This window comes from Carassius gibelio, chromosome B3, assembly GCF_023724105.1.
Source record: "Carassius gibelio isolate Cgi1373 ecotype wild population from Czech Republic chromosome B3, carGib1.2-hapl.c, whole genome shotgun sequence".
NCBI lineage: Eukaryota > Metazoa > Chordata > Actinopteri > Cypriniformes > Cyprinidae > Carassius > Carassius gibelio.
In genome coordinates, this window is record NC_068398.1 from 7,676,128 (window position 1) to 7,738,256 (window position 62,129).

The 62,129-nt window shown below is 36.7% G+C and overlaps 1 protein-coding gene across 1 annotated transcript; it reads right to left on the bottom strand.

Moving 5' to 3' along the window:
• Window positions 1-22,230: 22,230 nt before the first annotated feature.
• Window positions 22,231-48,273, bottom strand: vasnb (vasorin b). The gene is made up of 3 exons (XM_052553220.1): window positions 48,011-48,273; window positions 40,709-40,774; window positions 22,231-25,877 (listed from the first exon to the last, which is right to left on the bottom strand). The coding sequence occupies exon 3, from the start codon at window positions 25,847-25,849 to the stop codon at window positions 23,849-23,851; it is 2,001 nt and encodes a 666-aa protein (XP_052409180.1). The 5' UTR covers window positions 25,850-25,877; window positions 40,709-40,774; window positions 48,011-48,273; the 3' UTR covers window positions 22,231-23,848.
• Between the last annotated feature and the right edge of the window lie 13,856 nt (window positions 48,274-62,129).

Genomic DNA, 62,129 nt, shown 5'->3' on the forward strand with positions numbered 1-62,129 from the left:
TAACATGGGTGTAGCAATATATTAAGTCACAGTTCATCACAATAACAAAATGTCGATGCAGTTTGATAAATGAAAACGAGAAGCAACACTGTGTAGAATATTAAGAGTTGTGTTCGTGGATTGGGTTTTGAATAGAAGTATATTATTGGTGTTTTATAGTTACAAAGAAATGGCAAATTATAATAGTTAACTAAATCAGTAAATACTTTGGTTATTTGAAATTAATAAACAATTATTATACATGAAAAAAACACACAGCAAAATTACTGTATATAAATACCCTATGAGGGTTATTATAGTTAACTAGAAATAAAAAGTTAATGTCAAATCATTGATAAATTATTAGAGTATCTCAGTTGCATTAAAATACTGCTATAGTGGATAAGAAGTTTCTTTTATATTTAATTTCATTTAACATTTATTGTATTCAAGCAGTGGTAATATATGTTTTACTTTTAGCTTCAGCCGTAGTTAAATATATTAACCCTGGTAATGAAAAGTAATATACACACACACACACACACACACACACACACACACACACACACACACACACACACACACACACACACACACACACACACACACACACACATATATATATATTTCATAAATTAGCTTCTACAGTAAATCTCTTTGTTTTTTGTTTTTTTGTAGCAATGCATTGCATTTTTGGTTCCTCAAAGAACATTTCAGTAAACATCTCCACTTTAAATAACCTTTGGTGCTTTTGAAAGGTTCCATGGGTGTTAAAGGTTCTTCAACAGTGCCAATGTGGGTTTGGGCCAGGCAGACAAATGGATCTTGTCTTAGAAAGCATAACACAACTGAGTCTTTTGTGCAGTTCAGATTTGGTGATTCAGGTCCGGATGACTAAAGCTACAGGAAATGATGAATGTGTGTGGTTTGACTCCTCCTGAACTAACACGAGTGGAGATAAGACTCCATCCGGATGAAGTGCTCACATCTAAACTCAGATGTTCACCTCCACACCCAAACTCACACTGACCCTCCTTCCTCTTGTGTCACTCTTTAACCCGTCCCATCAATACTCCAGCTTCAGAAACAGTGTCTAGTGCTTTCACAGACATCAGTCAATGGTCAGACTTTATCAGGCTGTTTTTCTGTTGTACAGTGTGTTTGAAGAGGTTTCGTTGAGGAACAAAACAAGCCATTCAGTTCTATACTGTACATCTCTCTGTTCTATCTCTACGAGAACAGCAAAGAAAACAGCTTAAAAGCATTTTCATTTTATGAAATAAAAAATATAATGTGTCTCTCTGTGTTTCTGCAGTGTGTCGGGGTCATCAGGGGAATGCATGTTCATGCATGTTTCTGCGTTCTGGAGTTTATTTGTGAAGCGTGGCTGTGCGCTCTGGTCCTGATGGCGAGCAGCACTCGTGTGTTTACAGTAGAAACCCTGCAGTGAAACACACTGTTTACACGGCTCTGGACAGCCGTAGAGGTGTGTATGGGGCGAGCAGAGAGGTGATCCTCCAATAGGAACACACAGAGCTTATTCTCTAAGGATAATGCTTTGTTTGCTTGAGTTTTACGCAGTAGAGTTTTAAACACCCAGCTCTCCAGGTCTGGCCTTGTGGAAAACACACAAAATCCCCCTCATAAAGAAAACTCTTATACCTCACACTAAAAATATGGGGGGTTTTGCAGCAATGCCATAGAAGGACAATTCTTCCCAGAAAATGACCTTTTTATTGATCAGTTCTTAAAAGAACTATTTTTCTTAGAATGAATAACATTGAATGTTCTAAAAGAACCTTTTGTGGAATGGAAGGTTCCAAAAGTTGTTGTTTCTGCAGTGATGCCACAGAAGAACCATTTTTGGTTTCCCAATGAAGAACCGTTGTTTCATTAAAAACATTTCAGTAATCTAAAGGACCGTTTCCCAATAGAAACAATGGAACGCAATGGAAATGTGTATTTTTATGCTTGGTGCTTCATTGGTGGAGATTGTTTCAACAGCCAGATTGTGACTTTATTCGACTGCTTGGACTGAAACATGTGAGACATCTGTGAATCTGCTCTTGACTGGTTGGAGGAGGGATGAAGTATTTGCCATTGTTGTGTTACTGGTTGACAGAGCGGAGACAGATCATCTGGTGTCAAGCTGTCCAGCATTCTTCCATTTTCCCTATGTCAACACCAGCATAGACAGCCGTAAACGCTTCAGTTCGCTCCCAAAAATAAGGCTTCCAGTGACTATGTTTCATAATCTGCTCATATCAGAGCGGATTGAGTGAAAGCTGATCCTCTATCAACTCTATTACTCTTATTTCCAGCAGAGCCGAGTTTCTCTGCACTTAATTGCGCGGCTGGTCGCGGTCCAGCTCAAACTGGAATCAAGAAGTAAATTAGGGGGAAAATGCAATCACCACTTCCCCTCACTAGCAAAAAAACCAGGAGGTCAGCTGTTGTCCGCTATCTAAAAATGTGTAGCGTAACGAGCCAGGAGAGATACTGCTAGATCCTGATCTCGTTCTCTGGCACCGGCTGCGATGCAAACTAATGTCTCACCGCATTACCGCTGAAATACCAGCCAGATAATCACTGCACTCCCGCTGAGAAGTCATCACGGTGCTCTTGTGCTTTATTCAGACTGCAGAAAACATCTCAAGTCGCAGGAGTTTGACTGAAGTGATGGTCCATGCACTGGCTTTAACAGTGCTGTTTGCTCACTGGTTGATAAAGTAATCGGATGTGGATTTTTAGCAATAATGCTCTGTAAACATCGAGTCAGTTGAGGCAGGATCATGTTGCTGAAGCTCTTTGTGTTTATAAATGAAATTAGCCACAAGTAACTGCCCTCCTGAGGCCCCTGAAGAGGAATTACCCTTTTGTTTGCTTTGTTTAATAACCATTTTATGGGTCTTGCCTGTTTTGTGTTGTGATTGACTTTGCAGCCAAACACTGTGGTGCGATTGATCTTCAGTTACGAGCTCTTTCTCAGAAACGGATGGGAAGAAGGCTGATTATGCGTGTTTGTAGTTCTGCAATAGTTCTGGATAAGTTGTTGTTTGTGTAAATAGTCAAATTAAATCCTGGACTGACAAATATGACACTAAAAAGGTATCTTTTCTATTTTTTTAAAGGGGTTCCTATTGCTATTTAATTTAATTTAATTTAATTTAATTTAATTTAATTTAATTTAATTTAATTTAATTTAATTTAATTTAATTTTATCATTACGTGAAAAAAAAGTATATTTATTGATATCTATTTTACTTGGTTATTTCTTATTTAATTTTATTTAATAATTATTTTTTTTTTTTTTTGCATTCAATAATTATTAGTTATAAAAATAACCATTACTGTTTTTATTAAACATTTAGATTTAATAATAATAGACATTTCAAATTATTTTTGTTTATAATTTGTATATAATTGTATTATTTTATCTATCAAGTGCTGCTCATTTCGTACATATGCACGCACACACTTCCCTCACCTCTTTTTTTTCCACGTAGTGACTTTACTCTGATTCTGTATTAAATGCATTGCATCTGTATATTCCATATGTGGGGCTGAAGCTGGACTAGTTGTGGTAAATGGATGGGTGTTTTAATTGGTATGGAATAGAGCAGTCCTCATGCTTGTTTTCCATATTGAACAGATTTTAATCTCAATTGGAGCTTGTTGTGTCCACACCCCCACCTCATAAACATAATTATAATGACTTTAATTGGACCTTCTGGCCCGGTTGCAATCAGCAAACTTTACAATTTTACTCAATTGCAACCAGCTTTTTGAGTAAACATTGGCAGCGTAGTTTTCTCTGGAGACTCTCTTCCTCGAGGACACAAACTCAGGTGGACAATCACACACAGACAGGCAGTTGATCATGGAGAGGGGGTTTAGTGGCTGTTTGTTGGTCTTGCTGTGGGGAATGGAGGTCTGTCTGCTACCCATGTAGCTCAAAAACTATAAACCCTGCAGGAGGCCTGAGTTTCGCTTGCTAATTGTCCAGAGTTGTTGCAAATATCCACAAATATATGCATCCATGTGTACTGCTAACATGCAATCGCATGAATCTGTGTCCAACTGTGAAGCACTGGAGATGTTTAAGTGTTTCTCACAGCTTTAACACAGTCTGGAAAATGAAGGTTCTTTATTGGCATGATTCCATGAAGAATTTTTTTACATCCATTGAACCTTTCCATTCCATAAAAGGTTGGTTAAAATTTTCCTCATTATAAAAAAAAATCATTAAAATGTAATCAATTCATTTCCAAAATTAAACAATTATATTTCCAGGTTTCCTATGGTTTCGTAAAACAATTATTTGAATATATAAAACTAGACCTTACTCATTTCCAAAACAAATCTTAACATAAAAATTCCTATATATATATATACAGTACAGACCAAAAGTTTGGAAACATTATTATTTTTAATGTTTTTAAAAGAAATTTCTTCTGCTCATCAAGCCTGCATTTACTTGATCAAAAATACAGAAAAAAACAGTAATATTGTAAAATATTATTACAACTTAAAATAATAGCTTTCTATTTGAATACACTTTTAAAAAATAATTTATTTCTGTGATGCAAAGCTGAATTTTCAGCATCATTACTCCATTCTTCAGAGTCACATGTAACATCCAGTCTATCACATGATCCTTTAGAAATCATTCTAATATTCTGATTTATTATGAGTGTTGGAAACAGTTCTGCTGTCGAATATATTTGATCAATAAAAGGTTAAAAAGAACTGCATTTATTCAAAATAAAAAATATTCTAATAATATATATTCTAATAATATGTTTTCTTTACTATAACTTTTTTATAAATTTAACACATCCTTGCTGAATAAAAGTATTGATTTTATTTAAAAAAAAAAAGAATAATAAAATAAATTACTGACCCCAAATTACTGACCAGTTTTTTTTTTTCTTTTTATTCATCAAAGTATCCTAAAAAAGTATCACATGTTCTGAAAAAATATTAAGCAGAAGAACTGTTTGATAATGAATCATCATATTAGAATAATTTCTAAAGGATCATGTGATAATAATCCTAAAAATTCAGCTTTGCATCATAGAAATAAATGATCATTTAAAGTATAATAATTTAAAAACAATTATTTTAAATTGTAATAATATATCACAATATTATTATTTTTTTCTGTATTTTTGATCAAATAAATGCAGGCTTGATGAGCAGAAGAAACTTCTTTCAAAAACATTAAAAATGGTAATGTTTCCAAACTTTTGGTCTGTATTGTATAAATATATATATTCCTATATATATATATATATATATATATATATATATATATATAGGAATTTTTATGTTAAGATTTGTTTTGGAAATGAGTAAGGTCTAGTTTTATATATTCAAATAATTGTTTTACAAAACCATAGAAAACCTGGAAATATAATTGTTTAATTTTGGAAATGAATTGATTACATTTTAATGAATTTAAATTAAATAAATATTTATACTGATTTTATTTTGCAAAACCATAAAAAAACTTTAAAATATCTTTTGATTTTTAATATGTGTTTTAATAATGTTTTTATTTTAGAAATTAATGTTTTTATTTTCAATATTTTGGTTTGTATGTAATTCTTTTTCAAAACCACAGAAGTTGGTTTACATAATATATGGTTGTGTACTGTGTATATTTATTATGTGTTTATAAATACACATACATGCATGTATATATTTAAGAAAAAATGTGTTTATATGTTAAATATAATTATGTATAATATAAATTATACAAATATAAATATATACATGTAAATATTTTTAAAATATATACTACCGTATTTTCCGGACTATAAGTCGCAGCTGAGTGTAAGTCGCATCACTCCAAAATACGTCATGATGAGGAAAAAACATATATAAGTCCTCCTGGGAAGTTTGTAGCAAGAGGTGGGAAGTCTTGCTTACGATGGATGGCATGCGCGTTCAAGTCACTTTCGTCGGAAAGATGGCGGGTACTTTCTCTTAATTAAAAACACAAAAATACAACAATGTTCTCAAACTCTTGTTCTAGAAAATTAAAAACAAAGAAATGTGCATTAGGTATACTTCGTTTTTTAATGTTTTAAATTATTTTATGAAGCCGCTGCCAACTTTATTGTTACAAGTTGCATTTTTATATTATAATGACATCATATTATGCATCGTCGATTAACTCACTGCGCTGTAAATAGAAAAGCCTGACAATATCACAGCTAAGCATTTCTCTTGGTTCTTGTCAAATTAATTTTGATAAATAAGTCGCACCTGACTATAAGTCACAGGACCAGCCAAGCTACATAATAAATATAAACATCACACACACATATATGATGTTAACAAAACAAAAAACTTTTATTTTGGATGCAATTAAGTGCAATTAATCATTTGACAGCCCTAATTTTATTTATTTATTCATTTATTTGTATAGGCTATAAGAACTGTGGCAGTACCATGGTATCTTAAAAATAAGGTTCCATTATTGCCATATAATTTCTGTAATTTCAACAAAACGTCTATACAATTACGATATCTATAACAATAAAAATTCTGTAAACGTATAATTGTTATGTAATTTCTGTCATTAAAAAATAAAAACGTTTCTATTTTAAAATTATGTAAAATATTGATACCTGGAACTTTCTCTTGATTCATGCCACAAATCAAGTGTGCACCATGGAAGCTGCACTCTAGCTAAAGAAAAAAAGAAAACTCCACCTCATCCGTTTAAAAAATAAACATGTTATTATGGCATTACTGGCATTGATGGTTGCATTCAGACCATCCATGGAATCTTTATTTTTCACAAAAGAATCTTTAGAATGGAAAATGTTTTTTAGAATGTTCTTTAACATTCTATTGAGAACTGATCACCGAAAGGCTCCTTGGGGAATGAAAACGCATCACAGTGTGATCTCCCTTTATTAGTAAGATTGTAGAGGACTGAAAGCCTTTCGCTTTTTCTCTGCTGACGATGTGTTGTAACTGTTGACAGCGAACAAAATTGTCAAGTCCTGGATCTCTACGGCTCTTTTGTGTTTAACAGGGTCTCAGGGGCTTGGGTGGGGTTGGTTTATTTGACTTGCCTATTCATTCTGCTCCTGCTTCGGCCACGGCACGCTCAGGCATCTGCTGTAATCCATCCAAACTGGCTTTAATCAGCCGGATTGAGGAGCCTGGCTAATAAACGCCCCCCTCCTCCCTGCTTCTCAAATCAAACCCAGATGAAGCCGGCAGGCCTGGATTACCGGCAGCTGTACTCCAAGTACCAGCGCTGCAGAAAGAGGGGGAACGCAGTGTTTACATTTGGCGTGTGTTGGGCCGAGCATACAGTAGTCCCATTTTCCTCCCTCGGCGCTCTTTTCTGCCGTCAGTTGGTTTTCTTTTGAGCTACTTTGCATGGATTGAGCCAGAGCTGTGGTCTTGCTCAGATCTGGATGTGAAACTCACGTCAGGATTCAGAGTCCAGGTGTTGAGGTGAATCGACCCAGTTTTGAGGTCAATGGAAGCTGTTAGTCATTTCAGGGGCTTTAGTTTAGAGAAATAAAGAGTTTGAGGTGATGGGCAGACGTTTTGGGATGAAAAGGTTGAGGTGGAAAAAATGGGCCGCCGAATACGGCCCAGTACAGTACCGCAGCTCAATCTTTTCTCCAGAGCTTGCGTAAGATGTCAAAAACTCGCTGCTTTTCCCCCCACGTCTGCGCTTTTTACCTGGTGACCTCCAACTCAAACGCAATGGGATTCCAATTAAAGGGCGCATGCCGAGGACTAATAAAGAGCTCTCGGGCCTCTCGGAAAGATGGATGTGGAAATATTTGACAGCTGGCGCTTGCAATCCCCCATAAATCCCTGGCGTCTTTGTATCCGTCCCACAGGTATTTTCTAAGTGTCTGTGGAATAAGTTCCTTTTTGTGCCGTCGAAAAAGAATAACAAAAAGTAAAGGAAGAAAAATGCTCCCTTTTCCACCTTTTTTTCCCCCCTCCGCAAATATGGTTTTAATTAGAATTTGGTTCTTCTTCCATCTGCTGAGCTTCTGTTATTCTTATGTGGCGTTTTAAACTGTCCCGACACTGGTTTTGTTTAGAACTGGGAATTATTTCGTATCGTTTTATCCGTGTTAAACAGGTTGATTATAATATTGACTTTCTTGTTTGCAGCCTCATGTTGGAGAGATCTATATGGTTAATAGCATTGTATTATTTGTGTTTAGCATTGATTTCTTCTACCGTATACGTCAGAACAGACCGGTGACCAGTTTTTGGTTCATGAGTCATGACGCACCTGTCGAAAACCACTGATCTGGAAGTAATGATCTAGATTTTCCTTCTAATAAATCGCCAAAACCAATGCCGTAAAATTGTCCGACTACCTTTGCATTTTCATCTGTTTTTGGTCTCTGTAACGTCAAACACAATCAATGGTTGAAGTGAGAGCTTCCTTTCATGTGTCTGTTACTGTTACCAGCATTCACTTCATGCCAGCGTTTGTGTTATTAGCAAACATGTTGCATTTAGCGCCTGACAGGAAGGTAAAGTGTGTGACTCTGTGATCTGATGCTGTTTATTGGTATACCAGAAACATATTAGTGTCAGTTGAACAGCCGCTCGATTACTCTAGTGATCCGATGCACTTTTAGTCCGAGTATTTGTGGACAAACCTGCCCATCATGCTCCGATGTCACCAGTCATTAGATCAGAAATGTGCTGAAGTTTTCCTTGGGTTGGTGTAGATGGGTCTGTCTGTCAGGTCCTCAAGATGTTTTGACAGCATAAGTCATTCACCCGCTTGCGTGGAGGGCGAGCGGAAGAAATTAGGACTTTAATGAGATTCCCAACTTCATCCAAGTGGGACGTGGGTGGGAAACGAAAGAATTTCCCCATGCTGGGAGAAGGAGAATGAAAAGAAAAGGTGGGGAGGCTTTTGAAAGAACAGCAGCGGTCATTCATGATGAGTTTTCCTCTCTGTTTTGTTCATTGTGCTTGAAATGTATTTCAATGTGAAGTTTAAGCATTATCTTATTCTTATTTGTGGACGTTTAATGTGTCGTGATTTTATGTAGATGGTTCAGTCGGCAGGTGTTGATAACGATGATGAAAGCCAGTTTTCATCAAGCTGTCTCAAAAGGTAGGTGCTATAAAACAGATGTATGGGGATATACGTACATGCAATGTATCACTCACAGACTAACACAAATCACAGTGTCACATCCACATTCCTGTATGATTATAGTTTTTTACGCCTGTTTTATTACCCAAAGACATGCCTCCAAGTGTGTTTTTGGTCTTTGCAGTAATTTTTATTTCACTTTGGCTGCAGGCAGCGTTGTTTGAGTAAGACTTTAAATCTGACCTCTGGATCAGTTGATGATTATGACATCAGAACTCCTCTTTGAGGTCACCGGCTCTTTATTATGACATCAGAAGCTCATTTTAAAGATGATCAGCGCTTAAGACATCAGAACACTGCAGAAATTATATTTTTGTCATGACAATAGAGTTTAGCATGGTAATATATTCATTAAAGGGGTCATATGATGCGATTTAAAATTTTCCTTTGTCTTTGGAGTGTTACAAGCTCTTGGTGCATGAAGAAGATCTGTAGAGTTGCAAAGACTACAGTCTCAAACCCAAAGAGATATTCTTTATCAAAGTTAAGACTTGTTCACGACCTCCTAAAATGGCTCATTCTGCTGCAAGCCCCTGCCACTCCTTCAACATCCCCGCGATATGCAATGCGTAAAAACAAAGTCATTATAATCAGTAATTATGTCCCCACTGGATGCAACAAATACCTCGTTTGCAATGGTCTTTATTGTTTTTGTCCTGTCACACCATAACAGTATATGTTGAGGGGCGTAACATTTCCATCAGATGCTTAAAACATTCGGCCGATCACAATGCACTGGATAGCTGGCCAATCAGAGCACACCTCACTCTTAATGCCATTGGGCTTTGTAAAAAATGACGCGTTTCAGAAAGGTATTATGTGGAAAATAATGTTGTTGTTTTTTTCTTTTACCTTAAACCTCATAAACACATTTCATTACACCAAATACACAAAATAATTATAACATAACATTTTAGCAACATCATATGAGCCCTTTAATACATATGGTAGATCTGAAACGCTGCTGTGACAGAGCAAGTATTGAGACTCACTAATGGCAATACATCCAAAACACACTGCTGTGTGCATGTAAGAACTACTGCTGTTGCACATATAATATATATGAAATAACCCCCCATATATAACATACATCAAATTACCCTGTAGCAGATCTATACAGGTGGAGCTGGGGATGGTGGAGGGTGTCATAAGTGGGCTGCAACTGCTAAAGCATTTGAATGTTGAGCAGCGAGCTCATTGAACCAATCAGCTGGTCCATGTGGTAATAATGTAATTATGTCAGATTGCACCATCTAGAGTTTTCTTTTCTCTCTCTCTCCATACAATGGAAATCAGTAAGCTCTAATGTTGTTTGGTCACCAGTGTTATTTAAAATATGTTCTTGTGTGTTCTACAGAAGAAAAAAAAGGTCATAATGTTGGACTATAAATACTAGTATTGGTAGACAGTCCCTCTATCACACTCTCAGTACTGCTGGAATGAGTGTTCCCCGTCTCTAGGTGAGGAAGATGACTGACTGTTTGGAGTGTGTGTCTATCACGCTTCACTAGCACTAACGATTCATTTGTCTGGCTGTACTTTCTGAGAAACCAAAGGGTTTTTTTGACAGTACGGTTTGATGTCTTGATCTGTCTATTATTCTTTGTCTTCTCGCAGAAGCGATTTGCAGAGATTGGCGTTCATCTGTGTCCGTTTCGCTTTTGTGAATGTTCGTCTTGTGTTGGTCTTCTTCTGGGACTTTTCCCCGTACATAACACTCTTCTTGTGTGAGAGCAGGCGCTGAAACCACAGCGTCCTGAAGCCCACCGGAGCAAAACTGCCCCTCGATTTGAGCGCGATGGAAAACATAAGAGCCTAAAAAAGAAAGACTTCTTTTTAAAGCGGCAGAGAAACCGCGCATACGCACCAACACGACACGTATCTCAACCCATACTCCACAAACCACCTTTCTGGACGCGACCCCGAATAAATAGACACCTATCCACGCGAGCGAGGACGGGAAATGAAGAATGCTGGCTGCAGGAGCTGGCTTCAGTGTTGACCTTTCTGCGGTTCATTTTAAATTACATCTCTTCAGAGGTAAAAATGCTGTGGTGGGGAGCAGAGTTTCCCCAGGCCTCATCTCTCTCTCTCGGGAGATGGATTTAGAAGCTGTTGTGGTCGAGCGTCCGTGAGCCCGTGAGACGAGGGGCATTAGGGCTGATCTGCATTTTCCACTGGGGAGTGGATCGGCGTCAGGCTGCGAGTGGACGCTGGTATTTGTGTTTGGTGGGTTTATTACAGAGAGAGCAGACGCTCTGAACCACACACTCATGAGCCAGGCCGTGCTGTGGGCTGGTGGAGCGCACGGCCTTGAGCTCGCAAACAAAAACCATCTTAAAGCTGGATAGTGGTTGCCATTTTTGCCCATTTTGCCGTGTTTATAGATGTGCGAGAGAGGACTGCTCAGTGTCTGTTGGACAAATGGACGCACTGCAGAAATCAGTTTTATTTAGACATAAGATACATTTGCTGGAGAAGCAACAGTGCATGAGATATCAAGATTTGTTTTCATAGATTGTGTATTGCATATGAATGGATTTTGAAGTTATTGCATGTTGTTGTTTTTTTTTTGTTTGTTTTTTTGCTTTATTACCAAAGTAATTGTTAGTTACAGCCTTAGATTAAATAAAACATTTCAACATTGTTTTACTTTTTGTGATTAAAAGAGAAATATTTTGTTATTGTCTCCAAATACCTGTGTTATGTCTCATCTCATGAGCTAAGTGTATTGTCACACAGCTAGTGTCAATAAGCGGTGAAATAACTCATCATTTTCCAAGTGTATGATATAGCTTTCGTTCTTGAGGTCAATCATATTCATTAAAAGAAAAAGAAAAACAGTTTGAATAAGAAAAGCGATAACTTTGTCATATTATCCTTTCAAATGTTAAATTTGCCACAGTCGTTGCATTGGACTTTATTTGTACCATTTAGTTTTATTAGTTTATTACAATTTGAAAGATAATAATGAAAGTGAGATTTTAGTCTTTCAAAACCAAAGAAGTAGTTCTTGAAAAGTCTGTAAGAAACCTGTTACATTATATATATATATATATGTGTGTATAATCCATATTTTATTATTATTAAGTCTAAAGTATCTAAATATATCAAATATTATACAAAAATAATTAAAAAAATATTATTATTATTATTATTATTTGGTGACCAAAATGTATCATCTTTACAGTAAATAAAGCTGAGAATTAATTCTGTCATTATTTTGTTGCCCTCGTTTCATTCTAAAGCTGTTTGTTTTTGCATTTAACACAAAAGAAGACATTTTAAAGAAACAAATGACTTTAGCCATCAAGCGCTTTAAAAAGCATCATATAAGTGGTCCATATGACCCATCTGCTACAGTAGAGTCAGAAGTCACATGATAGCGTTGCGTGAGGAAACTAAAAAGTTTATTTATTCACTGACAGTCTTCCTAAACTGTCACATCTCATTCACCATTGTATAGTACAAATATGAAAAAAACGACTTGTTTTGATGCAATTGATGCCAAAACTGCATTGGTTTTCTAATGCGCTGTAAGCAAACACGAGCTGTCGGTTAAGATTTGCAATTGGAGAATGAGATTCGAGCACAGACAATTCATCAGCTCCTCACACAAAGCTATCGTATGTCCTCAGAAGACTTCAAATATATTGTTGTGTGGAAATCAGCTTTGTAAAGATTATTCCTTTTGTGCTTCACGGAAAAAATAACAACATACGGGTTTGGAACGACATGAGGACGAGTAAAACGTCCCTTCTGAGTGCACTTTAACTTGATTTAGTTATACTTTGCCTAATTTTTAGCGTTTGTTTTCTTCTTTCTCCTCCTTTTCCCCATCAGTGTCATTCTTGTGCTCATGTTTGATGGTTCTGCTGGTTTAAACTGCTTCTTAATTGGCCTGACAACATCTCATAAAGCTTATGTGCTTCCTGAGCTGCCATTCATGCTCTCAGTGTGAATCAGACTCAGACAGCATGTCAATGTCCAGACTCTTCCTGCAATTAAAGTCCAGCACATGCGTCTCTCTGAACAACAACCTGCTCTGTGACTGCATGTGAGCGTCTGTTTGTTGAAGCGCTCACTGAGGTCACGCAGGTCAGAGGTCACGTCTCCTCCTGGCTCGCGGTATATGTGACGCTCTTTATGTGAGAGTGGGACGGCCGTGCGTTTGTTGAGTTTGGGATTTAACTAGATTTGATGTTGTGGCCCACCCAAGCATGTGTTAGTGGAGTTAGTTCGACTTCATTTCACTCAAAATAAGCGAATCGTAGAAGATCCTTTTAATTGTGGTGTGCATTGTGTGCTTCAGAAGAAATACGGGCGATCACTAAAACTAAACATCTGTCATTTGGTTCCTGAACAAATTACTCCTATGAACGTTTCTTTTTAAGTGAATCGGAAATATACTGTGACTGGTGCAGTTGGAATCTTTAATAAATGATTCCTATGAACAGGTTCTGTTTAGTGAATCAAAACACACTCTTTTTAGACTTTTTAGTGACTCTTTTTTGATGTGTTTGGTTCACTACAAGGACCCTCTGACAGGAAAATCTAAGAAAAGAAATGCTGGAAAAATGGAAATGCAAACCAAGAAGTGTCATTAGTTTGAAAGTCAGGCTACGCTCTATGTTTTTGATTCTCTAAAAAGAATCAGCTCATTTAGTCATGTAGGAATTGAACTATACTGTTTGATTCATTAAAAAGAACCAGTTCATAAGAGTCATTTGTCTGGGAATTGGACTGCACTGATCGTGGTGCGTGTTTTTGATTCACTGAAAGGAAAAAGGATCAGTTCATAAGAGTCATTTGTTTGAGAGTCAGTCAGATGATACATTGGGTTTTGATTCATTAAGAGAACCATTTCATAAGAATCATTCTTTCACAAGTTTTCGAACAATTAAAAAGAACCAGATCATAATAATTTTTTTTCTTTCTAGAATCAGCCTACTCTGATCGAGGTGTAGGATTTGGATTCACTAAAAAGACTTGGATCACAAGAGTTATTCGTTCAGGAATCGGACTATATACTGTATGCTTTTTATTCCCTAATAAGAACCATTAGATCTAAAGTTTGGGAATCAGACTACACTGTTTGTGCTGCATGGTCTTGATCCACTTAAAAGAATCAGCTCATAAGAGTCATTTGTTTTGGAATTAAACTTCACTAGTTGCGTGGTACAGTATGTTTTGATTCACTAAAAAGCAACGGATCAAAAGACTCATTCAGTTCTGAATCTACTGAACTATTTGGTTGACTACACTGATTCTTTTTGTGTTCAGTTCTGGTCCTCAGTTCCAAACCCTAATGATTTCACAAGCTTTCAGGATGTTTTTGTATTTTCAGTTTTAACACACAAGAGAAGAGCCCTTTATGTGACCAAAGATGTGTCTGTGTTGTGTCTGTGTCTGTGTGGTCCGACACAGCTGCTTCTGAATCCCGCTCAGGCTTTGTCTGTGAGGGACAGTGAAGTACGAATACACACACACACACACACACGTGCGCACACACGCACAGGCACACACATAAGATATTGTTCTTTCATGAGCAGAATCTATGACTGAAGGCTGTGTTTTTGGGCCGTGTTCCTTCTGTCACGCTCTGAGCCCCTCTAGGTGCACTGCTTTATGAGGCCTGTGTTTGCACTTCCACACTGTGTGTGTGTGTGTGTGTTCCTCAAGTCACCCACAGTGCAAAAATGTGTGTCCTCGGGCTTCTTGTTGTAATTGAAGGTAGGCAGAGGCTGTTCACATCCTCTTGCCCTTCACAATGTTTCTTAGTCTTTTCATTTTTCACCACGAGACTGGCTGAAGCTGGCATTTGGTATTGAACTAGCCATGCAAAAAAAGGCATAAGAACACATTGTAAAGCAGAAATGAACTGCCTGTAAAAGCTGATAAAAAAAGGAAATGACTGTAAAATAAACTTTATTTGCAATAAGCACTGCAGTATTATTATTCAGATTTAATGAGAATACTTGTGCTAACATTATTATCTGTGACATCAATGATTTTACAGTGTTTATTGATGTAGGGTCATTTTAATTTATCAGTTAACATTTACATTCATTTATGGATTTTATAAATATACACATTTAATTTCATGTTAAAATAAATGGTTAAATTAAATGTATTATATTAAACAACATATTGATTTAATAACAGTTATATTTATTTATTAATCACAGATTTATCTAGGTTAATGTTCATTTATCAAGTAACATTTACACTTTTATGTATTTAATAAATATATACATTTGATGAATTTAAATAATGATGTTAAAATTAAATAGTTAAATATATTAAATTATATATTTATTTTTAATTGGATGTTTATATATTTAAAATAAATATAGAAATGTTATATATTGAAATAAAAAGCTACTACTACTAATAATAAGTAATTATATATTTTTCTATATTTCAATAAATAAAACAGTAAGTGGTTTAATGATTTATTAGTCACTGATTTATTGATCTAAGTTAATGATCATTTATCAGTTAAGATTTACATTTATTCATTTTATAACTGCATTTTATTATATACTTAATGAATATATAAATGTATCGACTTTTAATTATGATAATAACAATTTATTAGTAGTAGTAAATGCATTTGGTATTTGGTACTTCAAATAAAAAAAAATTCTGCATTCACTGGTCTGGGTTAAAATTAATTTAGAAATTATTTTTTTATTACATTTATTTCTTATACAGTTATTTTAGAACAATTAAATTATTTATGTATTTAATTAATATAAGTTTAATGCATTTAAATTGTAATCTAAGGTTCTTGTTAATTTATAAATAAAAAATTATATTTGTTGTTTATTTATTTTTAATTATGTTTTCTTTTTTTATTAATACATAAATCTATGAACTGAAATGATAATATAATAATAATAGTTGTATTATTTAATTGGACTACATTAGACTACAACAGTGTGGTTTTGCTGTTCTGGAGGTGGTCTTTCTCTGCCCTTAAGGGAAGGGTGAGGCAATTAGCTGATGTTTAAACTTCTGGTCTGCCAAGACCACATTCCTCACCCAAAACCGTAGCGGGCCAGAAGACGTCTGTGAGAAGACGTGTGAATCAGCTCTCGTTGCGGTCGGCTCTGTTGATGTAGGTCCAGGTCATTAGGTTGTGAGACGTTCTAAACATCAATAAATGCGCTTGTGTCATTTGTTTTCAGTTCAACTTCGTGAGCTCATACTTGCTTCATCTCGCCTGGTGCTGATTTGTGTTGAAACCTCTGAGAAGCTGTGAGATAATGCCGATGCAGATGTGAAAAATATTCAACTCTTGTGTTTCACTGCCTGTCTCTATTCTAGGTCACGTTCTGCTGGATTACAGTGCATTGAAGGCTCTTCGTTTTAGGCCAAACACATAACCGAATTGAGAACGAATGTCTGATAACGAAAAGCAGGCTTTCCCACGCTAACATGAACACCCGTTTGCACACGATGCGGTCCTCCAGGTGAGAGTGCTGTGTTTTGGGTTTCAGACGGCCTACGCCTGGAACTGGCAGCAGAGCTGAGCTTTATTATGTGTGGGCCATTAATGCTTTTATTCCTTGAGTCACAGACCCTTTTCCAGCAGTGCATTGCTCTGTATCCTGACAACAAACCTGCAAATCATTTTTAAACCTTCCTTTATAGCGTGTGGAAGATTTTAGATGGGTGTTAGTGATTTGGAGCAGCTGTGTAAGTTAAGCAGAACTGTACTAGTCATCACTGACCCGACTACCACTGGAATTAATGTCTGTCTCGCCTCATTCATTATCAGGTGATCCGGTCTCAGGTGATCCGGTTTCAGGTTATCCAGTCTCAGTTGATCCGGTCTCAGTTGATCCAGTCTCAGGTGATCCAGCCTCAGGTGACCTGGTTTCAGGTGATCCGGTCTCAGTTGATCTGGTCTCAGTTGATCTGGTCTCAGGTGATCTGGTTTAAGGTGATCCGGTCTGATGTGATCCAGCCTCAGGTGATCTGGTCTCAGTTGAACCGGTCTCAGGTGATCTGGTTTAAGGTGATCCGGTCTGAGGTGATCCAGCCTCAGGTGATCATGTCTCAGGTGATCCGGTCCCAGTTGATCCGGTCTCAGGTGATCTGGTTTAAGGTGATCCGGTCTGATGTGATCCAGCCTCAGGTGATCTGGTCTCAGGTGATCCGGTCTCAGGTGATCTGGTTTAAGGTGATCCGGTCTGAGGTGATCCAGGCTCAGGTGATCTGGTCTCAGGTGATCCGGTCTCAGTTGATCCGGTCTCAGGTGATCCGGTTTCAGGTGATCTGGTTTCAGGTGATCTGGTTTAAGGTGATCTGGTCTGAGGTGATCCAGCCTCAGGTGATCTGGTCTCAGGTGATCCGGTCTCAGTTGATCCGGTCTCAGGTGATCCGGTTTCAGGTGATCTGGTTTCAGGTGATCTGGTTTAAGGTGATCTGGTCTGAGGTGATCCAGCCTCAGGTGATCTGGTCTCAGGTGATCCGGTCTCAGGTGATCCGGTCTCAGTTGATCCGGTCTCAGGTGATCCGGTTTCAGGTGATCCGGTCTCAGGTGATCCGGTTTCAGGTGATCTGGTTTCAGGTGATCTGGTTTAAGGTGATCTGGTCTGAGGTGATCCAGCCTCAGGTGATCTGGACTCAGGTGATCCGGTCTCAGTTGATCCGGTCTCAGGTGATCCGGTTTCAGGTGATCTGGTTTCAGGTGATCTGGTTTAAGGTGATCCAGTCTAAGGTAATCCGGTCTGAGGTGACCTGGTTTCAGGTGATCCAGTCGCTGGTGATCTGGTTTCAGGTGATCCAGTCTCAGGTGATCCGGTTTCAGGTGATCCAGTCTCAGATGATCCAGTTTCAGGTGATCCGGTCTCAGGTGATCTGGTTTCAGTTGATCCAGTCACTGGTGATCTGGTTTCAGATTATCTGGTTCCAGGAGATCTGGTCACAGGTAATCCAGTCGCTGGTGATCTGGTTTCAGGTGATCTGGTTTCAGGTTGAGTAGTCTCAGGTGATACTGTTTCAGGTGATCTGGTTTCAGGCGATACAGTCTCAGATTATCTGGTTTCAGGTTATCTAGTCTCAGGTGATACAGTTTCAGGTGATCCAGTCTCAAGTGATACAGTCTCAGATGATCTGGTTTTAGGTGATTCAGTGCAGGCTACGTTCACATTGTAGGCAAATGTGGCCCAAATCCAAGAAATTTTTTTGCTCACATGTGATTCTTTTCAATTCTGATTTGTGCCACTTCTCCGTGTGGTATCAAATCTGATTTAGGTCTGTTTTGCAATGCACCTGCACTGTGAACATTCATATCAGAATTCTTGCGACTTTATGTCACTCTAGATAGACATTGGTCATAATTCCGTGCTGACGGGGGACACTTCAAAGATTTTACATACTCTGAGTTATTAAGACAGTTGTGAAAGGGAGCCAGTGGAAGTACAGTGATGTGTCAGAACTTCTAAGTATTACAGTTACAATTCTATATACAAGCAAAACATGAGGGCTTGTATCATAAAAGTTTCAAAACTCTGCTCTCTGTTGTCACATCCTTGTCTTTTTTTGTCATATTGCCTGTGAATAATTTCGCAATCACGAACAATGACGTATATAAGTATAGTAAATAAGTATATTAATTTACTTTGTAATTATTTTTACACACCCATTAAAATTTACAGTTATTATATATGTATTATTTATTGTATTTATTTATTGATAGATTAATGTTTTTTTTTATTAAAAATGATATGTTAAGTGAATAATTAACAATTTAATTGTTCATAATAATACAGCAGTTTATAATTTATACAGAAATGATTTCAATGTATTAGTATATTAAGAAATTAACAATAACCAATATTATTAAATGCTGTAAAAGCAGTGTTCATTGTTACTTCATGATACCTAACGCATTAAATTACTAATGTTAACTTTATTGTAAAGCTCTACCAATTTAGTTTTTCTCTCTTTTAAGGAAATGGTCAAGATGTCAGAGAATTAACTAAAATAAACTAAAATAAATGAGTTTGATTGGACACCCATTTTTATGATGAAATTGAATAAAACCACAAAGCACTGAATAAAAGAAATGGCTTTAGAGGAAAACTGATGGATTTTTGTGGAAGAGTTTTGGTGTAATAAACATCAACATTTAGTGAAACGATGAGATAGATGATAATACCACTAAATCAGGTCAATGGTTTCTCTGTGTGATGCATACAATTACTGGCCAACACTCAAACACTAAAATTACTGGAGCACAATTGTTGATTTAAAGGCTGCTAAGTGGACATCCCTTCAGAAGCATCTCCTGGATCCAGAACCTCCGAGGTTTGAGCTCGTTTTCCTCTCATGCCTTTATTCCTCTCCATTGTTCAGTGAAATCCCCCTCCATCCTTCTCTTTCACATTTGCGGTTCATACTATCCACAGGCCTCATGCGGAGCTCAGTGTTCACAGCATTCTTCTGTCATTATTCTTCCATTTTCTCTATTTGTCTTCATCATTCCAGTCTTCCCAGTCCCCATCTTCTCTATCAGCGATGCTAGCATCAGCATTCCTGTGGTCCGTGGCCCCGGGGCCGGATTCAAACCCTGCGAGAGGACAATCTGTACACCTCAAGCCCCTTTCAGAGTCTAAGCAGGGTGTGTATATGGGGGAAATGTCTTTATTTGAGAGACATCTCTATTCTGATATCTTGAAAAACGCTTGAACTGCTGGTGAACTAGCTTTTGCTGCAGGAAATCTGATAAGAGCAAAGGCAAAATCTCCTCCAGCGTAACCGTGAGTCATGTGATGTGGTGGGATGTTGGCGGTCTGTTTTCCCGCTACTGTATCAAACAACTGCCTCAGGTCACAAAGAACTTACAAGCTAGTACAAATAGTCAATAAAACAAGATGCATTCTTATAAAACTTGAGCTATTTTGCATTAAACTAAGCGGTAATCTGCGTTCACATAGTTGCAATGGTTTTAGTATGAATATATTTTTCAGTCTTTGATTAAATTTGCTTATTTTTGTTTAGTAATTAGATTATTTTTTCTTTACTTGAAACAAAAAAAAGCTAAATCATAATGTCAATATTAAATGGAAAACCTGAAACTTAAAAAAAACAACAACAACAACAAAAAAAGCTTAACTTAAAGATACTAAAATTATAAAATAAATATAAAGCTACATAGAAATATAGCAAAAACTTCTAAAACTAATGGCAAATAAATAACAAATAAAATACGTTAGTAGTAATATGAAGTAGTGATATTAATAAAACTAAAGCTGAATTCAAAATCAAGGCTAAAAAAAAAAAAAAATTAGTTTGAAGTTTAAGTTTGAAGAACAAGCAAAAAAGCTGAAATAAAAAGTTAAATAGAAATATTTGAGAAGAAGCCAATAACTGCCAATAACTGAAATATAATAACTTGAATTTGTAGTACTTAAATTATTAAAATTAAATCTAAAATAAAAATTAAGCTAATTAGTTTTAGTCTAATATTTCTAAAACAAAAACCCATTTTTTTATAGTAAATTACAAAATTAAAAATGGTACTAAAAACTATAAAACATATAAAATTAAAATTTAATTTAATTTAATTTAATTTAAAACATATATAAATAATACTACAATAACACTCCCTGGTGCCAGTTATTGATGAAATAAGTGTGCACAATATATTGAAATTATATTGGTTTTATTTTATTCTTATTTATTTTTTATTTTTTTTATGTTTATTTGATGTAAATATGAAAATGTTCTGCCTATTTAACAATTCACTGTTGCATCCCAAAATGGTTTTAGGGTTAGCAGGTTAGATCTTTTCTTTAGACTTATTTTTCATAATTCAGTTTCAGTCTTTTTAAAGCACATTTTAAAAGCTATATTACTCTGTCGTATAAGGCACATTATAATGTTATCATGTCTACATTCTTAAGGTGGCATACAATCTTTTCATTTGAGTTTTTAGTGCCTGTAGGTTTGCTGTAACAGTAACGGCAAGAATGAGGCATAAACCAGGACAAAAATGTGTGTGTGTGGTGGGGGGGGGGGGGGTCTTTTCATAAGACACACGACCCTGTGTGTCAAGGCCTGGCGTCATCACTCTCGAATTGAGTTTGAAAAACAAAACCTGTGCAGCTTGACTTATTAAAAAAGAAAAAGAAAAAAAAAAGCTGAACAATATTTACTCAGCAGTAATTTTCTGAGGAATTTTTGGAAGATAATTTGAAAAAGTCAGCTTGGGTGTCTACAATAGTCCCTTTGAGCCGCTCAGTTTGAGTCTAGCTTTGGAGCGCGGCCAGTGGACCAGCTCTCTTAAAATCACAGAATAAAGGAGGCCTTTTATTGAAAAGCTGGAAAGCAGATGCACATACACACACATTCAGATGGCCACCACCATCCACACACACACACGAGTGCGCCTGTTCCTCTGACTGATGTGCGCTTTATACCCTTTCTGGCCAAATTTGCCTCCATCTGATGCCTTGGCTGTTGTTCTCTAGCTGTGTGAGTTTTTTGTTGTTTTTAATTGTTTGACATGATTCCACTCATTACAAATGGAAATGCTATTAGTGCTGGACGGCGGTGGGCTGTTTTATGTGTTTGTGTCGTTAAACAGGTTTAATATACAACAGATTGCAGCTGGATGCTTGCAGATAAGCAGATTCTGGAGCTGGTGGGAGTGTATGTTGCAAACCCGTCCAAATATACCTGTAAAACAGGTGGGTGGTCAGTCTAAGGATGTGCGTATTAACAAACAATGCTCATTAGCTTCAGTCCAGTGACGTAGATGGAGGCCAAACGGCACCTATTGGATTAAGTGATTGTTGTTTTTAATAAAAATTCCTGTTTACCTCAAGCTTTCTCCAGAAAGGGAAAATCTATTACCTTTCCCTGGCACTCAAACCCTAAAATTCCTCATAAAAGTTTGCTTTGGGTGGCGTGCTTGCAGATGGTGTTGAAGATGCTAGCTCGCTCTCAGTGTGCAAACTTCTCTGGAGAGAAGAAAAAAAAAGTGTTTTCGTCTATAAAATCTTATTACCAAAAACACATTAAATGCATTCAACGTCAGTGAATCTAATTGACAAGTTAGCTTGAGCGAGAAACAGAATATGAAACTGTAGTTTATTTTAGCTTTTTGAAAATACACATCATACATATACACACATCTCCATATAGGCAGGAAAAAAAAGTATTAAAAAAGAGCTTCCCAAATTAAACAGGGAAAATAAGAGGCAGATCTTATCAAAAATATTCACAAATATTTTCAATACTTCATACTGCTGAGATATTTTTTTTTTTCCAGTTTGGATATTACAACAACAACAAAAATACGTTCAATTGCAAATCTTCCTTCTTTTAAGCAGGTTTCAGATTAACTAAATATTTTTATTTTTACTTTTTTGCGGGAACACGATTTGACAGGTTGTAGAGCAAGTGCTAAAATACTAACATTTCCTCACAGAGGTAAATCAGCACAGCTTCCCACTGTCTCTTCTGAGTTTGGCATTTTATGGTCAACTTTAAGATTCTTAAACTTCTTAAGTTGAAAAGAGTCATCAATGACTGCCAGGTTGTTTTTTGCTCTTTCATTATATCTTGCACGTGAATGGTAAACTCTGGAGAGTTGGGAGTTGGAGTGCGTGTTTTTAGATTGGTTTAAATATGTTTGCTGTTTTAGACTGCTAATATTTAAAGCTATCCAAACATATGCTTTAGTGTTTAAGTAAACCTGCCTTAATTCAAAATGGTCTTGACTGCAAGTGACTGTAAATCTCTGCCAAGTAACCTAAATAGTGCAAAGGCTAATTTTGCAGACTGGTCTTGGAAACAACCCCTTTTTCGGTATATAAATAAATAATTTAAAAAGTCCCACCAGTTTGTAGCTTCCAATGATATATTTCAAGACTAATTTGTGTTTACAACAGAGCGTGATGTGTATTAATCTGCTTTTGAATCAGCAATCTTCTTGCTCAACCTAAGTTTAGTCTCTTTTTCTGAGGGCAAAGGGGGATAGGGGCTAAAAAATAGAGGAGGGATTTAGTTTCAAATCTGGGTAGACTTTCAACAGCTTGGACTGTCAAACTGAGCCTTTGATTCACTCGGTGGTACAAGTAAATTTTAATCTTCAAAGTTTTTAATCTAGTGTTTTGTCTGCTTTTTAAATCATGAGATATGGGGGAAGAGCAGCCGCCTGGTAACAGTCACATATTTGTACAAAAATATTTACAAAAAAGGTACAAATATAAAACAAAGAAACAATGCTTATCAGTTACACAAAGCATCATAAGAGTCAGCCTCGTGACTTAAGTCCATATCTTCAATTACCTACTAACATGTAGGGCTTAAAGTTCACAGTTAGTGTAGCTCCTAAGAGCTACACACAGATGCTACACATCATAATTTCACCTACATTGTTTCAGTCAGCCATATGCCCTTTGTACAATTTTAAAATGTTACATTTTTAGCCATTTTAAAATGCAACAAAATCTTTGGTTGAAAGTTTGGCATGTAAATTCTTTCAGATGATAAAAGGCACTTAGGAAGATGTAATTTTGACAGAAATGCCCTTACAGGATTGCCCCAGGAATCAACGAAATGCCACCATCCCTATACAAAGAACCTGGTGGCTGATCTCACTGTCCACGGTGGTACCTTGTAAGGCCGTATTGTCCATGCTTTAGCATGCAAGTCACAAACCTTTTGCATTTATCAGAAATATGAGGGTTTCAAACTGTTCTTGTTGTTGTTCGCAGTACATTGATCCTGCATGAGGGGTGCCTCATAGTCCAAGCCACCGTTCTGTGTTGCTGACGGACAGGAGATAATCTCTTGCTTTTGGGGTAGTACCCCATTTTCCAGACCCTCCAGCTCCACCTGTGACGGATCACATTCTAACTCCAGGTGCATCTTTGTTTTCTTTTTGTGCATGTAGCAAGCTACCCCAACAGCCACGGCTACCAGGACTAGCAGGAGAAGGATGGCGACTGCAGGGATGAGCACTGTGGTGAGCTTCTGTTCATCCTCCAGTCGTGCTCCAGTGAGAGTTAGCTGCTGACTGATTGTCTGGGTTTCTATGCATACTCTGTCCACATCCCCCGGTTCACCCAACGGACTGGCACATACAGAATACGTAGAGTTTTGCTGAAGTCCACGGATTGTGTATTCTGGGTAACTGGCCGGGATGTTGAGGTGCTTGGCACGTTTATCCAGACCAGAAAGGTTCTTGTAGGTTAACTTAACGCCACGTATTTGGGGGCGCATATCTATGTACTGGTGAAGGTCTAAGAGTATTGAGGAGCTAGTTACCAATATTGCTGTTATTTCAGGTTCTGGTAAAGTAGGGTCCTCTGTATGGGGTAGTGGGACTTCCTCTTTTTCACAGTATCTCCCCGATGTTCCAGGTAGACAAAAGCACTCCATACGTCTTTTGTTGTCCATCCAACATGTTCCTCCATTTAGGCAGATATTGGGTGGGCAAACGGTTGATCTTAGGTCAGGGTCGATAGTAGAACTTGGGGTGGGAGGTGGAGGATCATTACCGGGTTCTGTAGAGGGATTATCACTAGGTTTGGCATGAGTGGTACTTGGTAAATTGGTGACCGGGCCAGGAAGTACTGCAGTGGTCTTTACTGTCCGAGTCGTAACTGTTGTGGTAACTGGACATCCGAATTCTCGGTGTGAGAGCCTCTCCAGCACCTTCCCAGAATTTAAAGGAGGAAAGTGGCAGCGTGTTTCTTCCGTTCTACTCAACTGAATTTGCTTGATTCGCAGCCAACTAGGAAACCAAGCCAGATTACAAAGGCAGTTGAAAGGGTTTTCTGCAACGCTCAGTCTTTTTAAGTGAGGAAAGAGCAGGGTTAAGGTCTCCGGCAACCCTTGCAAGCTTAGATTGCTGATATCCAGCTCCTGAAGCTCTGAGAGTTTCTCAAAGTCCTCCCATTTCACAGGTCCCATGGGATTCCCAGCCAAACTCAGAGAAACCAAGCCTCTTGCCTCCTGGAGTACCCCTGGAAAAGTTGTTAACTGGTTGTTGGAGATGTCGAGCTCATGGAGGTTCTTGAAGCTCCCCAAGAGCTCCTCATCCAGACTGCTAAGCCCCAGCCCACCCAGTTTTAATGACTCCAACTTAGGTGTCTGGAGGTCATTTGGCCCTGGTGATGGGATGCTGTTGAACCGTAAGTCTAGCAGAAGCAGAGAGGGCAATTTCAGGGCAGGCATTATTGTCAGTTTGTTTCCTTGCAGCTTGAGCTCCAGCAGCTGCTGTAGGCCATCAAAAGCAGCAGGATGGATGCTTTCTATGAGGTTGCTGTATAGATATAACCTCTCCAGATACTCTAGTCCAGCAAAGCTGTCCTTGGATATGTGGACAATCTGGTTAGCCGACAGGTCCAGGTTCTGGAGAGAGGACAGGGGTTGAAACACACGATCTGGCAGTTCGGTCAATTTGTTCTGGCTTAAATCCAGCATCTCTAGGCTGTCCAGCTCAACAAAGTCCTCTTGGGAAAGGGACTCGATGCCGTTCTTGAACACATAGAGATTCCTGGTTGTTGTGGGTATTTCGCTGGGCATTTTCTTTTCTTTGCGGCTAAAGCAGAATATGGAGTCTTGGACTTGGCAGGTACAGTCCTTCGGACAGGAGTTGGCCAATGCCGGGGACCACAAGTGTTGATAGAGGAGTAGGGGCAGCAGTAGAGGTAGGCAGAGCTTCATGTTGCTGCCTACATTCACCCCTTCAGGCCTGCAATGCAACAAGAAAACAAAGTAAACATTTGCACACTTTACTTCACATTGTATCTTTACACACCTGTTTTGAACTTTGACTGTGAGTTTAGAAATGGCATGAATCAACGATCAAACCTGTCAAACCTGGTAAAGTTACTATTTGGTTTCTAACATTCTCTTAACAAATTCAAGTCATACTGCAGTACATGCCGTGGTGTTTGTTTCTCTGCTTTCCCGAGTCTGTGAGGTCAGCCTTTTTATGTGGTCAAGTAAAAGGCTTGCTTTACACAAAGTGCTTTTAAAGGGTGATCAAAGGCAAGGTCTTTTGACATGGTTGTATTCAAACAATAGATTGTGGTAGTGACGTACGGGTCTGCTGGAACCTCATACTGGACTTAAAGGTGATGTTGACTTAATTCATCTTCATCAAAAAAAAAAAATGCATTTTATAATTTAATAATGCTATTTGATGTAAACTTTAGCAGATTTAATAATTATTCTCCATTTTTCATAATCTGTGACGCTTAATCGAACATGTAAAACAATTGATTCGAGTTGGGGTACTTGGAGTTGGGGACTGCAATTATGAATGATCTTGGACTCAAAATGCTACAGTTGATTGTAGTTCTTAGTGTTTAATTTTTAATTTATTTTCAACAAAATTGAATGATATTTGAATTGGCGCATCTCTAATCGCAGCTGTTTGTTGGACATTTAGTTATATCGTAGTTTTCAGCACACATACTGAATCACTGTTGCACATTGTTACCTTGGAGTGTTTTTTTGCTAGTGATTTTTACACTTTGTGTCTTTCTGCAAACATTTAGTCATTTCATATTCATCAGCTTTATATTGAGATCTAGGGATGCACTGGTTTGTGCCAGTAACAGTCAAGTGTGTCTCAAATTTTACAAAGGTTTGACCATGAACGCCAGACACAGAGCTCATAAGATGAGCTCAGACACCTTTAGGGAGGAACGTGAGAGTCGGGGAGGAGAACAAGAATAAGACAGATAAAGAGCTATGAAGCCAGGAGACTGAAGTAAGCTGGGGAAACGGTTTATCATCTGCTGTGAGATCAGTCGCTGCCATATCTGGCCTTGAAAGGAGGGTTGGAGATGTTTCGTTCTCCCTCACGATTTTGCTTCTTCTGTTTCTCTCTGGGACAGTGTGGGGGGTTTTTATATTAGAAGTTCATGCTGAGGTGAAATTCCCTCACTCTGTTTTATTGGATAGTACAGAGAGATAGTAGGATCATTTTGTTCCCTCCTGCTTCATTATTGAAGCATCCCTCTTGTTGCCCTGTTGCTGATCCCGGTGTTGTACTGCAGTTATTTACAATAGGAAATATTTTAGAATCAAGTTCGCTTTTTTAGGCATATTGTATTATGTGTTGGCTAACAGAAAGTTGCTAGTCTTCTTGTGAGGTCAGTGCAAGTTTCTAGATCTTTTTAATAATATCTGGATATTTTTTTGTTTATTATATTTTAAGGTACATTCGTGCTGACAGCGACAGGAAATCATGCATTTTTAATGAGAATGGGTTCTTAAATGTGACAGGAACAACAGTGACCAGTAGTGTTATCTTAGTTTCATTCAGATACAAATTTAGCATTTATCAATTAATTTTAATAATTTAATTTTGAATTATCTTTTATTTTTACGTTTTCTTTTTTGTTTTAGTTTTTAGTAATTTTATGTGCTTTTGACATTTTTTATATATTTTTTAATATTTTATTTTTATATTTACAATATTATTATAATATAATAATATTTCACCTTTATTTCCTAACATTTAAATAAACAAAACACACACACACACACACACACACACACACACACATAAATATATACATACATCAGCTAGGTGCCAAGGCAACTTAACGCACTAAAATAACCTAAACTTTAAATTAAATTAAAATACAAAAATTAATGAAAAAAATATACAGACATATTAAAAAACAAACAAACAAAACCACTAATAAAAAATAAATAAATAAATAAAATTAAAAAATCACACGGCGCAATTACTCAATATATATATATATATTTATATATATATATATTTTTTTACAGTGATACCATGGTACTATCTTTTTGTACATGTGATACAAAGACGAGTCAACATGACTCACTTCCCCAAACCTCACGATAGCAGTTTGTTTGTGTTGAGGAAACTGTAATCCTTACATCACCATCATCAGCAGCACAAGGTTTCTTAAGTTCAGCCTGGGACAGTCCTCCCAAGAGAGAGATGATTTGCTTCTCTTCTCATTTTTTTTCCCTCTCTGTCTAAAAAGCAGTGGATCAGGTTCAGACATTCATGCTGCTGTGTCCCATTGACTTGCTGGCTGTCTTTTGACACTGGCTTTAGTTGATGCTCAGTGCAAATAAAGCAGGAAAAAAAAGAAGCTCGGGACCGCAGCCAAGCACACGCATACTTTTCTGAAACTAATCCCCGGCTTATTACAATATGTGTGCACTGTTTTAGTCCGTCTGCATTTTTCCTATTTAATGAAACTTTTTCTCGACACAAAAGTGGAAAAATGTGTCTGAAATATCAGTATTTGGAAAGAAGATCACATAAGGTTCAGTAGGGCATGGCGTTCACCGATATTGATTCTCTGACGTGTTTTGGCACCGTATACCTGTTGTTGTGGCAATGATTTCTAGCTGTGATCTATCTTGTTGGAATCTACAAGATTTTACAATGGGGTGAGTGAAAGAGTAACACATGCACCCTAAGGGTTTCCTTCACCCACAGCTCTCCGTCCAGCGATGCGTGGTGCTTCACAGTCCGTGAGAGCTGATTAGTTGTTTTACTGGAGGCAGTGATGGGAAAAAAACACGCAGACCTTCCAGATAACCCCGATAACAGGTGGAGCGCAGTGCTTTATGGGCAGTTAATCATGAGGGGGTCGGAGGTCAACCCTGTCCCATGGTGTTTGGCTCTCAGAGTACCGTGGGAATGTCCTCAATTGAATTTGTGCGATATCAGAGGTAGACCAAATAAATGAAGAAAGCAGAAATGTTTTTAGAAGTGCTACAGCTCATATTAAGGGTTAAGGATATCCATATGTAATTTGTGATTTATTTTAAATATTATTGATTGTTTTAATATTATTATTATGATTATGATTCATAATAATAATAATGCTATGTATATATTCAAATATAATTAATATAAAATTGCATAATTATTATTAGTCGTAGTATTATACAATTAATTATTATTATTGATATTATTTTAAATATTATTATTTGCATTTTATAATAACAATATTATTTATTCTAATAAATATATAATTTATATAATATTGTATAATATTATATTATTAATTTATAATATTATTTTACAATTTTCTATTTTATTTCAACAATAATAATATTTTTCTTATAATATTTATTATAATCTAATTATTACAATGTATTATTATTATTGCTGCTATTATATATATATATATATATATATATATATATATATATATATATATATAAATAAACTGGTTATTTTTTGACTTGTTGTGACTTGTATTCAAGAACCAAGATAATGTTAAGAATCCAAACTAAGATATTGCCTCTGAAGAAGAAGAATGAGGCACTACTAAAAGACGACAGGCTGAGTGTGTAAGTGATGAAAACGAGGCGTAAACCAGGGGAAGACGCACAGATAAGGAAGCTGAACATCAGGGTGGTGTTTTCAAACATGAAGGGAAAGTCGATACAAGCAAGAAAAACAGGGACTGAGGGATGAAAGGCTTTCTGTGATGGATTTGCAGTCAGAGGGCAAAGTCTACTTCCGTCCGTCTCTCAAGAGCACAAGGCCTTCAGAAGGAAGCGTAGTGTTTCACAGCATCATGTGAAGAGAGACCTGCCGGGTCTGATAGAGGTGTCCCAGTCCTCCCTTCCTGAACTATAGAGGAAGATCGCTTTCACTCCTTCTTGCAGGTTCCACATAACTTCCAGTTGTGCGATCATGATGAACTGCAACAATTTGTTCAGTGTAGTTGCTGGTACTCAATCTCTAAAGGACAGACTTGTGAAGCAGCAGTGGCTCATCTGCAGAAAGACGAGGCTCGACGCAGGCCAGGCGTGAAGATAAAGCTGTTGCTGATGTTTATCCTGGTGCGCATCGATCCAGAGCATCAGAAGAAGTGATAGTCAGCCAGTCTGATCCCTGATAAAGCCCCGTCCTGCACACAGATATCATCAGACCTGCTCGGAGTGACTCTCCTGCTGAGTGGCTTCAAGGGACATCACAGCCAACTATCAGCTCTACATCACGCTTTTCCACTCATCCAGTCCACTTACTTTAACCACACTTCTACAAATGGTCTGCAATGGGGCATTTTCCCATTACATGTATATTTCTAAGGCCTCTTTTTGTTTTTGTTTTTTTTTTGTTTTTTGTGGAGACTATGATAATTCTGTTCTAAAATATACTAGTTGAAAATTTGCACATCTCTTTCCTTCTTTTCATCATCAACCGTGTCGTTCGAGCGCCTGGTGCTTTGCATATCCCCGCATGGGCCTGTTTCATTCAAAGAAATGCATTTGCCATTGAAAATCTGTTGATAAAAGTTGATGATAAGGACGTTATTGCCCAAGGCTTGAACCAGAAATCAACCCATTACATTTATTTTGGTCTGTGACAGCATCTCGTGTCGTTTTGTGTCACAGTTGATTATTGTGCAAGGTTTTGTATAGTATTTTACAGTCATTGAGCTCTTGCTAGAGTTACATACTTAAGGCTTGATTCTTTCCACATCTCTTTCTCTGTGAGATCAAACAGAAAGACTTCCTGTCAGCTGGACCCCGTTACCCACAATGCACCACTACACCCCTCATCCTGACATCATGCACTCATAAAACACTGATTCATGGACGCAGGAGGGAAATGATCATCTTTACATACAGAAACTACTACTATTTACGAGAAGAGTTTCAGTGTTATGTAATGTGACTATACCTGCCAAACCTGATGTTGTGTTTTTCCCTTTGTTGTGGAACGTATAGTGATTCAGTCGAGAAGAGAGTATCGTGTTTTAAACAGGACAAAGAAGTTCACTGGGTTAAACACTCACTCGGATATATTCATGCGACCACAACAAAACCACACACATGAAAGCTGAAGGTATGGCTAAAGGCTGGGCTGATGGATGAATAGGACGTCCATACAAACGCCTGCGCTCTTCTGCTCTCTTGTCCATGTTTTAGTGAACCGTGGCTATCATTAGTTGAAGAATGCTTTCTTTTGGTTCAGGATTTACAGCTGAGACCTGGATAAGAGCTTGTCACTGCCATTACTGACTGCTGTAAACATAAAAGACTTGTCTGAATAAAACACTGCTCTTTTTCTGCATTCTGAGTTAAAGGAGTTAAAGGAGTAGTACACAAAACTTCATGTTGCTCCAAACACATATGATTGACTCTCTTCTGTGGAAGGAGATGTTTTCTTAAGTGTTTTTACCATTTTCTGTACCGTGACAATTATACAGTGACCGTAAAACTAATCCATATGACTCATTCGCTGTATTAATTTACATTTTTATAATATTTTTTATTATTTAATTTTATTATATTACCTTAGAAAACTTTAAATAATATAGTCACTCTTGGCGTGGCTGAACGAAGTCCTTATGTAATTCAAAATCACATATTTTACAGTATTTTTAATTGATACATGTGAATATACTTACACTTAAAAAAAAAGTATTTTAAATCAATATGTTAAATGGTTTTCATTTATTAACATATTATTTAGACATATATATTAAAATACAGAATGATCAAATAATATAATATTTCATAATTTAACCTTGACCAAATTGGCACATTTAATACATATATTATTAAAGTTTCAATATATGTTTAAGTTATTAAAATAATACTTTGCCACATATTTAAATTAAAACCTTATAATAAATAGAATTTTAAAATATTCTATATAATAAATTATATACAATTATAATATTCCTGTGTAATAAATACATTTAAATTTGTATTGAATACAATTATTCTAATCACACTGTCACATTCACATAATGATCTATAAACAAATATAATATTAAATAATTTTTACAATTAAAATTATTTTTTAGTAAAATTTGACATTTAATAAATATGTGATTATATATTTTATTTAACATTTAATTATTTGCAGTTTGAAAATATATTTTTAATTTAAAAAAAATATATATTTAGTCACATATATTCAAATGATAAATAGTAAATATATATAATTTCAAAGAAATAATTTTTATAGTTTTATAATAATAAACTACTGTATATATTCTTAGATTTAATAACTACATTTGTTTTAGTGAACTATTCCTCTTAAACCCAGGCTAGCTCTAATTGCTTGGACAGGGACCATTAAACAAAACATAAAAGATTCATGCTACATTTTCATCAGAGTTTGAGATTGTTGCATAAACCCTTAACGGTTAGATCATATCACAGTGATTGCACTGAAAACGATCCCCTGGATCTTTCATGGTGGTGCTGATAACCATCTCTGCCCACAACCTCAGCCTGACACACTCATTTACAAAACAAAGAATCGACAGTGTTCGCCGTTCAATTAGCTGCTCATCTGTGTGCTGCTGGAGGCATGTCTGGACCCTCTGTTTAGGCTGTAATCGGATCTCATCAGGCCTTTTGTTTCGAGAGAGATGTTTCACTGCGGGTGAGAGATGAGGTGCTTTCATCCTGTGGCCGCCCTCGGGCTGCGCTGAAACCCAACGCTCCAGACGTGTGCCTGCGCAGACGCCCCGGCCCGTGCCAGACTGCAGCCGGAGAGCTGCGTGCTTCTCCTGGGACCATGCATGTGGGCGGCCGGAAAGAAAGGGACGGACAGACTTCAGATGTCTGCCCTAGACTTTAGAGTGAGCAATCCAAAAGCAAAGTGATTTCCAAGCACACGCTCTGAGGAATAAGCAGTGCGTCTGCTGCTGAGGCCAGATGTCAGGCTCCTAGCAGGCACGCACACTTGTTTTTTCACGTTTGTGTAGGTCTTGATGCATGCCTGGCCCTGATGTCCTCCATCAGCACTGAATAATCAATGATCTCAAAGCACTGCTGTCAGCGCACCTCCATGTCACAGAGATACTTCAGTCAGATTAGCTCGCTAAGAATCTGCTGTGCATGGAATGTATTGAACACCATTTCTGCCTCATTAAAAAAAAGTCATGCTTTGGTCAATCGTAATTATGAAATAGTCATAATTAGAGCATAAAAAGTAAAAAAGTGAGAAGTCATATTATGATTTAAAAAAATAAATTATGAGATAAAAAGTCATAATTATGACAAATTGAGATTGTGAGATTAAAAAAAATTAAATTGAGATATTGAAATTGACAAACTCAGTTATGAGATAAAAAGTCAGAATTATGAGATAAAAGTTAAAATTGAGCAAAAATAATAATAATTATTAGAGAATGTTTAAATTACAACAAACTCAATTATGAGATAAAAAGTTATTATGAGATAAAAAACATTATTGTAACAAAAAAATTAATTATGAGATAAAAAGGCATAATTATGAGTTTAAATTATGAAAAACTAAATTATGAGATAGTCTTTATGAGATAAAAAGACATTATTGTGACAAAATATAATTATTTTGAAATTAAAAGGCAAAATTATGAGTTTAAATCAAAAAACTCATTTATGAGATAAAAAGTTATGAGATATAAAAAACATTATTGTGACAAAAAAATAAATCATGAGATAAAAAGGCATAATTATGAGTTTAAATTACGAAAAACTAAATTATGAGATAGTCATTATGAGATAAAAATACATTATTGTGACAAAATATAATTATTTTGAAATTAAAAGGAATAATTATGAGTTTAAATCACAACAAACTCAATTATGAGATAAAAAGTCATAATTATGACAACTTAAAATTAAGATTATATTGAAAAAAAGACAACATTGAAATTGTGAGATAAAATCATAATTGTGAGTTTAAAAGTCTACATCGACAAAATTATGATTAAAAAGTGATTGAGAAAAAAAGGTCTAAATTATGACCAGGTTAAATATGAGATTAAAAGTCTAAACCACAACAAACATAATTATCAGATAAGAAGTTTTAATTATGAGTGTCTCATAGTATCTTATCATTTCATCTTTTATCTCATATTTATAAATTAGAATCTCATATTTGAATGTCATAATGCAATAATGTTTTCTTTTGTAGCTAAAATTGTGTTTAAATAGTTATGAGACCCACAAATCATCATTCTAGATATTGTTCTTGATCTAGATTGTTACAATCCATTTGGGAATGTGTCTACACTGCCATTAAACTCATGAACTAAATAACTTGCACGGTCTGCAATCAGATTGGTGTTCATCTGAGTGGGCTTCAGGTTTGTTCCACTGGTCTGCAAAGGTCAAAAGTCACTCAATGACAGGTAAACACAGGACCTTTCAGGTTCACTCAGGTTACACAAGAACACCACTGGTCTGTGACCGCCTTTGAAGTGCACATATCTAGTTTGCCAGCAATGTTATTTTTCTTTCTTAAACGACTGACAGCTATGATATGCCCCGGAGACAGTCTTGAAAACAGGGCGACATGACTGTAATGAAGCAAAATAAAATAAGCAGATTAAGTGAAAACAAGTTTGTTTTTCTTAGCCCACTGGTAGTTATCGATGTCTAAATATAATACAGTGCGATCTTGAACTATGCGGATGCCAAAAATGAACATTTTGATGTCCTTTCTTTTCATGTCCATCCCAAGCCTGCGTGATTTGACACATAAAATAAACTATTTAGACATTTTCAGAATCTTCTATTGTGTTCCACGTAATAAAGAAAGTCACACAACAACATATGAAACGACATGAGTGTGAGTAAATGATGACAAAATGCTGAACTGTCCCTTTAAGTGTCAGGAAGGCGGCGCAGTGTTAAACATGCAGTCTTGAGGTCTGAAGTGTTAATGTGTGGACCGGAGAGATGTTGTTCTCTCTAACGTCCACAGACTTTAATACAGAGAGATAACGGCCAACGAGAAGGTTAACAGAGGATCGACTTACGTAACCCGCTGTGTGTTAAATTCATCCATACCTCTGTGACTTCCTCGCAACTCCAAACATTAGTTCGAAGTGACTCTACCTGTTCCGCCATCCAAACAAGCCATCGCACGCGCTTCCTATTTATCCATTGTTTTTTTGATAGCGATCAACTAAGCAAATTGCGGCTCATGTACTCGCAGCTTCCGTGGGTTGCAAAAAAACACACAAATCAAGCAGAACCTCCACCTCTTCTTCGCCCGTAACGTCGCTTGTGACGGACATCGTAGAAAGTCGCCATCAGGCGAACGCTTGGCATTCTTCGCCGTGGATGTCATGCGTGCCTGTTTACACACGCAAACACACGTATTGTTGGAAAGAATGTGTGGAATCTGAAGATGCACAGGCGTCTGACAGCTCCTCTATCAGATGATCATTAGCCCACCATCTGTGTTATCTGATGAAGACCACACTCAAAACTCGTCTTCAGAAGCATGTAGGCTAGGCACATGAGCACTGACTGCTCTTTTGAAAGCCAGCAGCTCATGTAATCGTGTAATTGTCTAGGAATGTCTTTATGTGTTACTGTTGACAGCATCGGTAGGCCTGCATTGTTCCTCATTCCAGCCTACTGTGATATTTGCCCACTGATAACCTGCTTGTGTGACTTGCCTCTTTTTTCCGTCTGGCTGCCCTGGGGCCGTTTCCAGAACTCACACAAACACACATGAACGTCTTATAGCTATAGAGGAAAAGATAAACATGCCGTGCGGATCCTCACGGGTTACAATAGACGGCATTGTTTGACGCGAGACCCCACAGAGCGCAGAGACAGATGACAGATGTGCCACCAGCTACGGACTGTGGTTTCCATCCATGCGAGGACATCGGGACTATCAGCATGTTGCAGCCTGTAACACTTTCTAGTGCTCCGGGATCCTAAAGAACACCCACAGAAGCACAACAAATGCCTTTCTATAACAGATTTTCATCTTCCAGTACAAATACAGTAGCTAAATGTTCGTAAAAAAAAAGATGCATTTATTTGAGATACAAGATATCTGAAATCAAGTGAGTTTAAATCAGCTAATGTCATCAGAACAACTTAATTCAAAGTGAAAAAAGTTGGAAGATATCTCATTCGCAGTGATTAATTTAATTCATTCAAGACAGCTCAACAACTTCCATCATGTACTGTATAAATAATGTCAAAATTACATATTAATCACTTTTTTCATGTTACAGTAATAGAAAAATTACTTTTGTGGCTTAATTTGTTAATGTATGTAAAAATATACTAAATATATAATTTTTAGATCTAAAAATTATATATTTAGTATATTTATACATACATTAACAAATTAAGCCACAAATTCTGAGTCATTTTCATTACTGTAACATGAATAAATAAACATATAAGTTTATTTTTTATATATATATATATATATATATATATATATATAAAGACATTTAAAATTTTATATAATAATATATATTAAATATATTTAAGATTTATATGATATATATATTATATAACATTTCTTATGTAATTTTATATATATATAAAATAAAATTTTAAATGTCATATATTTATATATATATAATATGACATTTATTATTTATTATACTCTTTATAAATACACTTATCTATTATTTTTATATGAAAAATATTAAATAAAAATATTATACAATTTAAATGTTTATTTATATAAATTTGCCTTATGTATGTATTATTTCATTTTCAAAATAAAATATATTTAATGTTTTAAATTTGATATTTTTGCATATTTAAAGCAGGACACTTTTTAAAATTCAGAAAACAACTTTATATCTTAAATCATTCACTTGAGATTGAAATGGTATAAGAATGATTTGTATTTTGGCTTGTTTTTCTGTAAGTATGAAAATATTTTTGCAGTGTGCAGTAAAGCATAAAGGTGCAAAGGGAAAAGGGGTTTCTTTCTTCCCAATATCCTCAGACAGCTAACCAAGTGCTCCATAAACATTCTGCCCTGCTTTAAACATTCAGTTTGATCAATCCCCCGAGCCCCTTCATCCATCAGCACACCGCGATCGGCCCTCGCTCTGCTTCATGTGTCCGTCACACTCCTCTGTGACAGTGTAAACACTGGAGCGTATAGTACATGCAGGGTGTGTGTTCACGTGCACAGCTCAGTTGTGTGTTTTTAGGTTAGGTCACTGTGCTGTAAGTCTGGTCTGATTCAACACCTTCGCTGTACTCTTCTGCAAACGGCGGTAATGCATCGAGACAAACTCTTAGCGTTGCTCAAGCAACTTATCCAAACACGAACACACCACGGCGTGTACACAGGGGCTTAGTGTAAAACAAATAGGAGCAGGATGTCACTATGTGCCCGAGTATTGAGTAACGCCGCTTCAGCTTTTATGCTAAACTAAATATGTCCTGTTGACACAGATGCTTCTTCCAGAAAGGAAAGAATTTCAGACGACTTGAGACCGAATTCCTTTTAGTTACAGGAATGTTTGAGTGTTTGTACATGAACAACACATAATCGCTTCGTCCCTCTCTTTGTTTTTGCCGTCTCTCTTCACTTACAGGGCTGTACACCTGCATCTCTCTCTGGTTTAGTTTAATTGTATTGATTTATTTCAGAATACAGTCTATAACTTTAGTTTTTTTAATTGTTGTATACAAATGTATTAATTATTATATAGTATACCTATACAAACATTTTAAATACTGTCAACAATAAAGTTATTTATTTAATATTTGCATAAAATGAATACAGTCTGTGCTTAAAATAGAATGCAAAAATACATATTTTAGTTTAAAATTGTTTTATAAAAATATTATATATTATATTTATTATATACAAACTTTATATACTGTCGACAATAAACTTAATATTTATTTATTTATCATATTTCACATTTGCCTGTGCTTAAAATAGAATCCAACAAACTTTGACTAAACAAACAACAAACTAAATTGTTTATATATTTTTTTATTTATTATGTTTCATATTGGCTTAAAATAGAATAAAATAATATATACTTAATTTTAGTTTTCTAATTGATTTTGTAAAATATATATTTCTATTTATATATATTGTCAACAATATTATATATTCAGTTTATATATATATGTGTGTGTGTGTGTCTGTGTATTTATAAACACACTATGAACACACTATAGCTGGAAATAAATGCTATACGATGCAATGCTTTATAGTTGAGCCTTGACTTGTGTCCAGGTCAAGAGGGAATGGAGGGCACATATTAGTGAGTGACCCCCGGGCTGTTGGGACAGGCCATGACAGGGTGAGGGGAGTTGTGTTTTATTAGCCCTTGTCCCACCTCAGGCAGTACAATACAGGAACCCCCATCGTCTAAACGGGCTCAAGGCTGGACCAGGCTGTGAATCCCTTCTATGCTTGACTAGACACTCACTCATCTTTATACAAACACAACCACAGCTGGAGGCAGAGAGGGCCGATTACAGCCAGCTTTCACTGTTAACAGCTCCAGAATTCACTATTCAGTCTTGGTTCTGGAAGTCTAGACTGAATCCCACTTTGTGTGCAGTATGTTTCCAATAGTAGACGAGTAAGTTGAGTTTCAGTGCATCCCAGTGCAATCACAGCATGTTGAAGACCGTGTGCTAATAGATCACACATGCAAGCTTTTCAGCTTATATTACCCACGACCGCTCTCTCTAAATATTTTCATTGATTTATTTTTTTTCCTTTTCACAATTACATTTGGCAGACACTTTGATCCGAAGTGACTCGAAGTGAATTGAAGCCACGCTTATGATCTAAGCACACATTTTTGAGCTACAAAACATTTACTAATATTCAATTGTAGAAAGTTACCAAGGAATGCAATTCAGTAGAAATTTTCAATTTACAGATATGAATTGAAAATGTGTAAGTTAAAAATGAATAATAATGAAATTAGATGTTAACACTTATTGTATATACAGCACGTTTGTTGTATCAAAATACAATTGTATGGCATTGTAGTTTGTCCCAGTATTTACAAGGTTTTCCCAGCTTTGGCTAACGTATTTACAAGTTTTGCACAACTTTGGCTAACGTTCTGGAAAGATTCTTTCAACATTCTGAACAAACGCAATGTAAAACAATAGAGTGTTAATTGAATGTTTCTCCAACATTCTAATAACCAAAAGAAAATGTAAAAAAAAACAACAACAAAAAAACAGGATATTCAGAAATAATGTTTTCATAACTTAAAGGGACAATAAGTAACTTTTTAGGTATTTTATTATCTAAAATCAATATTTTTATTCATAAATATGGTGTACAAATACCTATGCCAATGTTTAAACTAATCCTTGCAAATGAAGAATTTATTATCTTTATATACATGGGACGGGTAGGTCGACGGAGGCTTCCATGTAGTTCCGCCATCTTGCAAAACTATAATAGCAGAGAGGGACAAAAAGTACTAAGCCAACGCGTTTCCACAGCGCGTTTCCGGTCAGAGCCAGAAACGCAGGTGCAGAGCAGTGAGAGGCGCTTGAAACTGCACCAGCAAGTTTAAAAGTCTGGATTGCATTCTTATTATGGACCATACATATGCCGCGCCACAGGAGAAGAAAACATAGTCGCCAAAACAGTCAAAAATAGAACGTAAAAGGAAACGTGACCGTAGATTACAGAAAACAAGAGTTAATGTCGGGGAAGCTTTTTCTAGGTGGAAAGAGCTAATGCTGGATAAAGATTTCAAAAGAGACGCTGAAGTGGCCAGTTTTCTTCTCGACAGGTAAGTCAGTGTTACAGTCTATATTATAATATTTTTTTATATCTAACAATGCACATTATTCAGAAAATATAACGAATAAAGAAGACATAACTACTAATTACAATATTTCATGTTTTCCACAGTCAGTAATTCATACTGTAACATTCGTTTGTTAGTTGTCATGTTGCAGTTTGTTTGAAATAACACACCTGTTCACCTGAAGGAAAACTCGACGAAGTGCTATTAGAAGACATCCCGTCAAAGCTTTTTGGTACATATCGCCTACCGTAGATGCAACGCGCATTTGAAAAAACGAGGCGCTGGAGAGCAAAATTAGTTTGAATGCAAAATACAATTTCACCACTAGATGGGAGTAATTCCTACTTAGTGTCCCTTTAATGGTTCTCTCAACATTATGAACAAACGTTCTTTAATAGAACGTTCATTAAACATTATCTTGTCTTTAATAACCTTCTCAAACATTAGCACAAATCGTTTATACATTGTTCAAGGAACTTTGTCTTCTAATGTCTTCTTTTACGTTTGCATAACTACGAAAAAAATTTCTTTAAAACAAACTGGATATCAAACATAACATTGTCGTAAATTAATGGGAACATTAGCAAAACATTTTTGGGTTACTACATGCTCAGATATCTGTACTTTCATAACCAGCAGGGTAAGAACATTTAGCACCTAGCATAAGTATGCAAATTGAGTGAGTGCGTTGTATTTTTCCACTGAACCCAAAGACCCTGGTTGGCTGGTTCAGGTGTGTTCGATTAGAGTTGGAATCGAAGCTGAGCATCGCGGGTTCAGCTTGCACACACAAACACACATTTATTTACTAGACCCCTTTTCATTAAGCTCTCAATCTGATTTCAGATGGGATTTTATTGAGACGGGATGTTTTGTGTTTTTTTTCGCTACAGCTCAAGCCAAATGTGTGGTTTTGGAAGCTGCAGTGCCAGATCGTTTATGCATCTCCTCGATTCTGGCTCCTAAGATAGTCTCCTTGCTCCAGAACGTGTCATCTGCATTCAAGACAGGTAGATGTCAGACTCACCGGGATGTGTGACGGGACGCGGTCTTGTCTCTCCTCTCTCGTCGTGTCCTTCTCTCTCTGCAGGCTCTGTAAGAGTAGGAGAAGGCCAAAGGTTCATTAAGCGTCACACAGCTGTTTGTCCGACTGTAGGTCGGGGCTGGAATGCTTCAGGAAGTGTCTTTATGGGGGAGGAGAGGGTTGGCGCATGCACTGGCCTGTCTGCACGCTTGTGTCCCGCAGACAGATGACCACCTCCTTCGCATTATTATTACTAGATTTAAACAGACCCCTAACCTTAAAAGATAGTTCAGCCAAGTTTAATTAGCTTTTTCTGGTGATCTATCTCTTTAAATGTTAAGGTTTAGTTTGTGCTATGGACATTAAACTTTTCTAGATGATCAGACCATTTTTGTCTTGTGGACAATAAAGCATATGAAAAAGTCCACTGTTTATGCACTGGGGAAAAATGGTGTATGGGGTTTTGACAGAATTGGCAGGTAAAACACTGAATTAAACATGAGGTTTTGAAGTAGAAATACTGAAATTGTATTTTCTTGTAAAATGTAATCCAATAATCTTTATCTGAAACAAACAAAACAGTACACGTGTACTGCATTACAAGTCATGCGAGTTTTATAATCAGATAACTTTTTCAAGTGACTGATAACTTTGGGGTTTTGTTATTAAAAAACAAATAAGCAATGCGAAAGTAATGTAGTGCATTGCGTTCCACAAAGTAACGCATTTCATTATTTATAAAGTAACGCAATATTTTAATGCATTGCTTTTAAAAGTAACTTTCCCCAAAACTGGTGCCAAAAGCATGCATCTGTTAAATGCATTCATTTAAATGTGATTTGGATATTTGAGGTAATACAGGGTCAAGTATGTAAACTGTAGCATTCTGCCGGTAAAGGCAACATCAGTGTTGTATTTGCAATGGAAAGAAAGCGAGCTGTCTTTAGTGCAGATTCTAGAGGTGTTGAATGCAGTCGAGTGATGCGTTGCAGGCTGTCCGGCATGTTTATCTTACACACACACACGCGCACACACACACACACACACTTAGTGCAGGAATGCAGCCCGACGGCTTCACTCGCAGTCTTTCTCCTGCAGTAAAGTATGTGTATTCATTTTGTTTCCGTCAGCTCTTCATGTTCAGTGGCTTCGGTTTTAATGTTATTGTTCTCACTTAACTTGACTTTGGTTACAGAATTGTCTCCAGAAGTGAGCTATCTAACTAAATCTAACAAAGACATCCAGTCATAAATGTAAAATATTATTTAAAAATAAAATATTATTACTTTATGAATCATTTTCACCTAATTTTATGAAATTGGGTTTTGAAAGAAGAAGATTTTCATCACAGTCTGTAACATGGTATTACCACAGTATTTTTTAAATCATTCTCTTCCTTCGTTTTATGAAACATACGAGTGTGAAATGTGTGTCTGAAGTCTCATGAATGAATGTTGCAGCTCAACAGAGGCTATTTCAGAGCAGTGATACACTGGTATTTTAAGGAGGATTGTTATTTGATGATTATTAATGCACAAACACGTTTTCTTAGTAACGTGTGTCAGGGTGATTCAGTGCCTCTAGTATTAAATATGAGTCGCTGACGTGCCTTTGCACTTCTGCAACACCTGAAACTGGATATTTGCACAAAGTGTGTCTGACTCGACACCAGAATACACTCCACGCGTCAGGCACACTCGCTCTTCATCGCTTTAACTGGGTCATGTGCGGCGGCTGCGTTCTGCTTCTCACTATATGATTTTAGCTGTTTCTGTCAGAGACTCGGAGTTGGTTCTGAGACGCAGAAGTTTTCAGATTTGGACGGTTCTGTGGTGATTCGCTGACAAGATGGCCGAATTACAGATGTAAACAACTTAACCTTGCTAGCTTGTGTTTACAGATGCTAATCCCGTTGGAGTCTGTTTAGTATCTGAGTTTTGTGTTTCTCCCAGACAGCAATGAGAGTAAATAGAGAACCTCACGTTTTGTGCATTTGAGACAAGATCTAAACAATTTCATAATATAATTCAATATTATATAATTCATATAGATAGAGATAGATAGATCTTCAGGTGGGCTAGCTGGATAAAACTAGCTGGATGCGTGTTTGTGCGAACACACAGTTCATCGACACATTCCACGTCTGGACGCCGGCCGCTCAAACAAACAGTGACCCACACACATCTTCTGCAGCACACGGCCCGAGTCTAAACATTTGAACAAGAGCAGAGCATCATAAACTAACACTTATTCTGCACTTATCGGGGAGTTAATGTTCATCGGACGCTTTGTTTGAATTCACATTAGCCATTGATAGCGTCTGTGACCCGGCGTAGATAGTTCAGGGCCGCGGTCGCTGGAGCTGCTGCTGCCGCTGCTCTGCGTCTTCGGTTCAAGGCTCATTTCCTAATTACAGTTCAGTCAGGAGGTAATTACAGTCATTTTCTTTTTTTACTGCCTGGCGAAAATGCGGCAATTTGTGGCGGCTTGCGCGGATGTGTCCCCCCTCCACCCCGAGCTTTCACAGGAGAAATAGTTTGGTGGACAAACCGGCGTTTTTCTGATTTCTGCCATATTCACTGCGGACCGGTGTTTGTGAGTTTTCGGGGGTTTGAGCTGCAGCTGAGAGGCCTGAAACCGTCGCATGTGTGTGTACTTATAGCGGGGTTTGATGTGGCTCTTCAGAACGCATCATTGGGCTCCATCCATCAAGGTCTTCTTGGGTTTGGTTTGGCAGCGGTGACGGGTGAGTCGGGATGCTCGGTCAGCACTGCTTTGGGCTTCTTTGAAGCCGGAGGATTGATTTAAGAGCGCTGAAGCCACCTGGAAGATCCTGAAAGCTCCTGCTTAAAAGCTCCTATCAGACATGCCATGTTGCATGCGTGCAATTAGAGATGAGGTTTGGCCTCACACTGCGTTCCCTTTGCATTCTTTCACAAGTATTGCTTTTTCTGCCCTGTCGACTCCTTCGAGCCGCCTGCTGTTTGAATAACTCTGTCTCTCCGTCCTCTTTATGGCCTTTCACCCCCTCCACTGCCTTCACCTCCTGCCTGACTTTTCACCTCTTAATCCTGCATTGTGACGGACAGAGAACGGCCTGATAATTGGTGTAAAAGGGAACCCAAATCAGTAAGACGCCACAAATCCGATCATGTGGGAACAAGAACACTGAAACACACATTCAGATTTTGCCAGCCCTACTGATAAAGCCTTGTCATATAATGGGTTTATTATTGCATTTTACTTAGTCTTTTACTGGAGAATAAATTAGATGCACATTTAAAGCAACCATTTAGAACCTTGTATTTTATAATCTTTTAGAATGTTTGAATGTTGAATCTTTAATTAGAATCTTTTAACAGTTGATTGTAGAATCATTGTAGAATCATTTTAGGACCTGAATAACATGATTTTTTTAAATTATTATTTTATTGTAGAATATTTACAGTTATTTAATTGCAGAATCTTTTAATGTACCCTTTTATAATATTTTAATATAGAATATTTGTTAATCTTTTGTTTTAAAATCTTCAAAGATCTTTTAACATAGAATATTTTATGATATATATTTTTTAAGTATTTAAAATAGTTTATTGTAGAATATTTGTTTACATTTTTAATTGTAGAATTTTAGACGGCAGTAGGTGCTGTATATTACACTGCTGTCACTTAATATAAACATGCAGTTTTTTTCCACAGACATAACTGGCTGTGTTTTTGTAACTTATGCATGTTTTTAACATAAACTTTGCCACTTTCTGTGCACATGCATCAGATGTGTGCGCTCAGGAAGCCATATATGAGACATAAAAACTGATGTGGCTTTAAAATGCATGATTTCAGTGCGATAGACATCATGATGATCAAAACCAAACCAATGTTTTTTTTTGGTAGAGATCTGAGATAAGAGCTGGTAAAGGGGGCAGTAGCAGCAGCTCATTTGCATTTAAAGAGACATGCACTAATACATCTTGTTTCCACGTCCACTCAAAAAAGGCTTTTTTAAAATGATCTGTGGGGTAATTTGAGCCAAAACTTCAGACACATTCTGCATGGGGACACCTGAGACTTATATTACATCTTGTAAACAGGGCCATAATAGATACTGTATTATGTATTAATACTGTAGAATCTTTTAGAACCTTTCAGTATTTTATATAAGAATTTTTAGAATCTTGTATTTTAGAATCTGTGTTATATTTCTGAGTACTCGTCCAAGTCTAGCTTGTTAATCTCTATTCAATTCTGCTATCCCCATAGATATGGCCCCTAGTAAACCTGATTACTTAGCAAGTGGCACACTTCTCCATAACTAGCTGCATGATTTGTCAGTGCCACAAACTCTTCGAGAGGAGTTACATACTGACATTTAGTACTTGGCAATGAACGCAACAGTAATAGTGACTATGAGGAGCCTTATAAGGAGAGACAGACAGAAGTATTACGTCCTGCATTCATGACACGATTAAGAAATACTGCAACACAGACACAAGGAGGTGGTCTTCAAGGGAACTTTTAGATGTGTGTGTGTTTAGCACAAAAAGCCTGTGGTTCTGTTCTGAGCTGTGAGTGATGATGTTTGGACAGGACGGTAAGGAAATACCATAGGGATGTTATTTTGACACGGTGAAGAAAGCTGGCACGAGGAGCTAGATCTGCCACATACGCAGCCATGTATCAGATGATACCAAAACAGGAGCTTATTGTTTTACATTATTGTTTCATGGAAGGTTACTTTAAGCTTATAGAAACTTTAATTTACAATTTACAACAAGAAGTGCAAGTTTTGTAGTCGATGTTTATGTTTCAAAAATTACATTTAGTCACCCTAAAACCATCTAAGATGTAGATGAGTGTGTGTCTTCATCAGATTTGGTGAAATTTAGCATTACCCCACTTGCTCTCCAATGGATCCTTTGCAGTGAATGGGTGCCGTCAGAATGAGAGTCCAAACACAGTAATCCAAATGACTCCAGTTTATAAATTAATGTCTTGTAAAGTGAAAAGCTGCATGTTTGAAAGAAGCAAACTGTGTTTATCAGCTGTTTGGACTCTGATTCTGACGGCACCCATTCACTCCAGAGGATCCACTGGTGAACAAGTGATGAAATGCTACATTTCTCCAAATCTGTTCTCCTGAAGAAGAAAAAAACATCAATTTCTTGGATGGCCTGAGGGACAGTACATTTTCATCTAATTTTCAATTTTGGTGAACTGTTCCTTTAATGAAGTCTCACAGAGAGAAATATATTTGCTTTTCCCCTCTAGTTTCATCCTTTCTCATATCCTCTCACCTTCCGCTTTGTCTTCTCAATGTCTACACAATCTCCTCTCTTCGACATTTGCAAGTGCCAAGGAATTTAGGAAGCCACTAGAAAGTATGAAACCCTGAACTGCACGCACACAGGAAGGTACTCTGCTCTCCGTCCACAGACTCGGATTCGTATTAGTTTACGCGGTTTCACATATGCATTAAGACATTTTATGTATTATCCATGAAGCCTACAGCTAGGAAAGAGGATGCAATCAAAACAAAACTTCTCATTTTGTGCAAGAAAAGGAAAGCAAAGTTCAAAGTCCAGCCTGGTGCTCAAACAAACACTTCTCTGTGACAAAAAAAGCTTTGAATGGGGCTTTCAGTTGTGTTTTTCGAAGGATTTTATTGCTTGTGAGTATAGCGTCGGGCTATCCGCTGAACTTAATGAAATGCAATTAAAGACTAAACGGCATTCTGCATCTGTTTCGAGCCACGCAAAGATGATTATCACATGTTTGAATGACACCGCTCACGAGGCGCCAGCTTTCCATATCAGCTTGCTATCATAAACTAACGCCGAAATCTACAATTACACGGGCAGAGATAAATACCCAAGATACTAACAGACATGTGTTTCACATTTCCTTTAGGCTTTTAATGGAAAGATCACGGTTAGAAGTCCAGATTTGGTCTCTTTTTGGTCTGAAATCGTGTTTAAAAGTCTTATTTTTTACACCAAAGAAACTTCTTAACATCTGAATCTATTTAATGTAATTGTAAGATTTATGGGTACATTGTCTTTCTCTTTATTTATAACCTAAATGTATTACTTGCTTTTAGAAGAGCATCTGCTTTGATTCTGCTCTCAGGTCTGTATTATATAAAAATCGTATCACTTAATTTCTTATTTGACAGTTTTATGAGCCAGACAGGATAGTTGATGGCTTCCTCCCTCTCTTGGACTAATCACGCCACTGAGTAAGAATTAGAAACATGAAATAAAGTCTGTAAAACCAGAAATAATAGCATTTAATCTCCTTTACGCCCGTGTGACTAAACAAATGAGTTTGAGCCGAAGCACTACCTTTGAACTCCTGTTGAGCGGACCAAAATAAACCTGTTTGTGGCCATTTGTTTGCTGAACTTTTCGACTGCCAGAGTTTGATGTGAAACCAACTCCTAAAATAAAAGCAAACAGCACCAAAATACGCTTTCTCTGAGAGAAATAGAAGCCGGCGCGGTCCAGATGCAATGCTTTTGTCCAGCTGCGGTCAAACACTTTAACTCACCAGCGTTTGCATTGGTCGTTCAGAGCTTTTCATTTATCCCACAATGATTATATGGCATTTAAGAGTGTGTGTAAGTGTATAAAAGGCATATACAGTCTTAAAAATAAAGGCTCTAATTTGAACTAAACAGGGTTTTGCAGCCGGATTCCATAGAAGAACTGTTTTAGATTCTATAAAAAAAATTTCTTTAGTTCTTTAGAAAACCATTGCCTTAAGAAACCCAAAACCCAAAAACTGACCTGTAGAACCTCCAATGAAGCATTAAGATATTGTCTCCATATTAAGACCCCTACTTTAAAGCCAAATACAGACTTTTGCTGAATAGTTGTTTTTATGCTTGTGCACATTGCTGGTAATATGCACAAAAAAGCATGCACACTTTACATTCAAGTGCACGAGCATCAAACCTTCTGAAACTCTCTGAACCAATGCAGTGTTTGTAAAACCGTGAACGGACGATTCAAGTTTCAGTCTAACTTTAAAACTTTATTGCAGCGCATCTAAGATAACTCTCAGAGAGCATTTCTTGTTTATAAAAAGCAATAGGGCTATTGCTCATTTTCCTGCTAAATGAATCTATATGCATAATGTAAACACGAGCTGTAATAGGCTACATAAGGGTTCGTCTACACATTAATGTGAGATCGGTAATGTAGGAATGTTCACACTAACACTGTGAAATCAACATCCATTGTGTTAACACAAAACTGAAGTGTTATTTCTCGTCATTTCCACTCTTTAAACTTGAGTTTGACTCACCAGCTCGAGCGCATCAGCGGCGCATTGGAGGTAAACGCACCGAGCGCGTTCCGTCTGTCCTGCGTTTATTTATCCAACAACTCGCGTTTCTTTCCGAACCATATGAAATACGCCTCATGTATGCTCGAGTGGAGCTGATATGCAGTGGTTTTGATAGAGAGTCCCTTTGGAAAGTTCAGTCCGAGTGTCCGCGGAGAGACTCCGGAGAGCTGCGCTCGCCTCGCGCTTTAACTTCACTCTGGGAGGAGCGGCGGGAGCGCGCGAGCGCGTCAAACGAGGCGACGCTTATGGACGCGCTCCCGGCGGGTTTTTTTTTTTTTTTTTTTTTGCATTTCAACTCGCTGGACCGGTATGCGCAGACACACGCGCTGACATTTCTGCTTTTGCATAGCCTTCATTTACATCACTGTAGTAAAAATATACCACATTATTTAAAGGCTTTCAGTATAGGCTATTCATTCGCAGACACACGATATTAGTGCTTATGCATACCTTTAATTTACTTAATTGTAGTGTGTCCTACATCTATCTATCTATCTATCTATCTATCTATCTATCTATCTATCTATCTATCTATCTATCTATCTATCTATCTATCTATCTATCTATCTATCTATCTATCTATCTATCTATCTATCTGTCTATCTATCTATCTATCTGTCTGTCTGTCTGTCTGTCTCTATCTATCTATCTGTCTGTCTGTCTCTATCTGTCTGTCTGTCTGTCTGTCTGTCTGTCTGTCTGTCTGTCTATCTGTCTTTCTGTCTGTCTGTCTCTATCTGTCTGTCTATCTGTCTGTCTGTCTGTCTGTCTCTATCTGTCTTTCTGTCTGTCTGTCTCTATCTGTCTGTCTATCTGTCTGTCTGTCTGTCTGTCTCTATCTGTCTGTCTGTCTGTCTCTATCTGTCTTTCTGTCTGTCTGTCTCTATCTGTCTGTCTATCTGTCTGTCTGTCTGTCTGTCTCTATCTGTCTGTCTGTCTGTCTCTATCTGTCTTTCTGTCTGTCTGTCTGTCTCTATCTGTCTGTCTGTCTGTCTGTCTCTATCTGTCTGTCTCTATCTGTCTATCTGTCTGTCTGTCTGTCTGTCTCTGTCTGTCTGTCTCTATCTGTCTGTCTGTCTGTCTGTCTCTATCTGTCTGTCTCTATCTGTCTATCTGTCTGTCTGTCTGTCTGTCTCTGTCTGTCTGTCTCTATCTGTCTGTCTGTCTGTCTCTATCTGTCTGTCTGTCTGTCTGTCTGTCTGTCTTTCATTCTATCATTCAGAAGTTCAGTAGTTTCTGGTTCTTAATAGAATCAGCAGATATCTCTTAGTTACTTGTGAATGGATTTAAATGAGCTTGTTGAAGTCCTGCAGTCTCTATTACAGTCAGTGCATCTAAGGGCATGTGTTATGAACCCGAAACCACAGAAAGCTGCTCTCAAGACGTGATTCTCATGCTGAAATCTTCCCTCGCAGCTCTTGATGGTCCAGTAACTGAACTATAAACCACCAGCTGCCGTGTGCTTGCGAACAGTTTAAAATAGTAACACTGACTCTATTGAGACCTGCATCACAGTGATGAGACTGCTTCCTTGTTATATTTAGTTTTTAAGACTACAAATGTTCTCTTTCATTCGAACATACAAGCTGCATGCATAATGATGAAATAGCAAAATGCAATTCAGCCAAGTTTTAGCATGTCAGCTTTCCAGTAGTATTTCATCCATCCCATATATCCTTTCTGTGATGTGTATTTGCAGTATATGAAGCGCACAAGCAGACAGCACATCTGTAACACATTACATTGAACGGCAGGAACAGATAAATGATTTCATGCGTGTTTAGTGCAGATCCGATGTGCAGACGATACCAGGCTTAACTGTGTTTGCTCACACAAGATAAATCCTTCTCATGCAGTTTATCAGGAGAACATAGCATCTCTCTTTGGCTGTTTAGAGCTACCATACCTCCACTAGTTCAAAGTATAGAGTGCATGGTATTTCTGTGACTGTTTAAATTAAACATACTGTACACAACTGGTGGTTTCTGAAATGGTGCATGCTATTTTTTGACAGAAGTATATATTATGCAGTTTATATTGTGCATTATGCGGCACATATCCATCTGATGTCACTGATGATGGATCTGTCGTTCAGTGTAAGGTGTGTTTATGTCTCCAGGGCTCAGATGAAAGACCACTGCGCTCGCTGGTTTGGGTTTTAGGTGCAGTAAATCTCGTAAGAACAGGGGAAGTTTAGACTGTAGAGACAGACTGTTGATGGTTCTGAAGGATTCAGTATGTGACAGGTGTCAGCGGGACCGAGGAACACTTCATGTGTTTATCAGCTCAGTATGCAAGTGTGTGTGTGTGTGTGTGTGTGTGTGTTGTTTCCACGTTCACATCCAAACACTCGTCTGTCATTACTCATCACTAAAATAAACATTTGAGGTTTCTTCATCATGCACCAGTGCTATAGTCCTAGATATCATTTTCTCAGTCTCTGTTCTTCAGCTTCTCTTAGCTTCAGTTCTTTGGCATAACAATTTTTTTTTTTTTTTTGGCATTTTAAACATTTGTACTGCCAAAGAATTTGCATACAAAAATACAAATAAAACTGTGCAAAACTACTTGCAGTATCCAAGCAGGCTTTTATTTTATTTTTTTTAATTTTTTTTTTAAGTTCCTCATTTATTTATTCATTTATTTCATAAAAAAGTGCAAAAAAATAAACAAACAATATTTGCATATGCAAAAACATATTCCGTTAGATATTTTTTTTCTTCCTTTTTAATTGTCACTGTAAAATTTATTTATTTATTTAAGGAATTTCCTTTCAAAGATGAAAAACGCATAAAAACACAAAATACAAAACAACAATCAAATCAAATAAACTTTTCTTTTTGTTTATTTATTGAATTGTTTGTTTAATAAAAATCTAAAAATAAAAACAATGCAATAATAAAACCAAAAATATTTGCATTATATTTTCATAACATCTTTTGTACTTCCTTTTTAATTTTGCTTCTGTAATATGTATTTGTTTGTTTACAAAGAATTTTAATGCAACGATGAAAACATACATTTTCTTTTCTTCCTTTTCTTTTCTTTCCCGGTTTTAAATTTCCACATTTTTTCTATTGTTTTAGATTTCTAACAATTAATGTATTAATATATATTAAAATTAGACTTTGCCTAAATTTAGCACTTTCTAGAACTTTAACTTGCATACTTGCATGCTTTTTTTCCCTATTATTTCTATTTGCTTAACTCACATACTTATTTGCTGTGGTTACTTGCTTTGCATGCTTTACTTACTAACTGTATCTTAACAAAGCTATCTAAAATAAAACATCTAAATGTATTAGTTTATCCTGGTTCTTCAGAGTCAGTCTGAGGCTTTGAAAGTTTGGAAGTGGTGAAACACATTTAGTGTTTTTAGAGATGGCCATTAGCATGAGCGACAGAAATTCATTGGGTTTTTTACGGCCATAGGCTGACTCAACATTACAGCTCCAAGTGTGCTTGGCCCAGAGCAGTGTAGTGTAAAAATGTCCAGATGCCAAACTCCTGTCTCGCACCCGCTCAAGTGAAGATGACAGTGCGTCAGTATTTATAGAACTGACTCCCATAATGACGTTTCCACCTGGTCCTCTCTGCTCATATAATGACACGCTCAATTGTTGGCGATTCTTCCTGTGGCGTATTCATTGATAAATGAGAAATAAAGAGTTCAGACAGAGATAGAGAGCTTGAGGAAAGCCTGCTAAGTGCTGATGGTTAAAGAAGAAGTGGTTTAAACAGAGGCAGACGCTCCTGCTGATAGACCCTGACCCCTAACCAGAGCCCACTGAATCAACACCACGCTTTGGCCTGGGATGTGTCAGATGTCATGAGATGTCACCTACCCAGGGTTCCCACAGTCCTTCTAGAGACTCCTGTTAATGCTTGCAAATGGGAGAATCTCGTGAAAAAAAGCTGGTTGGATTTCATCCCAAAATCAAAATGACTTGAAATGTGTAAAGAAAAAGTCAAATATTTTGGAGCATTTAAGATTTTATTGCATGACAGTTTCCTCCTCAAATTCACATTATCCTAATGAAATAAAAAAATAAATGGCACAGTGTATTTTGATTAAAATGTGCATACATTCTGTACATCAAAAAGGAAAACTGTACTTTAATGTATTTTATGATTTAAATAATATATTTTTTTGCAATGCAATATTGAAAATTGGGAGAGAAAATGTAATTAATCATGAAAATACAGTTTTTCTCAGTCACTTTGGTGCATTTTTCAAAACAGAAATGCAATTTTCAAAACTACTTGTACAACCTCCACATCATCTAGTCATTAATACACATCATAAAACCAGTTTCTCATTCTTTTGAACAAGTTGCGATTGCTATTGTACATTCATGCAATTGATTACGCACATTTATCTGCGGTTTCCTACATTATCAGTTGCTATTGTCATGTTGCTCAAAATGTATTATACAGTTTTCTGTGCATCAGTCTTACCCCCCAAAACATCTAGTCTTTAGTTCATAGTATAAGTCATTAAATGCAAAATGGTTAATCTAGTTGTCATAAACTGCCAAGCACACTTTTTATTTGTATTTTTACACACTATTATCAGATGTTTTGTCAATTTGGCATGAATTGTGCAAGTGTATCTTTACTAATGAAGAGAATGTAGATGATAAACCAATGATAAACCATTTCTCTGAAATAGCTCAAAGGTTCATCTCATGAATCTTCAGTAGGAAAGCTTATACTGTATAGACAAAGGACAACACAAGAGTTACAAATTCTGAAAATGGAATTATTTTCATCTTTGTTCCCATATTTCCTTTTCTATATCACAATGGCATTGTAAAAGTATTTTTTATTTTTTTTATTTTTTTGGTCAGACCACTAGTAAAAGTGTAACTGGGAATTCTATCCAGTCTCTTTCAATCAACATCCCACAAACAGTAATGTGTAAATGTGTAGTTTTGAAATGGATATATGGCATACATAAGCATATGGCATACTGTTCAATACAGTAGTTTACATCAGAACATCCCTCCACTGTTAAATTGACAACATGACTAAGCAATTTGACTGTCTTATCCGTAAACTATGACACAAGGACTTGTCATTCTGATGGCACTGACATGTTCATTGACACAGATATTTATTTTTGAGAGATGAACTAAGGATTTTGAGCAAGAGACTGGCTTTTGCAGGTCATCCATTGTGTTTTGATATTTGTACGAGTTGTTTTGAGAAATGCACTTACTGTTTTGCAAATCTCAAGAATGATTAGAGAAATGTACCAAAGCGACTGAGAAAAACTGTAATGTCACAATAAGAAAATATTCATAAACAATGTGCTTTCTGCTAAATATATTTTCCTGTTTATAAATTCCTGATGAATGCATGTGTATTCATTCATTTTAAATATCTAACAGTTGTTTTATTCATTTTTAAATGTTACCAAACAAATGTTTTAACTAACTGTTTAATTATTTGTCAGTTTATTTGCTTTACATACTGTACTTGCACATTCTACTATTGCTGTGTACATTTACTTGCTTTAAAATGCTTTAAAAACGTACATATTGTTCCTAAAAATATACTTTCTACAAAATATAGTTGATCTATTTCTTATGATTTAAGCATGCCACGACAGATCCTTTAAATGTAATTTGTAATTTACATTTTTTAGTTTTTTTATTTAAAGCTGAGAATTTGGTGGAAAGTGCACATAATTATCATGAAAATAATGTCCCAATGTGAAACAATTCCTATGAAAAATAGGCTTTTTGCTAAATATATTTTATCTTTTAATGTTCCTTTTTTTATAAAAAAAGAAAACTCCTCATATACAGTATGTATTCATTAATTAATTTTAGTCATAAATCAATTGTTATAATTAACTTTTTAATTAATTGTTTTAATTTTATTAAACTCACAATGCAAAAAATTTTCCTAAAAACAGGCATTCTGCAAAAATAGAGTTGATCTTTTTGTGGAGTGAAATATAAGCCGGACATGTTCGGTGCGATTTATAACTCACATTAAATCTGATCGGATGAATTAGCCTCACAGAGAGAAAGCCCTTTATCCATGTGGATAGAACTAGTGTGAAGGAACGGGAGAGAATTTGAGTGGGAACCGCTGTGATGACAGTCAGAAGAGTTATGTCATGTTACCAGAGAGAGAGAAGAGTGGTCCGTTCCCATGGGAGAGGCTGGGAATCTCTCCGCTTGTTTCTTCATTTCAGTGGCTCTCAGTCACCGCACATGTTGACTGGCACACACAGGGGGCGGCGTCGAGCACCTCTTTTGTGTGGCCCCCAGGAACTCAAATAACATGATGCACACAGAAGACTTGACTCATCTGATTTCAGTAGAGTTTCACATGAATAGAGTACAGTATGTTTCTAAACTAACAATACACTACTCTGATATAAAACTCCAAAAAAGACATATATTATATTTTTATATTATCCACATAGAAAACAGCGATTTCATTTTTTTAAATAAATTTCACAATATTACTGTTTTTTCATCAAACCAATGCAGCCTCGGTGAGCAGAAGAGACTTCTTTCAAAAGCATTTTAAAAAAATCTTACAAACCCCAACATTGGCACGCAAGTATTTTTAATTGAATGAACTCATCTGCCAAGTTTAGGGATGCATACATCAGATAGTTTAAGGAATGTGCATGCAACAATTAAACGTGATAAATGAACAGTGACAGAGCTTGATTCATGCGCTGATAAAGGCTCATTGTATTCATGGATAATTTTAGCATGCTGAACTTATCACACATTAGCACACTTATCACGTCAGGGCATCTAGCTTAAAAAAAACACACACACACCACAGATTCAGTATCATTGTGAACATGGGATGTGAATTTCATTTTTGATGCCTTAGGGCCAGATTGACAGTACATATAGATATTATGTAACAAAAACCTTTATTTTGAATGCGATTAATCGCGATTAATCGTTTGACAGTACTCATGGAATTGCACTCTAACGCTAATTTGCTCTGTTTAGTAAACCTGGCTCATCAAATCCAGTCTGAGCACACCAGTGTTGGGATGAGATCTGCTGCTTCTCTCAGTGTTGTGTGGTATGTGTGGAATGAGATGAGCCGCCTGATGTTTGTGGTTTCTTCGAGGTATGAACTCAGCAGCCCTCAGCGATGATCGCTATGTGGGGCCCGATGTCTTGGCGTGTGCATCCAGCTATGATAAACACTTGACAAGTCCGCACGTCGTGCTCAGGTGACCAATCCAGTCTGCTTTAGAGAGAAAAGACAGGAATGCAAGGATAGGACAGAGACGACGGGACGGAGGACATGTGGTGTTTGTGTGTCGGACCTCCATGGCAGACAGCTGAGGTGATGTTCATAAACGCACACAAGCTGCACACATGGTGACCTTATCATGCACTCTTCCGAAAACACACACAGATACTGCACAGCAGATAGAGAGAGACGGATAAACACTGATAGCAGCCGCTCAGAAGACAAAGACGGAGAAACTGGGTTTATTTAGTTCACTCAAGCTGTGCTTTGTTTATTTCCAGTGCTGTTGCCAGTGGTTTAATAATGCCAGCCGTGCCCGTTAAACGTGAATACAAGAGAGACCCAGAAAACAAACACATGAAGCTGAAGTGCACACATGCTGCAACAAATTGCTGAATCTGTCATTTGTGCATTTCTGTGTATGCGGGTTTCATTAGAGGCTAGTAAATTGTACTTATTGTAGGTGTTCGTTGCAATTCTTACGAATGAAATACTTCAAGAAGAACTGCCTTCGAGGTGTTTTTAACTTGCCAGTCTTCGGCAAGAACTGCCATGTGATCAGATAACACCAAAACTAACTAATAATTTATAGATCATTAAATCACTGAGAACCTCTTAAGGATTTTGCACTTCGGAACAAAGTTTTGGTAAGATCCTTGTGAATCTGAGCGCTCGAGCTGGATCTGTAGTGAGCGGTTTCTTGACTGTCTGTGTACACAGTTATTGATTTAGTATCTGAGGTTTGATTTTATCAGTGTCAGTGTTATCTGACATCTGACTGGAGAAAATATGAGCTGGACCGGCCCACCGAAATAGACCATACTGTAAACATAACCAGTGTTGAGCAGTATTTAGCCTAAAATCATATATATATATATATATATATATTGATGTATATATATTAAAATATAGATATAATATATATAAGATATATGTTAAACTGTAAATATTTTTACAGTTTAAAATAACCGTTAAATATAATTTATTGCTGTGATCAAAGCTGTATTTTCAGCATCATTCGTCCAGTCTTCAGTGTCACATGATCTTCAGTGTCACATCATATGCTGATGTGCTGCTTCATATTTTTGTAAAAACTGAGATGTTTTTAAAGATTTTTTAAATGAATAGAAAGTTTGAAAGAATGGCATTTACTGCAGTTTTAATGTATGATTTCATGCATGCATCTTTGTTTGATAAAAGTATTAATTGACCCTTCGCAAATGTATATACAAGGTTAATCATAATAAGTCATTGTAACATATACATTTTACAGTTTTGTACCATTTTTAAAACCTCTCCGAGTACTCTCCACTGTTTTGAAAGTGTGTTTCTGTGTGATGATCTGCAGGCGTCAGTTGTCAGGATGATATTGTTGGGTTGGTTTGTCTCTCTGTGTAGGTGAGCAGCAGATTTACGGTTTGCTGTTTTTATGGGAAGGGAAGGGTCGATGGAAAAGGGCACAGTGTGACAGAGATAGATGCACACGCTGGTATACACCGCAGCTTATTGTAAAAATGATTTTTCAAAACTGTCGATAAAACAAAGATCACTGCAATACGTTTTACAAGAAAGTACTATTTCAGTCTTTTTGAGATTTCACATTTAATTCAATCTTAGAATTAAAGAGTGACTTTTTCAAAGGTGGCGCCCCAGTGACAGCTTTTGTACCCCTTTTTTTCTGAGAGTGTACTTGTTTATTCTTAACGATTATTTGTGAAATTTATTAGTGATTTCTGAGTGAACATCCTTGCAGTCAGTGGACTAATACAGTAAAATGCACAGCTTTAATGCACAGTAAAACTCACGTTTTATGCATTTAATTTAAATTTACAGTAAAAAAATTTATTAACACATATACTGTAATTTTAATATACAAACCTAAAACACAAAACACCATCATGGTAACACACATGACAGTAAAATAATGCGATGAACATGAATTTAATAAAATAATATTTAACATTCAACTGTAATGTGCATGACTAATAGAAAAAAACGAGAAGAAACTTCTTTTTTTGTAAATAAAAAACCATAAAAAGTGAAGAATTTCTGAAGTTTTTTACTCCAAAAACTGTAAAATTGATTGTACTTTAATAGTATTTTAATTGTGTTCAGAATAAAGTGAAATGTCCCATTGCATCTATTATAGCAAGGAAACTGACTGTTAGCGAACAGGTTTTTAACCTGCATTTTACAGTCTTTGTTATGTTAATATAAGCACAAAAAACTTTCATCACCTGTGTAACACCATCTCACTGTACTAACTCACAACATAACTGTATCTGCTCTATATCTGACCTTAATATTTGGCTTTTTGACAGTTTTACTCATTTCTATGGCTCGTTTTACTATAGCAGTTTTTCATTTGCGTTTAATTTACGTTCTTGCTAGGCCGTTTTCTCTCTCTCCCTCTCTCTCTTGAGCTTTTAAAGAGCGATTTACCGCAGTCCTACTTTAGCTCGCCTGTTTATGTTAGTGATATACGATGAACCTCGGCTGAGCAGATGTCACATTTAATTTGTCGCAAATGAAAGAAATGCACACACAGTCCGTTGAGTAGGTTTTACTGTTGTGTACTTTGGGTTTCTGCGGACAAAACGTTTCCAAAAAGTTTCCAGTGGACAAACTGGAATAAAGTTCAACCCTTAAGACTTGTATGACAGCTCTGTGAAATTAAATATGACATCTACCCGTGCATTCGCGAGTTATTTTGGCATGTTAGAGTGGTAAATGTAAACCTGAGCGCGATATGTAAGAGTATCCGGACAGGCACGGACATGACTGGTGTGTGTTTGGAGCATGTGTGTGTTCTGCATGTCTCAGGAATGTGTCCATGATCCCTCAGAAAGAGAGAGAGAGAGAGAGAGCTGAAGTTATCAAACAGAGCAGGAGATCGTATCAGTGCTAAAACATTTGTCGAACCCACACCTTTTTCACTTCTGTTCATGTCTCTTTATCCATCTCTCTCTTAGTTTTAAGATCAGGTCTGGTGGTTAAGAGGTTAATGTTGAACTTTTTTACCTTATTGTTTCTGGTTTTATTGTGCATGATTCATCACGGCTGGTCATTCCAGGAAAATCCTTGTAATCTTTCATCCAAATATAAGATCTTTCTTCACCTCTGGACGCAGCTTTCCAAAACCACCTGATTTTATTCTGGTGTGTAACCTTTTTTTTTTCCCTTTTACCATATCAATCAGAAATATGTCATATTACAGAAGTAAAATTGGAAGGGAAAGCTGTTTCATGTTGACTTTGCATTAACCTATTCACTTCAACAGTCAAAATTAGCCTTGACCAGTGCTTTTTTTTTTTTTTTTACCAAATAAGGAAAAGCTGTTAGCCTACCAGTGTTGTTAAAATTAAAACTATGAAACACTGTAGCTTTAACAAAAGAGAAAGATAAACTTAAATGTAAGATTAGGATTAGAATAAAAAAAAAACATGAATTAATTTTGGAAATGTTACTTTGGCAATTAACTCGATTTGAGAAGAGCTGAGGAACTGAAATTAATAACTAAAAAAATTAAAGCTAAATAGAAATAATGAATAAAAACTATAAAACCACAAATGCACATAACAAAATTTCTAAAACTTAAATCAAAATGAAAATATATAAACATGACGATTAACTGTTCTTTAAATTCTAAAGCCAAATTCACCAAAAACAATAAAATAAAAATAAGAAATCAACCTACCAGTGTTGTAATTTTTGTCTTACCGCTAAAACTTTTTCATTAATTGAAAATGAAGCTGAAATAAAATAAAATTAACAAAAACATTAAAAAGTATTAGAAATATTGTTTTAGCAACTTACTAAAATAAAACAGGTTTAAGTTAAAGTGACCAAAAAATGACTAAAACTAAAATAAAAAATTGAAAGCAAAATATAAAAAATTTTAAAAATGTAATTAATAAAAATAAAAATCTAAAATTAGAGAAAAAATATGAAATTAAAAGCTAATTCTAAATATTAATAAATATTAAAATAGTCTGTCAAATTACACTACATCCTAAAACACCTTGTTGGATTAATTATCATCACTGATAGGCACACATTTAATCAAATATTCTGTTTCGATTAAAAGACAACATGGAATATCATTTGCAACTCATTTTAAATCTGCGATGTGACGTCTTTATGAGTGAAACACACCAATGTAGTCAGGGACTTTATTTAATCCACTTGGAAATGATTGAACAGTGCAAGAATAGTCATTTGAGGAAAACTGTCCCTTATTTCACCCTAACAATATGAGTTTATGATGTTCTTGGCACAGCTGTTTTCCTTTCAGAGCTTGTCTTCCTGGAGAAGTGCCTGCACGCTCCGGTATTTGCAGACTAAACCAGTGGCCCGTACTTATACGTTAGTCTCTTTTAATTTCACACTGAGATGAGTTTGGCTTCGGCCCTGTTGGCGAGAAGCGGGTTTAGCATTAGACAAGGTTCCCAAAACGGCACGCAAAGTAGTGCTGATGTCACTTTATTGAAGTTTCAGTTAAAACGCCTGACTGCAATGAAGTTATTTACAGAACGGATCTCGCGGAAAAGATTGTTACTCAATCATCGCTGTGATTTTCAGGCCTGCTTTGGAGGACAGATTTATGAGGTTGTGGTCGGCCGTCTGTAATAGAAGCCCGGCTGGTTTTAACCAGACCTGAGCGCTTTTAGCATGTCCCACCAAAGCTGAAATAATGCAACAAACTGCACTCAGATGTGTTTGAGCATCTCAGAAATGGGCTTTTGTGTTTATGCGAGTGTGTTTTATGGTGGTGTATGCGTGACTAACAAGCTCACAGCGAGTGGATGGGTCTCTTCCTGTGACCCTCAGCATCAGGGGTCGTTCTGGTCGTGACCTCTCGTCTACTTCCTCCATCCATCCCTGGTTCTTGTCCTCGGCTCTCTTCTAACTCGCTCGTCTGGTTCTCAAGCTCCGCTGACAGGTAGTTTAACGCTTGTATCCTGCTGGCCCTTGAAGTCGGTCGCGTCTTGATTTTTAACGCTTAGCTGCTTGTTTCCGGGACTTTCAGGGGTCAGGCCTTAAACTCTGAACAATACCACACACACACAAACTCTCGGATACAACAGAGCAGTCACCTCAGTATTCACTCATTTATTATTTGTGTTATTAATTAATCCATTAAAAAAGACATACAAATCATAAAATGTCAAGAAGTTTGAAGACCTAAAGATATGTTTACTTAATTTAAATAATTGAAGGTTTAAATGTTTATATAGATAAAATAACATAAAGACAGACCTACTATGAGCTACAAGGCTGTTGATCGGTGAAATATGCTTTTGTTGAAGACATCAGTACAGATTATACTTTAAATTATTTTTGTAAATAATCATGTTTAAAAGTGGCATTCCTGGCGAAAAGCAACATTACCCATGACTCTACAGAGAAATCGTCACCAAACGGAGAATCACAGCAAACAAAATGTGCCAAAAGAGACTCTTTGGAACTCTTAAATATTTGTATTTAGATGCATATTTGATGAATTTGTTTATAGATACATATGTTTATGTATGCATGTTTGTATATGGCTCTGTGTGTGTGTGTAATCAACACTAGTTTGTTATTTCTTGATCCTTTTTTATTTGATTGTCTTTTGCAATGCTTTATGGGATTGAAGTATTTTTCCTCACTAAAGCTTACTTATTATTATTATTATCATCATTATAACTCATAATGACTTTTTTAAAAATCCCTATGGAAAGTTATTTCCAAAACCAACATTTCCAAAAAGTGGTGCACTCAGTTTGAGTCTGTATCCAGATGGTGTGTACTCCATCAGCGTGTGTTTATGAGGTCTGTCATGCTCCATTAGTTTATAGGACAGTCTGGGACACGTAAGATGATGTTTCTCGCAGAGGTTTTTCGCTGGCTTTGCTTCAGAAATCATATTTTATGTTGGGCAACAGGCGATGTCTCAACACGGTACCCAAAGTACTACTAAATGTACATATGTGAATATTACCATGAACTGCAAAATTATGCAAAATTACTAATGTGACATGGAATCAAAAGCAAAATGGACATGGTTAGGGTTAATATTTTTGGAGCAAAACTATCCATTTACAAATTAGCTTTTTGTATTTTTATGGTTGACTGAAAGGACGGTTTGATTTTGCATTTGTTCCAGTTGTTAAACGTCCAAAGCTGTTGTGTAACATGAGGGACATTCAGACCGGCCAGTTATTTTTCGTGTATAAATAAGAGTTTGGTATTTAATTTTGGCGTCAACATTATTTGAAACATATTTTAGTTTTCTGATGCGGTCGAGCTGAAAAGCTGAAGTGGATTGAATTGTGTCAGACCAATAAGGCCTGTTTTGTTTTGCATGTTTTATTGTTGTGCTGGGACTTTATTACATGAATTCCTTGAGATCCATGTTAAGCGTAAGGGTGCATTGTGAGCACGAAGGCTGAGACATAATTTCTTAGTTTTCTGTGGGTGTGTGTTTCCTCCAGTTTAATGCAGAAGCGAGGCCCATGTGTATGTTGGGTCGGTGCGAGTGGAGATCATTGGCAGCTGCCCACATTCTTCCCTCACGCTGCCTCTCTAAGCTCTTTTAAATGAAGTGCCTGGCGGATCGGAGCGGATCGGAGCGGCTGTAGATATCTGAGGATTAGCAGAACTACCGAACAGCCCGGCTAACATCTGAGTGTGTCAGGCACCCGTTCAGCATGTCTGCTTCTCATGATGACACACTGGAAAACCGATACTCTGCTAATCGCTCTCTTAACTTGAATGCACATGAAAGTGTGCTAGTTATTGACGTGCACATGCACAGAAATGGCTTCTTTTTAATATATGCAGGCAAGCT

Coding starts and splice junctions, on each gene's coding strand:
- vasnb (XM_052553220.1), bottom strand. CDS start 25,849: ATGAAGCTCTGCCTACCTCTACTGCTGCCCCTACTCCTCTATCAACAC.